The sequence below is a fragment of the Manis pentadactyla genome, chromosome 1 (assembly GCF_030020395.1).
Source record: "Manis pentadactyla isolate mManPen7 chromosome 1, mManPen7.hap1, whole genome shotgun sequence".
NCBI lineage: Eukaryota > Metazoa > Chordata > Mammalia > Pholidota > Manidae > Manis > Manis pentadactyla.
The window spans coordinates 212,231,932-212,291,669 of NC_080019.1; the positions used below are offsets into that span (position 1 = coordinate 212,231,932).

The following is a 59,738-nucleotide window of genomic DNA, read 5'->3' on the forward strand; positions in this document are numbered from 1 at the left end:
ACGGGACCACAGAGTCTCAGCACTGGAAGGGACTTTGCGTCACCCATAGCTGCCAGTGCAGTCGGGTGGCACGGCTCAGGGGGCTGTGCTTAGAGTTCTGAGCCCACTGATGAGGTCTGCAGGCAAGTCTAATGTGACTGATGAGCAGTGTCTGCCACGGGCAGGAGGAAAGGATGGTCAGTGGAAGGGCACACGTTTGCTATCCTTAACGGTTCCAACATCTTCATGTTAAAGGTGAGGAGCCTAAGGCCAGGCCTACTTGGAAGGATTTGCTAGTATCAACCAGTCCGTGGTTCAGCAGGACTAGCCGCTGCTATTTCTGTCCTGGCATGGTAATTCTGGAAATTGAATAACCAATTTCTTGGGTGCCTAAAAACTTTGGCAGGAAAAAAAAAAATAGCAGAAAATGTATTTGGATGGTGATTACATCACTTAGGAAATTGGCAACAGTTCAATGAACAGTTCAAAAGAATTCAAAGTTCATTTTCCAGTTAGGCATCATGTAGTTTAAACTATAATCATGGTTTCAGAATTCATTTTTATGCACCCAATAAATATGTTTGCAAGTATTCTCTATGCAAGGTACTATAGTAGAATTGTGAGAATAATAATGAGACATTCTGAGCAAAAATACCCAAGCATTCATTCAGCAGACATTTATTGAGCACTTGCTGGTGTCAGACAATGTACTCAGTCCTAGAGATTCAAAACCAAGTCAAACTCTGCCTTAAAGGAGTTGTTCTCCTAGTGGGCAGTATCAGGCACCATAAACAATGGTTAAAGCAACTTCATTTTGTGTGTGAGATCTGCAGGGGATTCCAAGAAACCAAAAGTAGAGACGATAAAGAAAGGTTAAAGTATAGTAAGGAAAACGCTGGCAGTTTTTCAAAATAAATTCTCAGTGAAGATGGGAAATGTGACTAAATATTTTAACTCTTCTTAATGAAGCATAGCACATGTACATAAATCAAAATGAATATCTCTGTGAATTAACACATAATGGAGGGAATCAGTACATGCATCCATGACCTCTGGGAGATCACCACCCAGGTGACGAAGTGGAACGCCGCCAACGCGAGGTCCCCTCTGTCCTCCAGCCGGCCCTTACCTCAGCCCGGGGTGCCAGCTGCTCTGACTCCCGGCATCACACTGGTTTGGTCAGCTTTTGAACTTTGTGCAGATGGATCACGCTTTATTTATTGTTTTAGATCTAGCTCCTTTGAACAATATTTTTATGTTAATTACCCATGTTCTGGGTCACTACAGTTCATCCACTCCTGTTACTGTATAGCACCTCACTAAATAAACACACTTCAGTTCCTTTATCCGTTCTATTGTCGGAGGATATTCGTGTTGCTGCCAGATCAGAATTATTGTAGAAAATGCTTCTGTGAACATTCTTACACATGCCTTGGGGAACTGCCCTTCAAGGTTCTTCTCACTGATCTAAAAATTAAACTGACGTGAGACAGATTAACAGGAGAAAATCAAATTTAATTTCGTACGCATGGGAGCCCCACATGCACAAGAGGTTCAAAGTGAGAAAGGTGTGATGAGGCACGGATGCCGTCCTGAGCTACGGAAAGAGTCTGGGCCAGGGCTTCAAAGAGGAGGAGGGTGATTCACAGGGCAAGTAGAGCAGATGTTTGGTAATCAGATGTTTGCCACTCAGATAAAATTATCTTTGGTAATATCCTTGTTTTGGGAAGACCCCTCAATTTAGATTTTTCTACGTAGTTAAGGTAGGAATAATAGTGTCACTCATTCCTCTTGAGCCCACAGGCTCTTGATTGTCTTCAGCTCAAAGTAGTCCACATACCAAAGTGGCATATTTTGGGGAGGTTTATTCTGCACCCCTTTAATATGATGAGGATTATGTAAATGATTCCAAATAGTTTTCCAGAGTGGCTGTCACTAATTCGTACTCATACCTTTAGAGTTGGCGAGGTCCCACTGTTCCATATTCTCATCCACATTGGGTATTTTCAGCATGTTTAATATTAATCAGTTGAGTAGGTATGTCGTTAGAGTTTTAATTTGCATTTCCCTAAATGGCTAAGGAAGTCAAGCACAGTCTCATGTTCTTTGGTCATTTGGATATCCTCTTCTATCAAGTTACATGTTCAAACCTCTTGCTATTTGTTCTTTAGATTGTCTTTTTTTTTTTTAATTTGTACAAGCTCTTTGATATGTTGAATTAAATTCAAAATGAGAACTCTGTTCATCAAAAGACCTCACAGGAGTGTTTCCTTTGGGGTAGAGTCAAGATACATAAACCAGTCCAGTTCTCTGGAAAAGGAGAGTTTAATACAAAGAATTGTTAACTAGATAAAAGCTGTTAACTAAGTGACAGAACAGGCAAAGGGGAGCACTAGGGCCTCATGGGAGTGGGAATACTGAGTGCAGGGAGCAGTCACCTCCACTCCGCACCCGGGTTGGGGAACAAAGGGGCAGGGTGACACCGTTAGGGTGAGAAGGCTGGAGAAGCCTGCTGAGCTGCAGTTTGGGGCTCTGTGGAGGTGGGTGGGGCTGGGCAGCTGGCGTGGGGTCTCTGAGAGCCGGAGGAACTACGGACTAGGGCTCTTGCTGCCCTGGGCACACACTGATGCTGTTGTCCTGAAGTGTGACTGGCATGGTACCCGGGGAACAGGAAGCAGACAGAGGGGGGGAGTCCTCTCCGCACCCCCAGCCCCCACTGGCAGCTGTCAGAGCAGGGCCCTGGTTTGCAGTGTCCAAGCCGCAACATCACAAAGCCTGGATGAGAAAGAGAGAAGCCTGGGGTTGGAGGCGAGAGACAATAGTTTAACACCCAACAAGAGAACAAAAACGCAGGCCAGAGTGGGGGAGGGTGCGCGACCGGCAGCGAGCCGAGATGTCGGCGTGCGTGTCGCAGCAGTTAACCGCCCATGTCCGTGCAGGCGCCTGCCGTGCGCCAGCTCCTCCTGCGGCTGCACCGCCCCATCGCCTCTCATTTCACAGCAGCCCTTCAAGATGCTCTCTAGTCCCACTTGAAAGAGCAGGAAATAAAGGCAGAGAGAGTTCAAGTAAAGTGCCCAAGGCTGTACAGCCAAGTGGTACCAGATAGAGTAGATACGGCAAACCAGATCAATGCTCATTAATTTTTATCTTAATATTCAAATTCAAAACTAAAGAGGGTTTACTGTAAAAAAAAAAAAGGCTACATAAAATGTTACGGTAAATGAGACATGAAAATTAATAGTAGGTCTCCTTACTAAAGGGAACTTTACAGTAATCAATATGTTCCAGTCATATTAGCCCATAAAAGTAAGGCGGACAGCATCAGGGTTGTTTTAGTTGGTTTTCAGGAGTCCTTGTCACTGGCAAAAACCCATAGAGCCTGTTTATATGGGCTGTCGGAAGCGACCTCACTGCCTGTCGGTCTCGTTTCCATACTCTGTTCTTCGGGTGACAGCAGTCATCTTTGTCTTCTCGAGGATTCCGATGTGCACCCAAGCTGCCCCAAAGCCACAAGCACTGGGCAACCTCCGTAGGGGATTGTTGGGACGCAGCCAAACCGCCTGTAGGCAGGGTCGGTTCCCTTTCCAGACTCTCCTGTGGCCGCCGCCCAAACATGCTGACTGTCAGACATGTGGAGGAAATGTGAGAAGTCGTTTAGTCACTTATTCTCAGGCTGAAGTGTGGGATAAGCTGAACGCTGACTTCCTATAAAAGACAAACCAGCAGCAGTCTTGTGGAATCAGAGGCAGAGGCTAAGGCTCTGGGCACCCTCCGCTCTCAGGCCCTGTGGCAGCCCTGCCCTGCCTCCAGCGGGCACCCCTAGTCCCCCCTCCCCAGTGCCCCTCACCTTGCAGCCAAATGCTACCTGCCACATGCAGATCTCACGACCTGAGTCTTGCTTAGGGAAGGTGGGAATCGGTAACACAGTGCACCAGGCACTGCTTTCCTACAGCCTGACCTCAGCCACCATCACCTTTACTCCCTGACTCCAGTCCACTGGGGCCCTCCTGCCTCAGGGCCTTTGCATGTGCTGTTTCATACATTCTCCCCCACATAAACCCCCTTCCTTTCTAATGCTTCAGAGATCATTTTCTGATCATTTGATTTACCTCCCCAGACCGGTCAGGTCCTCCCTCCAGTTAGAAGCCAGTAGCTTCTAGGCTTTTCTCTTGATGGCATTCCTGACCTATGATATAGGCTCACATGTCTGTTCAGTCCATACCTGTTTTGTCCCTAGACTGTAGGCTCTGGGAGAGGTTGGGCATGCCTGTGTTGTTCACCATTGTGTGTGCTAAACACCTAATACTGCCCTGGGACATGGTCACCCTTCAGCAACAAAGATGTCATGAAAGGGGGAATTAACTTACATTACATCCCATGACCACAGCTGCTGGGGCACAGGGGCAACCTCTTTATCCTAGATCTGGTCTACAGTGCCCCTCCACAGAGGCCGGTGCCCACCAGCATTCTCCTCTTGGTTGCTTTCATTAATTCATCCATCTCAATAGGCTATGACTTAGTTGCTACACTTCTGTCACAGCCCGCGTGAGGCTGGGTCACTGCATGGGCAGTCAGATCACGAGGTTCTCAGTGGGCCCAGGGATCTGGCCCAGACACGGCGCTATGGGTATCCCGGGCCCACCTTGACCAGCCCCGCCCAAGCTGCAGACCCTGCTCCGTCCTCAGGGGCCCCGGCCTCAGCGATCTCTTCTCTGCTTCCAGATCTCTGCATCTGCGCGTTCTGCCCGGCGTGCATTTCCTTCTCCACCGCACCAAATGACCACAAACTTGGCAGCTGTAAATATCCCAGATGTGTTACCTTACGGTTCCAGAGGTCGGGAGCACAGATCCGGCTCTGGGCTGAAATCTAGCTGTTGGAAGGGCTGTGTTCCTTCTGGAAGCTCTGGGGAGGATCTGTTTCTTGGCCTTTCCCAGTGTCTAGAGGCCACTGCGGTCATTGGTGTCACCCTCATTGGGCGTCTGCTTCTTTTGCCCATCTTCTGTGACTTGGACCCTGCTGCATCTTTCCTGTAAGGATCCTAGTGAGTATGTTGAGCCCCTCAGATATTCCAGGATAACTTTCCATCTTAAGAATCTTAATTTCACACATCTGCAAGGGCCCCTTTGCCGTGTCACACACTCGCGGGTTCCAGGGAAGAGGGTGCGGCCATGACCGGGGGGTCACTCTCAGCCTGGCGCACGCCCCGCTCCCCGCCTCGGCAGTGCCTTCCTTTCCTGCTGTTTTAGGGCCTGAGTGTCTCTCGTGCTCACCAGCGCTCACACCATAGCGCCTGCCCTTCATTCTTCTCCTCCCACACTGCCTGCCCCTCTGTCTTCAAAGAATGCCTCTCATTGTCTTCAACTGTACCGAGTCCCTTTTTTAGACAGACCTGTCTGTGTTTGAGTTCCCAGCTCTGCCTCTTCCGTGCTGCGGAGCCTCCTTCACAGCTCTGCACCTGCACCCATCTGGTTCCCTTCTAGATGGCTCACAAAAGCCTAGGCAGGGCTGCTAGGAGGATTCACCGACGTAAGGCATAGAAAATGCCTCTCCCAGGGCCTGGCAGATGCAAAGTGTTCAGCTGAGATTGGTCATTGCAACCAGTGTCTTCAGCGTCTCCTCCTTCCTTCTGTCTTAGCTAGGAGTCTGAGGTCTCCACTGCTTATACAGACGGTTGTTTTCTCCGTAAGCCATCACTGGAACAGCACGTGCCATGACTAGATGACATCGGCTGGCCTTTTCTCTGTTACATTTTTTTATGGGTTGAATTCAGTCCAACAATTATTTCTCAACCGGCCTGCTCTTCTAGGGGGCTAGTTGCTGAGCATACAGGTGCCTGAGGCATGGTCCCTGCCCTCCATAGACATTCCACAAAGTTGGGTGATGGAACATACAAAAATAAAATTTCAAAGTAAAGTGGCAAATGCCATCGTTGCCTGGAGAAATCAGGAAAGATTTCTGGATGCAGGGACACTTGAGGGAGGTAGGAGATGCTTGTGCAGGAAGTGTTATTGTTATTTGCATTCATCAGTTATATCACTGCCCAGGGCATTGGGCCAAACTCTGCCATCAGCAAGATTTATGCTTGAGTGTTTCAGAATAATAAGAACTTCACCACTCTGTTCTTTCAAGCTCAAACCTGGCACAGAAAGAGCTTGTGGTGGGTCTTGGCTCATCCCAGGACACCCTGCTCTCCCAGGGAAAGGCCCCATATAAATTTAAAGCAGCATAGTCAGTCTGCTCAATTGGAATGTGGTGGCTGCGCGTCAGCCAGCCACCACTCAGAGAGTCCTCCCAGAAGGAACATGGCCCTGCGATAAAGTACAAAGGACATCAGGCTGGGCTATTAATTAGTGGCTCTCCGACTTTTTAGATCTGGACTCAAGACAGCAGAGCAAAAAGCCCATAGGATGGGAATGCGTGTATTGTATGCATTGTGACTCCCTACAGCGAAAGAACAGTGTGATGGCTAAGCGCTGGGATGCACACGTAACAAAGAAATCTCTGGAATCATCAATCAACCAACACTGTGGTCAACAACGGTAAATCCCAATATAATTTCTCAGCTATATTATTCAGTGCAACAATAAGAGCAATAATCCAAAACCTAGGTGATCTTAAGACAGCCCCAGAGCTGCACACTTAATGCGGCCTTCCAGAAAGCCCTGCAACTGCCTTCGCTTCATGCCTGCACGTTCTCAGTGGAAGCTCTGCCACCTACCAAAGCACTGGGAGACTGCTAGAGCTCCTGCTAGAACATCAGAACGTCTTTAGCAAACTCTAGTAATGCCCGAAATTTATTTTGGGAAGCCAAGTTTTAGTTATCCATATTTTTAAACTTTATTAATAAGCAGTCTTTAGTTGGGCATCTGGAGGTGTGTGCAGGCAGGAGTGGACAGGCCACAGGGTAAGGAATGCACAGTGAGCGCAGGTCCCAGGAGCACTGAATTCAGAGTCATAGAGAATGAAGGCTGGTTGGGACCTCAGATATCACTCAGCCTGAACCTTTCTTTCATTTCAGAGGGAGAAAGTGACTTGTAATCATAAAAAAATAGGGGCGATAGCAGGTACCTTTCAAAACTGCTGCAAATTCAACGGAAGGATACATGCAAAGCCTGTGTATCAGCATTGGATCAGAGTGTTTAACAAATGTTTGCTCATCCGTGAGTGACAGAATCAGAACTACATCTTCTAATTTAGAGGAAGTGCGCTGTGAGGCCTCCCACAATCCCACGCACCCTGGAAATGGCAATCTTGAGAGCGTGATACTGGGCCCAAGCTCAGAAGGATATTCTGTGTTTCTGTTCAAATAGGAGTGAACCCCAGGTTCAGTATATGTCTGTGTAGTCAAGTAATTCTTTATATGCTATACTGCCACAGCAAGGAGTTCCAGATAGCTTTTGCTACATTGTGGCTTATGCTATTATTTATCTATATGTTTCATCTCAGCTACTATTGTGACCTCTTAAAAGAAAAATGAAAACAAAAACAAGTTTTAAGTTTTTTAAATTACCAAAGTAATTAATTATAATTATGTTAACTCATAGATTACTTATAATTATGATCTCAAAAAAAATATATCAAGGTTTTAAAAATCATTAGGGGAAAAATTCTAGTATGCAGAGACAATCACTGTTTCAAAATATTTCATTGTTTTGGTTCTGTATTATGTTGTCCTGGCATTTCTTTCTATATATATGCCAAAGTTGTCAGTAATAAACAGAAACTAACAGGCTCACTTAAGCAGAAAAGTAATCCTTTAGAAAGATATCAGATAACCACACAATATTGAACATTTACTTTGTTTCCATGTTTTAAATAATGCTGATATGAACTTCTTTGTGCATAGATTTTTGTCTGCTCTTTGAGCTATTTCTACAGTTTTTAGGTGCAAAGACTACAGGTGAATCCTTTTAGGTTATGAGATTACTGTTTTGGGGTCCTTAATTTTGATTAAGCTCTTGGATGGCTGGTTTAAGTCTGTAAGTAATTTTTATGAAGGAAAATGAGTGAAAAATCCCTTCCATGGTTGCATATCTAACATGCATATCCTATAAGGACCACCAACGGCTCACTGTTCAAATTGTGGCTGTTGCTGCAGCCAAATGCAGAGGTCTGTTGTCACTGTTGAATCTTGGACATTTGGAAGAGAAGTCTTTGTGAACTGCCTCTGTCACTGCAAGTGACCTAGTGTCAGTGCAGAATCCAGCAGTTTAAAAAGAGTGGCTGAGGCCAACCTTCTACTTATTCTTTTCCTCTGAGAAGGTCCCTGTGTTTCTTATAGATATGTAGCCCCTCCTTCACAAGCAGCCATCATGGTTCACATACCATGGAAAAAATACCTACACTGCGGCCCACTGCAGTGGCGGCTCTGTTAGGTTGCCTGTATGCCTGCCTCACCCACATCCACCCTCAAACCGTAACCCAGCCCAGGGGCGCGATCACACCTGGGTGGTCGTCTTCTCTCCTGGCTCATCACCCTCACTCTCCTAGTGGAACATAAGCCCCGTGAGGACTGGCACTTCTGTTTCTTTCTCTGTCAGCTTCCCCAGTTCCTGTGATGACCGCTGGCACCTGGAACACATGCAAAGAATATGTTTATTAATCTGAGTTGGAAAAACAGCCAGGTCATTCAGAGCCCAGAGTCTTACCATGATGTTTGTCTCAGAACACATCTGGGTTCTCTTCTCAGCTCGGGCCTGGCTTGCACATCACCTTAGGCTTTTTCTACATATGTGACTTTCCCAGTAGCTCCTCTACCAAACATATTATTAGACTATTATCCATCTTTCTATTTTTTATTAATTGAAAGCCACAATACTCATGTATCTTTTAATAATTTCATGTGAAATATCTTTTCCAGTTAACACCTAGGTTCTGAATTTTTCTGCTGCTTCATAACAGATGGCAAGCTAATGTTAGTCACACGTAGAATATACGTACTAGAATTCGGGGACACAAACTCTCTTCATATGTTTGGGATTATATTTATTCAGGCCCTATTTGATCAGTTTTCCCTCTCTTTTAATTTCCCTCATGAGTTGCTAGACTTTCTCAGGTAGTACAGACATGACTACGAGCATTTTTCTGGTTACATATCAGTTTGTTCATTGTGCTGGTCTCTTATTTGTAAGCTAGTGACTTAGGAAGTTAGTCAGTTCCGGGTCTGGATAGAGCTTCACAGCGTTTTAGAGCTGTGCAGGGACTGGCAAACCCAGGCCCCCTTCAAGTGTAGAGGGATCATGAGAGCAAAAAGCATCCACCTCAGCATTTCTACTTTCCTTTATTTTCTTTATCATGTAAAATATCTTTTGAGAAAAGTATGCTGAAACATACGTATATGTATGTATGAATATATAGGTGCCTATACGTCTACATTGACATGTGCATGCACACACACACACAGACGCACACACAAGAAAACTTCTGATTTATTTCCACCCCATGACAGACTTTCCTAATGCGACCAAAATACAGACTATTCTCCTCTGACCTCCTGAATCAGGGTCTGGCCCTAGGATTCACTCTGGCCAGTGAAATGAGTGGAGATGATGTGCCTTGCTTGCAGGCAAGACATTTAAGAGGCTGTTTTCCTTGACTGTGGCCAGCAGCAATTGTAGAAGTACATACCAACACTGGGGTGCCACAAGATTGAAGCCGCCTAGCCTGGGGATCCATCTCCCAGAGTCACCACACTCACAGCAGAACATGCACTTGTGTTAAGCCACTGAGATCTTCTTACTTCAGCAAGACCTCAGGCATCCTGGCCACTGCAAACCCTACGCACAATGACAAGGGGGGAGACATTGAAACGACCCAGCTGTGACCCAAGATCACAGCAGGAAGCAAGGGAATGACTGCAGTCTAGGACTCATCTCCCCTTGCTTTGTGCTGGTCCCTCTGCATTCCCTGTACCCCTTTGCTTCCTTAACTACAGTGGGAGTAGCACAGGGCATCAGGAAGAGGCAGCAGGCTAGTCATGGAACAGTGCCGTATGCAAATTTAAAACCGTAAATTGCCCAACATTTTACTGTCTTGCAAAATCTTCTCTACTTTACCTGTCAAGTCATAGATGGATGTTATTGCAAGAAGTGTAAATTACAACATTCAGTATCATCACAAATAATCATTTCTGCAAATAATCCAACAAGCTTGGGACTTGAATAGGCTCCCATGTACCTGAAAACATGACCATGGCAGTAGAAGGTGTATATAAAGGTATTTTTTTCAAATCCCCAGTTATTCACCGTATTACTGATATATGAAAGTGAATAGTTAATAAAATTGTCAACATTTTGAAGAGCTATGAAATATTCTTACTACCTCTGGTTTTATTGCTCACAGAGCAGGTTCTCCGGTTCTCTCTCCTGCAGGTCCGCATAAAGCAGACAAGATCTATGTTCCATCCCTCATAACTCTGGGACTTACAGGATAATAGATGCTGAAATACACATTCCATCACACTGGCTGCCAGACCCAGCACCTGAAGGTGAGCAGTAGATGGAAGAAAAGATGCATTGCCATATATATTATTACTTTTCTTGATGTACCGGTTGCCAAAAAATTAAAAATATTTCTCAACTTGGAAATGTTTAGGAAGCTATTCAAGGTTTCTGGAGACTGGAAACATGAGAATCACCATGATTTTATTCTAAAGACCTTTTGAAGTTAGTGACAACATGACTAGAATAGCTCAAAGAAACTTCATGAAAATGATCCCCTTTATGAAGGAATCAGAGCTACAGAGGATTGAAGGATCCCAAACTCAGACCCTTTCTGGTCATAGGAGGCTAAACGTGAACATGACTTGCTGGGCAGATGGTTGTCTAGATCCAGGCAGGCAGCAAACTGGCTGGTGGGAGTCTGGCTGCCTCTCTGTAAGGGGTAGGACAGCTACTGCTTACTTAGTTCAAGACCGTTGCTTCTGTGCATGAATCTAGGGCCCTCTAATCAAAGATCTTTAGTCAAAAAGGGAAAACAAATCCAGAAGCTGCCCTCCTCTTCTCACTATTCCCATGGCTGCCAAGCAAACCTTCTCTGTGTCATGAAACTGCCAGCCAGAACTGTTTACACGGCCACCACAGCTGCGAGGGATCATGGGGAAAGGAGTGGGCCCTGATGGGCTTAGTGCAAGCGTGACCCCATGGGATATGCTGTTACCCCAAACAAAATGAGGATTCCTAGCACGGAAGAAGAGAGGAGTTGATGTTGGGTGGGGCAATAGTATCCTCTGCCATTACTGTGCAATTCATTCATTCATTCATGCATGCATGCATTTGATAAATGTTTTTTGAGCCCTTATTAAGAGCCAGATTCTTTGCCGACCCCCTGGGACACAAAAGTAAACAAAAGAGGCAGACATCTCTGACTTCCCCACTGAGCTTACATTCTTGGAGGAGGAGGCCAGTTTTGAAAAGGAAGCCTCATAGGATTTTAGAAAATGATAAATGCTTTGAAGGAAACTACAATAGGGGAGGAGAAGAGAGAATGATGGGAATGGGGTGGGCTTGCACTGAGATACTAGGTAGTCTGGGAAGGACTCCGTAAGGAGAGGCCCTTAATCTAAGATCCAGAATATATAAGGGAGCAAGCTATGCATTACTGAGGGAAGAGCATTCCAGGTTGTCAGTGCAAAGGCCCTGAGGTGGGAGTGGCCCCCACTTGGTTGTGGAGCACGAAGGTCAGGATTGATGTAGAGGAGTGAGACCCTGGACAGCCTAGTAGTAAAGGGGAGTCAGGGAGGGCTGTGGAAGCCCCCCATGCATGAAAAGAACCCTGAGGGCCACGGGGAAGAATTGGCCTACAGGGAGAGGGGAGTGAAGGTAGGGGTCTGAGCGGGGCAGTCATGTGATCTGACTTGCTTTAACAGGACCACTCTGGCTACTTTGTTGAGAATGAGCTGTAGGCACCAAAGACGGAAAGCAGGAAACCAGTGTTGAGGCTATTGCAGTAATCCAGGCAAGAGAGTCTTGACTGCTTAGAGCAAGGTAGTAGCATTCTTTAACACATCAGAAAAGATACAGATAATACAAAAAACAGAAGGGAGTCAGAATTTCTCTTCTCAGTATGTATATCCCTTGCTGCGAATAGAGTATAGAAGACAGAAACCAAAAGAGCAGTGGGCTTTTTCTTCACACATTCTCATTTTCTCTCATCTTAATTCCTACCTGAATTATGTACTATTGAAGTTAATTATTGAGCTATAAGGTGACAATCTATGAACCCATATAGTTCCTTTCCCTCTGGTTTGCAGAGTTCCTTGCAAGCAAGAAGAAATGTGAGGAACTCAGTATGACACTGTTTCAGGATAAAGTTGCTGAATTAAAAATAAATGGTGAATGATCATGCTTTCCTGTTTGGTTGTATCAACTAGGGCTTAATCCAAGAAACCTCCTTGCTGTGATGTTTTTGTTCAAGGATATCATGGTGTTATGCCTATTGAACGATGTGTCTCTGGATGACTGGGTAGACTCTGGAAGGATGCAATGAAGGAGGGAGCAGATGGCGAATGTGAATGGAGGGGGAAAAAAAGATAAGCAGATGGTAGCCTCAGTGACCCTGGAGCGGCGCACAGAGGAACAAATGAGCTAATGTTTTTCTAGCCACATCTTCTGACCCCGCCAGGCTCACAGCTGTCCTGTCTTGTCCACAGGGTTCTTGGTTGATCCAGGGTACAGGCCCAGTTCTGCGGTGCCACCTCTGGGAGCACTATGGGAGGTCAGAGCTTCCTTATTTAGAGGCCAGATGTTTGCTGTGTAAAGAAACTCCTGCTGCAGGTAAGCAGTTTATTGAAGTTGTGCAGACCATGGTGAGATGGAAAGGCGATGGCATGAAACATGTATATATGCATGATACCCGCGTTCACCCTCGCCCCCTGGCCCCTCTGCCAGTTACTCCCTCATCATTCTGTTCTGTCGGGCATTTGCTTTCCTGGCATTCTGGCAGGGAGTCATCCTTCAGCTAACTGGAGTGACCCTCCCACTGCCACCGGTCATAACAACATATTCCACGAGGTTGTCATAAACCTGGCCATAAAAGGCGATGCTGGCATTGATCCCGCAGCCTCGATTAACCGGAACACACCTGGGACAATACTGCGTCCATTCTCCTTTTGCAAATGGGTAAACTGAGCCCTGAGGTCATAAATAATTTGCCCAAGGCTGCGGAGTGATTTCTGGGCAAGGTCAGATGACAGAGAATGGATTCACGAGCCTGCCTCACTGGGAGGTTTTTGGCCTTTAACTACTGGTGAGGCCAATTTTCTGAACAGTTTTTTAAAATCTCAGATTCCTTACTGTTTTCTCCAGAACAGTGCTGCCTCCTCCTCTCACCCCTCTCCTCCCCACCATTTTTAGATTATTTTATTTCAGTTAAACATTTTTCAGTTTTCCCCTTTTACTGAAAAAAATGATGTTGAAAAGACACAAAAGACAACTTTTGTCCATCGTTCAAACAAAAATCTTGCCATTCACAGCACCGCTGCTATACCGGGATTCTATTCACTTTTGCACACCTTGGCCCCTTCTTTGCCGTGTGATGACGTATTTTTACTTGGTTGAAGTCTTAGTGAGTAGGCTGTTTTATATTCTGACAGTCTTACGGACCAGTCAGAGGCCGTGTTCTATTCTGTGTAATCATCATCTCAAGTATTTGTTTCTGATTAATACATGCTAATTTTAGAATATATGTGGACACTGAAAATTGTTAAAATCAGCTAGCATCCAACCACGCTCAGAATAACTGATGCATTTTCCTAGTCTCTAAACAGACATTTTTTATGTTAAGAATTGGAACTAAGGCTGCATAAACGAATTTCCGTTTGCTCCCCGCCCCTGAGCGAGGTGGAGCCAAGCATCTGGGCCTCAGTTTCCCCGCCTGTGGTCGCCATACCGGGGGCTGGAACAGGCGAGGGCTCGGCAGCTGTGCGTGTGCGCCGGGGCCGCCAGGGGGCGCTGTGGCCCGGGTGCGGGCGGCGGCTGCGCAGCTCGGCTCCTCCCGGGCACCGCCCCATCCCGGGCTCCTCTGCGGGTAAACAGACATGGCCGACGAGCGAGACCCGCAGGACGCTGCGCGCAACATGGGCAACCACCTGCCACTCCTGCCCGGTAACCTCCCAGGGCCGGTCCTTAGCGGCGGGAAGGGCGAGGCCGGAGCTGCGAGTGGCGCGGAGGAGACGGGCGGGCGGCGGGGCCGCACCGGGAAGCGGTCGCACGGCAGCCCCCGGCCTGCAACCGAGTCGCGGCGCTCCCGTCCCTGCTGGGTCGCCGCGGGCCGGGGGCGAGGCTTCACAGGGACGGGGACCCTGACCTTTTTGTCCGCCGGGGCTCCGAGGCAGCGGTCTGGAAATGGACCGACGTGGGGGGCCGGGTCAGGTTAGCAGCCATTACTTTTCCGGGACTTCGTCCCTTTGAGAAATGAGTGACAGCTGCCATTCGTGGATGGACCGTCGTAGGCCCTGCAGTATGCGCTTTGCATGCACTTCAATGTTTAATCCTCCCTACATCCCGATTTGGTGAGAAATGGATTGGCAGTTTAGTTTAATGACTTGCCCAAGGTCACACATTTGCAGTGAGCAGTCCAGCTGAGTCTGTCGGCATAGCCGGCATTTCTCAACCACTTCACTGCCAAGGCAGTCTTTGGTCTGTTTTTCTCAGGTGCGGAGTTCAAGCACGTGGTAGGATATGCTGAATTAGACTAAGGAGTGTGATGTTAAAGTCAATTTTCTCTTTTCTTTATGTTTTGCAAAAAATTAGACCTTGGTCTTATGTTCACATACTGTTAGAAAAAATACATGTGATAATTGTGCTGACTTGTCGTGGAGTGCTATAGATCAGATGTTTTACAAAAGGTGTTATCAGCCAAACTGAAGCCATTAGCTAAGTACCTTCACTGTAAGGCAGGAAGTGTGTTTGAGTGTCTTGGAAGTGACCAAGAGGTATGATACCCATTGTGATACTTGAGTTTTATATATAATCTCTACATGAGGCTCCTCAAAATATAGCTGGTAAGCTGGTAGGTGATTTAGGGCCTGATACGTGAATGCTATTATGGTTTTTCAGAGGAACTGGGAAAAGCACTGTGAGGTGTGTCTGCAGATACTCAAAGCATGTACTTCGGGTGGGGTTGTAGAGAAGGTGGCCTCGGACTTAGGTTGAGGGTAGTTGGGGAGTTTGCATCTCTTGCCAGTGGTGTTGGTTTTGTTTTGTTTTTTCCTGTGGGTTGCCAAGGAACTGTTGTGTGTTTCAGGCATTTGGCTAAGAAAAGGTGCTGAGAGGATTGATTTGTCCATGGGAGTTGCATGGATAGGAGGAGGAGATTAAATGCATACAGAAGGGGCCTTTTGTATAAAACCAAATCAGAGTCAAAGTCAGTGGTTGTTCCTGACGCCATCCTAGCTGAACTGGCGTAAAGATGGGTCAGCCTTCAACGGAAGAGCTGAGCTGTTGTTCCTTTCACAGACATCAGCCCCTCTCTGTCGGTGCCAGGTCCAGCGTTTCAGGGAGGATGGTGGAGAGAAGAGAGGGCTACTGATGCTATGTCCGCCCTCACATGGGTTCCCGCATAAGCTGAGTCATCAGACTTCACCCTGGTGGTTCTCAACAGTGTGTGTTTTGTCCAAAAATACGAGCAGTGAAGGACCCAGAGAGGTTATAATACAATAATGATGCTTTTCTAAATCATACATGAATTTAATTTGTACAGAAACATTGGATTACCTGTAAATCCATGTAGTATGAGTTGTTTTGAAGAGCAGTCCTCTTTAGGTGCTATGGAAATGGCTTAATATTTAAGATACAAAGAATCTCTCTTGGCCAAAGGAAACATTAATAAACAGCCAAATAGGAGAAAATGGGTGTCAGCCATATTTATGAGAAGACTACTGCATATAAGGAAATCATTTAGAGACTAGAAGTAAGAACAGTTAAAATGTAAAATTTTACGTTACAAATTTTAGCCTTTCAGCTAATAGTTGATCTTCTAAGCTTTATGTAAGGGATCAATCAAGTGGGTCTCTCCATAATGTTTTATCTGCTGAGAAGTTTATTGGGGGCATTTAAAAGTACAAGAAAAATGAGGTCAGAAAGGAGATTGAGCAGATCTCTGTGGTTTGTCTAGGCCAGGGTTTCTCAACCTTGAGACATTTGGCCTTTGGGACTGGAGAATTCTGTGTTGTGAGGGTTTGTTCTGTGGCTTGTATGGTGTTTAGCAGTATTCCTGGCCTCTGCCAACGAGATAGCAGTAGGACTCTTCTAGTTGTGACAAACCAAAAATATTTCCAGACATTTCCAAAAATCTACTGAGGGGCAAAATCACTCCTGCTTGAGAACCCCTGGTCCACGACGAGTGTTTTAACCTGAAGCTGGCTTGAAAAGGACAGACTCCCATTTAACACAACAGCACCCAGAGAGTGTAGCTTTTTCTAATTTCCATCCCTGTAATTGGTAACATAAGGTTTTTAAACTAGATCAGTTTAGTTTTCAGAACCTAAAACATCTGTTGTGGAGAAAGCTTTCTAAGACACTTCCTTTAAAATATGTCTTATTTTTCATACAAACTTTATTTTTCAATTTAAAACTTCAAGAAAAAATCCATAGTAAAATGATTACAAATATTTCATGTTTAAATATTATAGTGATAGCAGGGGAGTGATGTGACTGCTTGTGAAAATTTTTCTTCGGGTAGAAGTGATATCTTTTTTCAGTTTTAATTAACAGCTCTTCTTCCCTTTTGTCCTTCCTCCCCTGCCTCCTCCTTCCTGTCTTCTGTAGGAATTCTTGAAGGGTTTAAAACCTTAGAGATTGTCTAATTCATCCCTATCATTTTTTAGAGGTGGAGTCTGTTTTAATCAGGTAGAATGAGTAGTCTCAGGAGTCAGAATTAGTTACTGGCAAGGGAGAAGAGACAGATCTCTTTTACAGAGGAATTGCCAATAATTTATGCAGATACTCCCTCTTCAAGGAGCTGGAGTATAACCCCTCACCCAGTAAATGTGGGTTTTGCCTAGTGAGGAGTTTCCAAAGTGTACAGTGTGGAAGGGAGGAAATCGTAACTTTGCAGTGGAGAAACCTGACATACTTCCTTGGCCAGGTGGCCAGGTGATGAAGGTCAACATCAGCAGTGACATGTTGTAGTGATAGTATGGACCCTGGATTTAATGCAGTGGAAACAGCCCTTCACCTCTGAGGTCTTCCTCCCCAAAATGCATAACCAAAGTGTAATCCTGATAGTAACATCCAACAAATCCTAATCAGGCACACACTCCAAAAGGGTCTGACCAGTACTCCTCGACTGTGGAGGCCATCGAAACAAGCAGGTCCGGGAGAGCAGCCCTGAGGAGCCTAAGGAGACGAGATCGCCAATGTAAAGCAGTGTCCTGGAGTGGATTCTTGAACAGAAAAAAGGCATTAGCTCGAAACTAAGGAAACCCGAATAAAATAAGGACTTTAGTTAGTAGTAATATCCCAGTGCTGATTCCTTAGTTGAGACAAATGTAGTATTCTTATATAAGCTGTCAACTGTAGGGGAAATTGGATGTTAGAGATTACAGGAATGCTCTGTACTATCTTTGCAACCTTTCTGTGAATCTTAAAAACTATTTAAAAATTAAAAATTAGTTAAAAAAAAGTAGAGGCAGAGCTGAGCATAGGCCCCGGCCCGCCTCTTGACCATACTGTGGAGATGACCAAATGTAAGTGGTGTTGAGAAGGCCCTCTTCAAGGGCTCGGGATCTTCATAAAGGAATTACGCTTTTGAAGGGGAACACAGCTTGGACATTTTCATCTGTCTGGTTCTTTTCTTATAATAACTCTGCTTTTACAGCAGAGAGCGAGGAAGAAGATGAAATTGAAATGGAGGTTGAAGACCAGGATAGCAAAGACGCCCAGAAACCGAACGTCATAAACTTTGACACCAGTCTGCCGACATCACACACAGTATGTCACTTACCGACGGATCTAATATGACAAATACATACATTTAACTATAGATAAAAGTTCCTAAAAGCAGGACTGATTTTAGCATTATTGGATATTGCCTCACAATGTGGATGAGGATGCAGGCCATTTGCTGATAGATAAACACCCTCAGCTGTGATTTCCAAGCAGTTTTACACTCTGTCCTGGTGTAGTTCTTTGTGGAATTGTCTCCTCAGGTTTTTGCTAGTAGTGGAGCTAACTAAAGTACTTCTTACCCTCTGTACTACTTGCTTACAGGGGTGTTATTTAACATACTAACATTTTATACTAGTCATTTTTGATATTTGGACAGAGATATCTTAGAATAAAGTGTTTTTAAGTAAAAAATTGCTTTTAATTTTGTATGTGAGAGTTTGATCACAAAATACTGGAAATTCTGAGTCAAAAGTAGATTTCCATGTGGAATGTCAGTACACCAACTTTATTATAAAATGTGTATCTGTACCTTCTGTTTATATTTGTTTTCATCCGATTTGCTCCTCAGTTGTAGAGCGTGTGTCTGTGTTACGCATCTGTGCTGACGTGCGCCTGTGTGTGTCCTTCGACAGTATCTGGGCGCCGACATGGAAGAGTTCCACGGCAGGACCCTGCACGATGACGACAGCTGCCAGGTGATCCCAGTGCTGCCCCAGGTCATGATGATTCTCATTCCCGGGCAGACGTTACCTCTTCAGCTTTTTCACCCTCAAGAAGTCAGCATGGTGCGGAATTTAATCCAGAAAGACAGGACCTTTGCAGTTCTCGCGTACAGGTAACCTCTTAGGGTGAATTTGCCGACCACATTCTCCCTCGCGTAAGGTTAGTGGTAAAGCAAAAGCCGAGCATTGTTCTGTGGCCATGGGAGATTGGGTGTCTGTGAAGTGAAAGATTTTGAGGAAAAGATTGAAAATGCAAGTTGGAGTGTTTGTGTTGTTACCATTATTGTCTAGATCAGACATATGCAGAGTTGGACTTCCTAGTATTCAAAATTTTTTAAATCATTAATATTTAATTTAAAAAACAGTTCTAGAACCTTATTTTCAAGAACTGTTGCTCTTTAAAGATAAAGGGTTTTCACATTTTATTGTAAAGTATTACTTTTACAAAAGAATGGCTTGCACTTTTCTCTCTCTCAAAAATTCATAAGCAGTGCCCCAAAGACGGTGGGCACTCGGACTGGATTTCAGGTATCCTCGGGCAACTGGCAGCAAATGCTGGTAGAGGCAGGAGGTGCCTATAGGAAGCCCCGCCTCAGTACAGTGCTGCTAAGCAGCAGCACACATGGTCTGTAGGACTGAAGGAATCGTGGTTGGTTTGGGGAATGAGAGTTTAAACCCCTCTCCGTCCTAGATCATGGTCAGTGACGAGCAATTGATTCTTTTCCTCAGTGCTCTGATTGTCCTTCCTGAAGCCTCCTTATATGTGATTTTAAAATAAATAAAATTAGAGTACCTTTGCCTTAAGGGCTGATTGCTGTGAATCATTCTCCTGTATGTGTTGCTTTTGCCATCTTTGCATATTCAAAAATTTAATGTTCTAACCTGTTTCCTTTTAAAATTTACCTTGGAAGTAATATACAGGAAAGGGAAGCCCAGTTTGGAACCACAGCAGAGATATATGCCTACCGGGAAGAACAGGACTTTGGAATCGAGATAGTGAAAGTGAAAGCAGTTGGGAGACAGAGGTTCAAAGTCCTTGAGCTAAGAACACAGTCCGATGGGTAAGAAATACTATGTATCTTAAAACCAAGTGCACGTCCTAAGATTAATTGGTTTTCTGATATGTTTCTGTTACACTCACCCTTCACATTTTGTAACGTTTAGTTCTCTTTCCTTTGGTAACTAGCTAGGGCTTAGTTGTTGGCATCTTGGCTTTGGAGCCAAATCACCTGGAAGTTTTTAAAACGATAGAAGCTTCAGTTCCAGCCTCATTTCCCAACCCTGGACAGTGGTTTAGTCTGGGTTGAGGCTGCACCATCTTTTGCCATGATTTCCAGGTGACTTTAACATCCTCCCAGGGTTGAGAACAGTAACATAAACCCAAGGAGTGTCAGTGAGGGCCTGGCTTCTTAGAGATTGAAGACCTCTCTTCTGAGCGAAAAGGCATGGAGAGGCCAGAGCTCGGCTCCCCCGCAGAGCTCGCTGGGTGGCTGTATCCGCAGCGTTCCCCTGCTCTCCGGAAGCCACCGTGCTCACCTGCCAGCTGCTCCATGTGAGCTGTAGACACCACCTAGTTAGTGTCCACCCCAGGGTGAATTTTTATCACACGTAAATGTGTTACATAGATAATAGGTGATCAGATAATGCTTGTTGTTTCTGTACCTTGTGAATTGTGGAACCCTCTGCGTGTAAGTTCTGGCTGTTACCACGTTGGCATGGCTGTTGTGTTTAGGGCGTTTTGACAAGTTTAAGGAATACTAACCTCATTTTTTAAAAATCCAGTTCACCTCACTTTACCCTTCCAAAAATCAAAAACAAGTAAAGTATTTTTCCTGATCATCATATGTTTCTCTTAGGGGTGTGGTTCTTCAACTCTGGTACATAGGAATCACCTGGGAAATCTTGGCCAGATTCAGATTCTGGGGTCTGCCTGGTCCTAGTGAATTGCTCTTAGCTATAAACAGAGCTCAAAATTTCGTCAGACCTGTGTGGCACGGGTACTACCTTCCGAACACATGGCAATTCAGAGGTGGTCTGTTTTGCTTACATAGTGGGCATGCTTGGATATTGCTGAGTCACACGTGTAGAGATGTGTGAGGAAACCCTTTTGGGCTAGAGAGCACAGAAGGTGTAGGGGCGGGGCGCCAGAGCGTGAGGGGGGCTGTAGTTGTCCCGCCGTGGTTCCCCGGGGTCCTCCCCCAGAACCCTTACTGTGTCGGCTCGCACAGCAGCGAGGGTGCTGTCCTGTCCTTACTGGTTTGCATCTCTGTCTGTCTCGGTACACGAGCTGCTCGAGGACAGTGACTGAGACTTCCTTACATGCTTCGTTTAGGACCATGAATGTTAAATGAGTGAATGAAAGAATGCCCTCATGAGGGTGCCACGTAGTCGTAATTAGCAAGCTGTTTTGTTAGTACAGATTTTAGTATCAGTTTCATTTTTAAAGTACTTCCTATCCTCCTTCTTATAAAAATTTAATGATCTGTGAATACTGTATTAAGAAAGTGTATTTCTGAGACTGTGTTGATATCAATGACTTTTGATTGTGGGAAAATTATTTTGAACACAAGATGGCAGTAAACCATTAAGTCTGAAAACAGGTCCAAGAACATGTTTGACTCTAGTAAAGATTAACGTCGAACTGATGGGGCTGAACAGGACTTGGAAAGAGTGCATTGCCTCTGTGTTTCATAGACACACTAAGGCCTCTCACGACATGACTGTCTTCATGTAAGAGGCATCCATGGAATGAGATTTCTCTGGCTGCACTGTCTCACTTGTCCTAGAGCTACCTTCACTAGAAAAGGTGGGATGGAAGAAAGAATCTGTGGAGATCATCAAGTATTTATTTACTTCTCTTTTTCCAAATAAGAAAACCTAGAAAGATTAATATACTGGTGAAATTAAGTGATTTGCCCTAAGTTATGCAACTAGTAAGCAACAGGGCATTGCTTATAGGTCCCCGACTTCCCAAACCAGTGCTCTTTCCACGAGACCAGCATTCCTCCATAGCATGTTTGAAAGTTACGCCAATTTCCTTTTCAGCAAAGTAGGAACGGGTATCAGTCATTTTTCTTTGATATAAGTGACCCTTCAGATGTAAAAATTAGATGTTGTCTTATAACCTTTCCTAGGTTAAGACTCTTTGTCTTTGACATGTTCTGAACACACAAATTTGTTTTGAAAAATAAATTTTTGTAAAAAGTATATTATTGCATCACTATAAAACCCCTCAGAAATTCTACAGCATCTCTTAGTATGTGGAGAGAAAGGAGATTAATATCCCATTTGGAATTATAAGAGAAGTTCTTACCTGTCAAGTTAAATAAAGCTGCAAAGCCTAGGTAGTTAAAGGTATATATCTTAGACATTTTATTCTAACTTAAAATGTATAACTGTACCTTCATTCATTTTTCATTTGATGCAGAGACAAGATAACTTCTGTTGAATTGGGTCTGCAGATTGGAGATGGCATTAGTCTTTTCTTACATAAACCACTCTCATTATGCTTCATGTTTCTACAGTTTATATTTGTAGTTTTTCTTTACAGAGAGATTCCCAAAGTAATCACAAGGCAGTCTGAGTGCAGAATCCTTCCAGATTTGTGCATTTTTTTCTCTCTACTGTCAGAACTGTCTGAAGCAAATTTTAAAGTTTTTTTTATGGCTCAACTTAGTATTTCTTAAAGCAAGTTTATTTTTGTATTCATATTTCATTGGTTTTTATGTTGCATAAGTTATGTAACCATAATCACAAAACTGCCATAAACAGGTGAGAAGAAACAAAAGTAGCTCATGTTAAAAACAAATTAGCTGCTGGGAGAGAACCGAGCTGTGTGTGTGAGCAGAGACCCTGGGCACGCTTAACACAAGTAACATCATTGCTTAACCTTGCAGGGCAAGACGGACCACTTTCACTGTAGACTAATTATTAAAATGATCAGTAAGCCGATTCCAGTAACATAAATGTTTTGATCATAACAAAATGTTATATAATAGTTGGATAAAACATAATTCTTAATTTAGTTACAATGACCGTAATGAAGAAGCAGGTTTTTAAAAATTTCTATAGAATGGTATACACTTTTGCTTTAAAAATTTGATTACCAAGAATTTATGTTCATATGTCATACATTAAAGTTCACTTTTTAATGAACTCTAGTGTGAGAACATTTTAATACAGTTTGGACACAGCCTTTTCTTCTTCTTTTTTTTTACATTTTCCAAAGTCATATAAACATAAATTTGAGCTTGCAGGAAAGAATGGAATTAGTGGAGTGAATCTAATAGTACCATTAAGGTAAACATGTATTTTCAGACACACTTAGTTGTTTCCATTTAATAAAAAGATTGACCCCTAAATTTTTGTGGGTCAAGACAGTGGTTAATATGAAAGACCACCATAGAATTCCTAAACATGATTAATGATGAAAGACACTTTTAATATATTTAACTTTGTCAATCTGACAGTGATGTGCTCAGCATTTGAATGTACTGAAGCATTCTATATTTCAAAAGCTATACTCTAGGAGATAACAGTGCCTCCTTAGGGAAAAGCTCATAGAATACAGCCTTCCTGATAGCATTAGTTCATGATGTTTGCAATTATGATACTCACAAGTAGCATTTTGGAGATGAGGACTTTACTCTTATGAGAATTGTAAGTAATTTTTAAGTATAGGTAATGCATATTTTGATTCTTTGTGTATTCAAGTTAAATGTTTGAGAACAAGAAAAGGACTGCACATAGAAATAAAGACATGTAGTTCTCCAGTCTTATTTTAACTCATCCATGTGAATGGGTTCTTGATTTTCTCTTCCTTGGATTAGATTGCACTTAATGAGAAGGGACAAGTGTAAGTCAGGTGGTATGAGGAGACAGGGAGCTGGGAGGGGTGGGGTGTCAGAGAGTGGCTAAGAAATTCATTGATAAGTATCGAGGTATGCAGAAGCAGTTGGTTGTATTTGCCTTTTTTTAACTTCATTTATAAACTGTATTTACCTGAAATGTAGAGATCTCCCACAGTGAGATTAAAAACCCATAACCTTAGGCTTTCTTTAACTTTGGTGTAACTTGTGAAATACAGCATTTTCTGAAAATTCCCTGTATGTTGATATCTGCATTTGATCAATATGTTTAAAGGAGTTTGAAAGTCTTAGTATTTAAAATTACTCGTGATGTTTAGAAACTTAATAGTTTGAGTTAGTTTATATTAAAAGTGAACACCATGCTTGGTTCTTTTCATTCTAGAATCCAGCAAGCTAAAGTGCAAATTCTTCCTGAATGTGTATTGCCTTCAACCATGTCTGCAGTTCAGTTAGAATCCCTCAATAAGTGCCAGATATTTCCTTCAAAACCTGTCTCATGGGAAGACGAGTGTTCATATAAATGGTGGCAGAAATACCAGAAGGTGAGAAACTAATTTTTTATGCATCCTCCAAAATGAAGACAAGGTTGTTTTTTAAGAAAAAAAAAACTCTCATGATTCATTTCCCAGACACCTCTGGCAGTACTGTAGCTGCATTTGATCAAAGCTAGAGGTTCTAAAGCTTCTGTAGGCAGCCATTTATGTAAAGTAGTTTGCAGAAGGCGTCATAGGTCACAGCGCTCCCGGGTGTTCTTGCTAGCATGTCTGTCGTATATTAGTTAATAGCTTTTTGTTTTTTAATTGTATAGTAATCACCTGCTAAACTATCATCAGATCAGATGTTTGGCTCTTGAGTCATAAACAGATTTTCTTACGGAAAGGAAAGTTTCTGGTAGCACAGCAGTAGTAGAGTATGTTTTACTTCTGCACTTCTGAAAGAAAAGCTGTGTTTTAGCCATCTTTTTGTACAATGCCAGTCACATCACCAAAATTGGCTTGAGATGGCATGCTCTTTAAAAGTATTGCTTGTTTGGGCCTTAATTCATAGGTATATAATCGTTTTAACCGGATCATCCTTTCTCTTAGAAAAAAATGGATGAAGCTTGTTTCTACTCATCTGTGAGATGTACCAGTTTTGAGGATAAAACATTAAGTTTTTACCATTTCTGCCTAAAGGAAAAGAGTACTCATTTCTTAATTTAAAACAAATTTAGAACAAATTGTTTTATTGAGGTGTATCTTTTAAAAGTATGGAAAACAATTACCATTGTAACCTGAAAACTCCTACATTAATCATCCCTTACCCTCTGTCAGGTAGACGAGTGCAGGTTTTAATTTTATGTAAATTAGAATAGGATCCTAATTTTATGTACATCATATAGATTATTCCTAAAGGGGTTTCATACAGTAGTCTGCGTCCTGCCAGTTTTAACATTCTTGCGGTAGAATTAATCCAGTTTTCAGGGAGATCTTCATAGGCGGGAAGGCTGCCTGCTGGGCATCAGGCTCATAACCGGGTGTGTGTAGACTTCTTGGTCTTGTTACTCTGTATCTCACTTGACCAGTCTGAAGCATGGTTTTATGTGTTTCAGTGTTTCTAAGACAAGCTACTAAGAAAGTTATAACTAGACTGCTTAAGAGTCCAAGCAACCTTGAGACTAACAGTGTGTGGTCACAGCAACGCAGCTTGGTCCCAGGGCATTCGGACTTGGCCTTTGCTGTGGGTTGTCACTGGCTCACAAGGGCCAGAAGCCACAAGTGTGCAAAGACCAGATCTTCTGGCCTTTCTGTGTTGTCTTTTTTGTCTGATAATATAACAATTCTGGACTCTCAAACATCAGCTTTCAGTTATTCTCATACTCACCCAGGACTAACCAGAAAGCACTAAGTAATGAGAGAGGCCTAAAAGGTTTTAAGATACATGGCTTTATCCCATGTCTACTTCAGAGTTGGGTTTAACGGGTTCCCTTGCGTTTGAGTAGAGTTTTTTAGGTTCTGGAATTTGGATCTAGATCACTCTGCCAAGAGGAATTGCTAGCTTATCCATTTTGGACTCCAGATGACCTCTCAGCCCTGTTCCATTTTGGAGAGACCAGTTAGAGCCATTCTGTGCGCATCAAAACTGGAGCCCGATGCAGGGAGAAGACAGTGGATATGTCGGCAGGAAGCCCACGTGTGGTGGTGCTGCCCCAGTGGTGCGACGTGTTGCCCCATTTCCTGAACACTCACTTATCATGGAGCTGGGGGATGTGAGGCTGCTTCTCGTTAGACAGTCTAGGGCCACAATTCCTTTCTTTGTGGAACCTATTTGTATCTGGTTTGTACGTCCCACCGCAGTTTGAAGCAGTGCATCCATGTGTGTCCATGTCTGAGGTGGTTAATGTGGTCAAAATTGGGAAATGCTTATGTGATGTTAAGCTGACTCAAGCGGATCGGGTGGCCACACACTTTCCCTGCTAAAGGGTAGTGAGGGTAGGCTCCAGCAGTGTGCTCTTCCTGAGCTGTATTCAGTGAACCAAGAAACCGTGTAACCTCTGAACATTTTCAATTGAGAACCAACCATCCCAAATGACTTAGTTATGTAGCTTCCAGAATGTTCCCTGTATGTACTCTCCTCTGACAAGGGAGCGTTAGAGATGTCCCTAATGACTGGCAGTCAGGAAACTCCCCAAACCCACTTTCGGCCGGAGGCCTTGCGTGCTCTGTGATTCGGTGTTTCAGAGTACTGTTCACGTGTCTCCTTTCCTAGCCCAGTGTCTTTCCTCACTGGCTTTATGGCAGTGGGCTTCTCCAGGAGTGGGGAGACTGCTCTCTGACCTCTACTTACAGGCACTCCCTGCTACCCAGACTGTCTGCTTGTTTATAAAGCCCACGAAGTGTTGAATATGAAATGTGAAAAAGAAATCAAATTTGGGAACATATTAAGAAGGGTCGATGACCATTGTTCTAGTCCCTGCTGCTGTGAAAGCCACGGCCCCTCCGGCTTATCCTACAGAGCAGGGCGGACGTGAGCGCCCATTCAGAAGGGCAGGGCCCTCAACAGGTCAATTTCTTAGTCTTCTTCCAACAGTTTCTTTATGAATGCCCAAGTAAATACTCTTGCACCTGTCCTCCTCCTCCTCACTGTGAAAGGATATATGCTGTCCTGGACCTTATTCTCTGTTAACTGTGTATGAAATTCTGTGTGTCAGTTTTGGACACTGCTTCCTTCTTTTCAAAGCTGTACTTTCATGGATACACTATCCTTTGCATAACCAGTCCCTTATGGATGACAGCTGTGTGCTCAGTGTGTGTACAAATGACCTTCCATACAGGTCATCAGATGTAATTTTGAGAAGTGGAATCACTGACCGACAGGGCAATTGCTTCTGTGATTTATGGTGGGTATTCTCAGAGTACCTTCCTAAGCAGGCTGTTGCTAGGTGTGGTCTAACGATCGGTGTTTCCCCAGGGCCTGACGGGCTGTGTAGTGTACAGTGTGGAATGGAACGCCCTTCACTAGCCCCCAGCATTGACAGCTCTGTCTATATTGACAATAAGACTGTTTTTGCTTCCTTTTAAGTCATGTGTTCACCAGAGTACCCCTTATAATTGAGTGAGCGGCCCAGCTTTAGTTTTTGTTTTTTGACATGCTTTCCTCACTTAGCTTCATTGTTTCTAGATTTTGACGTAAAAGGAGATGTGTGGCCCTTCCTTTCAACTTGCTCACTTGGACACCATTTTGGTTTGCGAGTGGCCTGATTTCAGTGTTGTGTCGCAGGGACTGGGCAGGCCCAGGAGAGGGAAACAGCTGGTGGGTAGAGCAGTTAACACACTGCATTTATCTGTCAGGTTATGAAGGGTGTTGCCCCCGAACCATTATAATAGTGACATCATTCATCACAGATCAAAATAGCAAATACAAAAATGATGAAACAGTTTGAAATACTGCAAGAATTACCAAAAGGTAAGAGAGGCACAAAGGGGGCAAATGCTGGGAGGATGGTGCCAGCAGACATGTGCAGAGCAGGGTCGCCACACATCTTGCGTGGTGAGGTGTGAAGATGCAGTGTCTGCCAAGTATAGTGTGGTCAAGTGCAGTCAAACAAGGCACCTCTGTACTTGGAGTTCATCCCGGACTGTCTTTGGGTTGCTTCAAATGCAAGAACTATATTGGGCCAAAAAATCTCAGTAAAAAAACCTGTTGGTGTAAGTAGTCTGTGGGCCTCCCAGACCAAGCCCGTGCCTGTTCACGTAGCAGCTCCAAACTAAATGCTCCTCAGGTTGACTCGGGCCTCCTCCCCGGCATCCTGGCTCCTGACGGAGCTCCCATTGCTCACCATCACAGAAGAGTACTGTCTCAGCTCCCAGAGCTGGGGAAGACTAGGGAGGGCAGAAGGGATGAGCTCTGCAGCCTGCTGGTCATGTCCTGCTGGCGGGCCCCAGGTCCGTGTACCTGTGCTAGGGCCCACATTTCCTCACTCCATGCCTGATCATTGGTCTTGTAGCTGCAAGCCTAGGGTTTCCCTTTTATTTTGGTGAACGTTCACTTGCTTTTCTTGTTCCACTCTGGTAAAGTCCTTTTTCAGGTGCGTTATTACTTTTGTACCTTGTCTCGTGTGTCCTGCCGTGCCTGTTGGTCACTGATGACAACCAGAGATCTGTCTGTCAGGCTCTGCTTACTGAGAAAAATGTGATCACTCTTCATTCTGTCGGTTTGACGTACCTTCTTTGATGGGGTGGAGAGTATTCCATAATGTAACATGTTCTAATGCCCTGAAGTATTGTTAGTTGATGTTTAGGTTTCCAATGTGTGTTGTTGTTAGCACTGCGGGCGGGAATGCATCCTTTCAATCATTTTTCTCTTATACCACTTCTCTTCCCAAATATTCTTGGTTGTATTTACATGTTTATTCTTCAAGATAAATTTTAAATTATGCTTCTAAAATCCAGTTATCATTAGTATTGCATTGAATACTTTGAGCACTGGCATCTTAATTATTTGGTCTTCCCACTGAATATTAATTCACATTTTTATATGGATTCAGATCCCAAAATACAACAACTGGAGATACATAATGGTTTTCTCATTTCTCCCAGTTTTATAAAACAGGGGACTTGACCATGAAGTCTCAAGCGTATACCATCATTTAGTTCTTGCCGCTGCCGGTCTCTGGAGGACTCAGGGAGAGCCATCTAAAGTTCTGACACAGTTCAGATTACACTATGGGGCTTTCACTGCAGATAATGCACAAGTAATTACTAGTGTCAAGGCAGATGACGTAGTCCATAGAGGTGTGATGTTTAGTCCTCTTCCGGCTCATCTTATTTTTACTAAGTTGTCTTTAGCATTGAAATTTTAATATTTGAATTCTTACATTAAGAATCAGGATTCTAGTTGCAGTATATACTTGAAGGATATAAAATCATGATGGTCATATTTAATTATTATCTACTAGAGGATTGTCCACAGAATTTTCCATCTTTCTGAAATTAGGAAATCCTTTCTTGAGTCAAAATGCTTTTTTCAGATGTTGCTTTCCACCAGAGGAATCTTATTCTATAGGTTTTTTTAAGTGACTTTTTTTTGGTTGTTTTCAGAGAAAGTTTCATTGTGCAAATTTAACTTCATGGCCTCGCTGGTTGTATTCCTTATATGATGCCGTAAGTACCTTGAATATTCTTTTGGGGTAAGCCACGTCAGAAGGGCCGTTGTTTACACTCCTCGGGTTTTAAGAGTATGCATTGCCACATCTTGCAAAACTCACTGGGAGACAGTTGGAATACTTCAGAGGATCTGGGTTTTACACACACACACAGTTTTCTCTGTGGCTTGGAGCAGATTACATCTCTAAAGGGGTTTTTTTAAATGGGGAAAATGGCAGCTCTTATACTTGCCACGTAGTACACATTCAACAAATGTTAAGTCACTTCCCTTGGTGAATCACCTTTCCCACAAACTCAAGTCCTGGGAAAACTACACAAGCAGATTTTGAGCCCTTATCATGTACACAACATTAAAGGAAACTATATCGCCCTCTGCCCTCCAGCAGCTTCAGAGCCATTACAAGTAAACAGCGCACAAGAGGCTGTCTCGCATACACTTGTAGGAAGATAGTGCGGGCCCTGCAGTCCCTATGGACTGAGTCAGAAATGGGGACCAGAGAGGCCAGTTCCAAGCAGTGCGTACACCGTACCTGCAGGGCAGCGAGCTGGGAGCAGGGCCCCCAGACAGGCTGTGAGAGAGGCTGGAGGAGCCAGCCTGGCTGCGGACTGAGGGGCTGGACTCGGACTTGGCTTGTTTGTGGAAGGCAGATATGTCGAAACTGGGGCTCAGATTTAACTACATAGTGATCTTTCTTCAGTTGCTATCAAGGTATTAGTTCTGTTAAGAGTTGGACAGGTGACAATGTAAAGTTCCGTGCACCTTATTACGGCTGCTTTTATTTCTAACAAGGAAACCTTAATGGATAGAATCAAGAAACAGCTACGTGAGTGGGATGAAAATCTCAAAGAGGATTCTCTTCCTTCAAATCCAATAGGTATGAAACATCGTTTCCTTCCTGTGGCCTGATGTCTTCTTACCAAAAGAAGTTATTTAGACTTTAATGAGAACAAAAGTTTAGTATTTTTTTATTCTCAAGTGTGTACGCAAAGCTCTTGCTTAGAGCAGCTTAAAAAATTACTGTTTTGTAGCTAATGTAACAGTTGTTAAGTTCTGTGCCCCGATTTCAGGCAGGGTTTTCGTAAGAACTTCAAATCACAGTACATAGCTCACGCATAGAAACACTTTCTAAGTGTAAAGAATCTCCTTTCCCTGTTGTTTAAAGTAGTTTTACAAAGTGACCCCAGTTTTAGGACTGACCTTATTAACCTGTATCTGTGTATTAGGTACAGGTTAGTTATTTTTCTAGTCTCTAAGCAAGTAAGTGACATCTTTTACTTAACGTGGATTTCATGTTTATAAGAGTATATAGTTAGTAGTTGGTATATTTTAGTATTGTCTGTCACTGTGTGGAACCTGGTCTTTGGGGACCTTGTAGAGAAAGGTTTATCTGAGTCATGATATACTTGGTATCTACCTGCTTCCTAAGTTTAAAGTTGAAAAACCCACTGTGTCTCCAAGATTTTTCTTACAGAGTAGCTGCCTGTCTTCCTATTGATGATGTATTAAGAATTCAGCTCCTTAAAATCGGCAGTGCGATCCAGCGACTGCGCTGTGAACTAGACATCATGAACAAGGTGAGTAAAGCGCGCGCATTTCCCCCCCCCCCGTCGGCGTGCAGCTGTGCTGTGCTGTTGGGACGAGCGGAGTAGCTGCCTAGACGGTCTAGGCACATGGTCGTGCAGTTAGAAAACTCACATTCAAAATGTTTTAAAGGATAAAAATTACATTGGGCATCATAGAAACTCAAATAACATTACGTTCAAATACTTAAGAGTTTGTGAAAACACTTGATTTCTTCATGGTACAGCTACAGTTATATCAGTCACTATATGTGAACAGCCCATCTCAGATTCTTGCTCCATCTTTAAAAGTGTTTTTGAATGTTGGGAGGAAACATGCAGGGGCATATAAACTGCTTAGAGAAGTTTTTCAATGAGCTGTGTGCAATTACTTAATGACATGAATGTAAATTTTTTTAGTGTACATCCCTTTGCTGTAAACAATGTCAAGAAACAGAAATCACAACCAAAAATGAAATATTCAGGTGAGTTCTTTATTACATTTTTAGTAATTACATTTCCCCCTAATCTTTGTTGAAAATCTGTGCATTATGTAACAACATCATAAGGACTTAAATGAAGGCTGTGGGCACAAACAGCCCAAGGTAAAGTGGGACATGCTGCTGAGCATACACTGTGTCTTAGCTTACGATGCCTGCCCAGGGATGACCACGCAGTGCCTTGTGCCTGCATTTCCGCTCTGAGATTCCTTTAGGTGAAGGTGAGCTCAGTGTATTGTACTATATACACACACATACACACCTGTATCTTGAGACTACAAGTGGCTGCCAACCTCCTGTTTTTGTACTAAGATTCTGCTACTACTGAAGTGGTTAAAATCTGTAACTGTTTTTAAAATCTGTTCTTTTTAAAAATCTAACCACTAGAATTCATGTGGCCTTGACTCTGTGCTCATTCTGTTTTAGTTTATCCTTATGTGGGCCGATGGCAGCTTACGTGAATCCCCACGGATACGTGCACGAGACGCTTACCGTGTATAAGGCTTGCAACCTGAATCTAATAGGCCGGCCTTCCACAGAGCACAGCTGGTTTCCCGGGTAACATGGTGGTGACTTTTTTGGTTTTGTCTTAACTGGGCAGAAAACAGAAAAACTCAAGAATCTTAAGCAGAGTTGTTGTAATATAGCAGATAATTTTCAAGCCTTTCATTTCATGAATGGCTACAAACAGCTACTTGAGTAAAAAAGTTACACAGTTCATCCAAACTTCCTAGTCCTGTCAGCTCATTCTGAATCAACTGCTTTATAACTTGGGAAACTGTACCTGAAGCACATCTAATAGATGAAGGTACAGAAAGCACTCAACTGTGCTTGGCCTAGTAGGCCTTGGTTTTTCAAAGTATTAACTCCAGGCCAGCAGCACCACCCAGGAACTCTCTTTGTCTTCTGTCCAGTAAATCCTAGGTCAGCCTTTTCTTTTGAAAAAGGCAGGCTGAGTGGGGAACAGTGATACACTCATCTTGCCAGTTGGACTGAGTATCTTCTTACATGACACGGCTTGTATTTCTGAGATTAAATATCTGTTAAAAATCTTATCTTCTCCCCCAATTCCCTAAGTGTGATGCTCACAGAAGTGTGTGTTTCTAGGCTGACAGTGATACCAAACAACAAAGGAAAAGCAGCTGTAGTAGAATGTGATCTTGGTAACCAGCAGTTTCTGTAAAGGAACTCCTATTAATATTACTTTCTCTTGGCACTGAGGAAAAAAATAACTCATATGTAAAAATGGATGCCTTACCATAATGAAACATACAAATTAGAAAGTTTGTTCTGGTATTTGTTCTTCTCAATCTTTAGAATTTGCCTCAGGTCTGTCTTGGTGATGTGTTTCTGTGTAGGCTTAGGGGACAGCGATGCATTTCTGTAGCTGATGCCTCTCTCTCTCTCTGCAGGTATGCCTGGACCATTGCCCAGTGCAGGATCTGTGCGAGCCATATTGGATGGAAATTTACTGCCACTAAAAAAGATATGTCACCCCAAAAATTTTGGGGTTTGACTAGATCAGCTCTGTTACCCACAATCCCAGACACTGAAGATGATATAAGCCCAGACAAAGTAATACTCTGCTTGTAAAGCAACACGGTAGGATAACATTATTTATCAAGTTGGTATTCTAAAACCAGATTTGCTTTGGAAATAACTGCTCTTTATGCATACCTAAGTAAAAAGTAACATTACATGGAAAGTTGCAGTTTCTTAGTTGAAGGGTATGTGAGGAGGCTAAAAAGCAGACCAGAATGCTTTGTTTTTAGGAATACCAACTTCAGGTGCCATTACCTTGTGGACTCTGAGCTGCCTAGTGGCATGTCATCAGTAGGACATGAAGACATCTCTGAAAGGGATGAGACTGTTTCTGGCACAAAGCGTATTTGCATTTCCTGCAATGTGAGGTTAATCATCTGCTTCTGAACGGAATAGCATGTCTGTTATCAGTGCTCCAAATAGCTCAAGTTCCAAAAGCTAGAGTAGCCAGCACATGTCCCTTTTGGAAGGAGGCCAGGCAATGTTATTATTTTAATTTTTTTGTTTGAATACTTCTGATACTCATTTGTAAATTTTGAAAATATATTAAAGAGAGTTAAAAGCTATACATTCTGGGCTGCTCCCCCATCCCCCCTCTGTTTTCATGTGCGTGTTTGAACTATGATTGTGATTAGGTTCACCTTAAACTTTGGTACAGTGAACTCTGAAGCACAGACACTAGAAGGGATAAGTTAAAGGTTGTTTTGTTCAGAGTTGAGACTCTTTAAGAGAAAAATGAAATTAAACATTCATTTTAAATAATATACAACAACCTTAGATCTAATTTTCAAGTTCTAGTCAAGTTCTAGAATTAGACCAATTTGCTACCTACCTCTTTGCCTAAACCTTCAAGGTTTTATTGGATCCTTTCACATGTGTACTATAAACTTTGTTTTAGGTCAAAAACTTGTCTTTTACCACAAACTGTGTGTTCTATTGCGTAGCACGTAAAGCAAGTAAAGGAAGAGCAGCTCAAAAATGCTGTCGGTTTTTTAGCCTAGGCCTTGTTTCACAAGCCCAGGATGGTGGTAATGTTTTTTGCAAACTACTTTGTCTTCTTAGCAGCACCTTTACATCACCATCTAAAGCAGTGGCAGAGGGAACATTTGCCCCCTGCAGGGTTTACTCAGACTGCTAAATTGACACTTGCAAATAAAAACTACTCTGATACATAAAAACATGCATATACTACTATTTTAAGTGTTTTTGTACATGACAAACCTGGGATTCTACAATGTTGGGTCCAAATGAGTGCAGTGTAGCCTCGGTTAGTACTCTGTGTGTCACACTTCCTGTTAGCTGGGCTTCAACAGAAATATGCTTTCCTAAGATCTGAAATTGGTATTTGCCCACACAGTAAGGAAAACCAGAATGTCACAGTTGAAATAACGTGCTATGTACCTATTTACCCAATGAAAATTTACCCAATGAAAAATATTTAGGGCTCAAATCTTGAAAGAACAAATTATATAGGCTTACCCTTTTCATTAGTGAAAGAAATGGACTCCAAAGGGCAGGGGTATTGTCACTTGCATATACAGGCCACCTGATTGATACTCAGGTACCACACACATGATCTTCCAAACCCAAGGAAAATGCTTATGAAAATAACAGGCCCAAGAGGAGAACCCTCAAGCTAACCTTTCCCAGGCTTGGAGTGCACAGTGAAGGAAATCACTAACAGGATGTGTCAACAACCTCAACAAACCAGTCCAACACACCTTGTACAAATTCCAGCCCCCTGGGACATCTAAATAGGACATTTCATACAGATCTGTCACCTATTTTCAGGCACAAGATTATTCTGTAATTCAGATAAGACCTTAAATAACTCAGTTCTTTCAGTTGCAAACACTTTTCTTTAAGACAGTTACCCCTTTTTAAGATCCATCTTAGTAATGCCCTATGCAAAAAAAGAAAAAACTTAAAGCCTAGAACAAAAGGGGTAGGAACTGTTCCAAGAAAATTACCAGATTCATAGATAGAAATCAGATTAGGAGTAGGTTAAGTGCCTGAAATAAAACTACGTGTCACAAAATAAGACAGACCTTCTTCTCGAGAGGTCCCGTAAAATGGCTTTTATTCAGCCCAGTCTCTTAAAAATCTCACTCAGGAGGAGGAGGGGAAAAAATCTAAGTCTTACCAAATTTTCTGTTCAGTAGCAGCTACAGTCCACTTTAGGTCTTCCTTATGTAACTCAGAAGTTCATCCTTCTCCATTTGGTAGCCACTTTTCTTCCACTGTTCTCGTAACTGCTGGAGTAGAGCCCCAATTTCTTTTCCTGAAGAAATGCCCACTTTTCTGATGTCATGGCCACTGACAGGAAAAGGAGGGATGGACCACTGCTGCATGTGCTTCAGGAGGGCGGGCTCCCCTTGGTATTTCAGTAGCTCACACACACGGGCGGTTGCATCAGCCTCTCTAGACTAAATGCCAAAAGCAAACATTTAGTTGCATCACACATTAGACACTTGCTAATTGATCTTATCCTAAATTTAAGTAAATACTGATGTGACTGCTTTCACTGACCATAAATGGAATTCACAGAATCCCAGTGGGTCTTAGTATTAACTAGTGAAGAAGATTTACATTCTGGCCAAGCCTAGTATATACTTACATCTATAATGAAGTCTTGATAGGGTTTCAATGGCTCTGAATTATCTGTTGCTTTAATTAAATCTCTCCTGTTTTTAACTATAAATAAACCAAGGTTTTTCTCTTCTTTTGAAATCTTCAACCTCAAATCCAACTTTGTGACATCATCCTGTACTTTGAATAATGAGGCCAGAAGAGTCATTGGCTTTGGTGAAAAACCTTCAACATTTTTACTGACTTTATTAAATTCTTCTAAACTTGCATTAGCAGGTAGGCCTGTAGGGGGGGAAAAAAAGCACTTTTTCATCTGTATAGGGTATAATAAATTCAGTACAAACGCTCAGAACCTGAAGCAACTGTTCAGTACACAGAAACGCCCTGGCGCTACCCCTCACTACTGGTCCGATCTGATGCGCCAGCTCACAGGGAAACCACCCTCGCTGTCGTCGCCCATACTGTGTGTCCCTTACTAAGCGATACCAGGAGGTCCAGAGGCCACGCTGACGGCAGGGTCAGATTCCCAAGGGACACATACTCCAGATTCCTGACTACCCACTGACAGAACCCCCACCCCCTGCTTAAAAATAATTTTGTCTTTATTGCAAGTAGACCCAAGTTTTCCAAAGTATGCCAGTCTTCCAAATGTTTGACATGTACTCTCAGCCCTTCCATTAGATCTTTTAGATTTAGAGGCTGATGGTTAAGGAACTGCAGTCAAAGCTGGTGCACCAAAGCCACATTCAAACCCAGGTCTGCCCGACCCCATGACAGCCTGCTGCCTGTGAGCTGCTTCCTATCCCCGACAAAGCTGACCTCCGCTGGACCTCCACGTATGTTGGGTTTGAAAACATTCCATTTCTCTTTTTAGAATTAGTCAAACATTTCTTTCTTACAGTATTATATACCAGATGTTTCACTACCAAAACATCAAACACTTCTTAACTTGTGCTCACCTATGTAAGGAGCCACATCAAGGTCGTAGATGAGGTGAACCAAATGATTTACATGGTTACCAACAAGAATTTTTTTCAGTTCCACCCAAATTCTCTCTCCTGATATTCCAGCCAAGCCTTTTGCATTTGCTGCAATTGCTTCCAGAGTCTCAGGATCGTGGTCACCAGGTTTGTCTACGATTCTCCCATAAAACCTACAACACAAAATTCTCAGGGTGTATCTCCTCTGTGTTGGCAAATATCAGAAAAATTAGTTTTTCATTTTGCCAGTACTGTGCCACATGTCAATTTAATCAGAAACAACAGAGATTTAGTTAATAAGTCAAGGAGGGATCTCGGGACCTCAGACATCCCCTGGCCACCTTTCCCCCTTCTCTTTTCTTCCCTGGTAAGAAAACCTGAGATCCTATAAAGTCTAAGTGGGCCCCTGAAAGTTACAACTAGAATCCCCTCTCTCCTCCCTTGGACTCCAAACCCCTGACTGAGACTCTCAAAATGGCCACCAAATGCAGCTCCTGCACTGGCACTTAACAGTGGATGCACAGGGCAGGGCAGCCTGTAAGGGCACCCGAGCGGGACGGGGCAGCCTGAATCCTTCAAAGCTTGCCTGTCTGTACACATCAGTACTTAGAAAGCAAAGTTTTGAATCTGTTCAATCTACTTGCAGACACTGAAATGTATTTCCTGGAATATCAGAATTTGAAGCCTTGAAGTCCACCCATTCCGCTACTACTGTCACTAAAATACAATTCATTAGTGATCTAATGGCTAACTCTGGCTAAGTCTGTCTTTGTTCTGTTATTTACAAACACTGCAAATACTCAAGTTTAAAGAAACAACATGTATTGACAAAAACCTGTCAGCTGTTAGAGAATATTCTGAGTAATCCCAACCACTGAAAAATTAGTATTAGCAGACATAAACTGGCCAGTTAGAATAGTATAGTTTTTTTAAAAAGGTTCAAGCTTAGAATTTAAAAATCATTGCTACCCGCAAATCCATTCAACCCCACTTCATACTCCCCGCGTCCACCTCAGAGATTCCCCATGACAGCCGTGACTGAGCCACATGAAGGCAAACCCCTCCACCCGCGTTGTGTTCAAAGTGTGAGCACAGAGGTCACCTGTGGTAAACACTCAAATATTTGTGTAATGCATGAGCAGTGTAGGGATTCAATCAAAAGGAATAATGGATGTTTTAAAAAAATGATTCAAAGCTGAACTATATAAAAGATGATCACAAAATGGAGTAGAGATAATGTATGTGTTGGTGAATGAAAATACAAAGTAACAGCTTACTTTTTAACCCCAGCTTGCTAACTCCCCAGCAAGCAGACACCTGGGAAAGTCACCATTCTGTGCACCGACCTGCTGTGCAATTCATATCACCAGGTGTGTGGGCTGGTCAAATATTACCAACTGTATCACACAAGTAATTTTTAAAAGTTCTTACCTGAAGTATCTTAAAATTCTAAGAAAATCTTCTTGAATCCTCTGTTTAGCATGTCCAACAAATCTCACTCTCTTATTTTTTAAATCTTCATAACCATTAAAGTAGTCATATAAGGTACCATCAAAGCCTATTTATTAGAAAAGGGAGAAAAATTACTATTAGCAAATAAGAATTGCAAAACACAAGAATACCAGCTAAAACCGTCACGAACAGTAAAAATTAAGCCAAATGCATTCATCTGTACCTACTACCGAGTGAAGACAACAGTGGGGTGTGAGGGAGCATTTACAGAAGCAACTACAAAGAGAACAATCTAGTAATAAATTAAGAAATGTGAGAGTATGAAGTGGGCCAGGGGCAGGACAGCAAAACCAATTTAAAAAATTAACAATAAAACAGCAAAAAAATAATCCTAGAATGGAATTTCTAAGCCTAACTACTGAGAAAACAAAATATAAATGCACACACAACTGGAGTCTTCAAAAAATTAATATATTTAACTGCAAAAAATCAGATATGCCCGCATGGCAGAGCATAAGATGACATACTGAGAAAAACATGTATGTCAGTCAGTATTGGAACCAAATGGCTTATTTACTTAATATACAAAAACTTATAAATAAAAAGACCACATAGGAAATATTAAAAACTTTGAAGATATATAACCTTAGTAATACAAAATGCAAATTTATGTGACAGCATTTTTCAGATCTCTGTCTGAATGGCAAAGATCCAAGTCTGATCGCACTGTTTGCAGGGGCAGGCGCAGGCGAATCTGAGAGGGAGACTTCATTATGCAGCTTCTTAAACTCTGAATTTTGAACCATTTGAACCTAATATCCATTCAAAAAGTTTTAGAAATTTCCACCACAATATGTCTCCTCATATTGAATGAAAAGAAAAATAGTGACAAAGCGATTTCAACATAAGGCACATAAAGTCTCAGATATTAGTAGTAGAGTGACTGATTCAGCCCAATTATCCCAGGACTTTCCGGGTTTTAAAAATGCAAATTGCACGTCTCTGGCCAACTGAAAAGGCCCGTCACCCCAGGGACTGAGGAGAAAGAAAAACAGGGGCAAAGACCCAGGCACCACCCAGCCAGGGGTCAGTGCCCCCAAGACGCTTTGCCCTGCAGCACCCGCAGAAGGGAGGCCCCCCTCCCTGGCCCACTTAGTTCTGCCCTGGTCCTAGATCACCCCAAAGGCTGCAGAACGGGTAAGCTCAGGCTCAACACTTCCCAAGCTGGTTTGGTTTCTACGGCATTTTGATTCCTAAAACCATTTTAAAAGATTCCAGATTCAGACGAAATGAAAAGGAAAAAAAGTGTATACAGACAAAAATATGACAACTTATAAATGTGATGTAGCTGTCTCTTGCCTTTTATAAATAACATCTTGAAAAAGAATACTGGTTTAAGTATGCTTCTGAAAAGCTAGTTACAGGATTTTATATTGCACTGGAGTTTGATAGATATCAATATGATGTCTGATCAGAATGATAGAAGAAAAAATAAACAGCTGGAGTTTGAGCACATAATGGAGAGAAAACAAAACATGCCACCGACAGGGGTCTGGTCAGCAATCATCAAAGCTCTGGAAACCCCGGGCTCAAATCACGGCTTTCTGTGACTTGAGCTGAATTACTTAACGTCTCTGTTCTGTCAAATGGGTTTAATGCCTACTTCATGAAGTTTTTCTGAGAGCTAAATAGGAGAAAGTTTACCTCATTTCTGACCACAGATGTGCCTAGAAACTCCACAGGTGTCATTAACATGATCAGCAAGGAACCCCCTCCACCATCCCCTGAAAACAATCCTATTACAGGGTTTCTTCTGCTACATGAATGTTCACTTCACACCACTTTGCAAAAAAACCTCCATTAGTACAGCTGGGTTTTTGCTAACCCAGAGGAATCTGAAGAGGATTCTCACTTTTACGAAATGGTAATTGTTTGTTCCCTTTGCACCATTTCGGCTTATAAAAGGTTTCATAGGAATGCTCTGCTTTTGAGTAGTGGGGGAAACCTGTACTTTATCCTTTCACTACTTCTATGAATAACAAATAAATGGATGGCTTAATTTCTCTCTTTTCTGAAAAGTTTTAAAAGGGCGTGTCTAAAATTCAAAGTACAAAAAATAATGCTTCAGTTATGTACGAAGACAGTGGCATAATTCACATCTACTCCCAACATGATTCTCACTGCAGAGGATTCCTAAAACGTAATGTTGTGAAAGAACTTGAGGTTGTGTCTGGCTCAGCAATAGAGAAGATGCAGCGGTCAGTCCCCATGTGCACCCTGGGTACCAGGTGGGGAGTATTGGGGCTGGAGGAGAGTTGCACGCCTGTGGGGCAGTGTTGAGAAAAACGAGCAACATGCGGTGTGTATGTGTCCATTTTTCTGACCTGAAATGTTAACATTTGTAGATGCAATTAGTAAGTTAACACTGTGACCAAGTGCCAGGCAGTATTCTAAGGACTTAAAATTATGAACTGTAATTCTCACAAACCCTACAAAGGAAGCTGATACTAACACCCCCATCGTGGCTGATACAGTCCAAACTTGGACCCAGGGATTTTGGCTCTAGAGTCATCTTTTAACAGACACACCACACTGTCTCTGGGAAGAAACTAATGCAAACTCATGTTGGAGAACCTTTCCAGGATGCAGACTTCATAGGAAAAGAAAGTATTCAGATAGACTAAAAAACATTATTTTGTTGCCACATATTACCTAAAAACATAGAATTTATAGTGAGATCTCTGCGTTCAGCATCCTTCTGCCAGTCAGTTGTGAACTCCACCTCAGCATGTCTCCCATCAGTGACGACATCGATCCGTAGTGTAGTAATTTCAAAATTCTCTTCATGAAGCTGCGATTAAATATATGTTTTTAAAAAATTAGTATTTAGTATCACTGGATGGACTGAAAAAAATATGTGAATCCTGACAGGTATAATCTTCTTTTTTAAAAGTCACCTAGTGCATACATAACCTGAATCAGAAAGACATCCACGACATTCAAAGACAGATTCAAAGATCTTTCTTTGAAAATAAAATAACAAATCCATCATAACTTAAAGGCATGACCATGAAATATAAAAGCAAGCTCTGACATTCATGAGGCAAAGGGTGGGACCCTAACAACAGAGTATTCTGGTTCTTCCATTTCAAATCGGGCTTCTCTGAAATTGTTAAAAAGCTCCAGCTCTCAAAGAGCTGAATATTAATTTATAGACTATCTACCAATGAGCAAAGGATTAACAGAAGATGAATACAAACAACATATCTTGCAGCTCCCTCACCAGCGATCCTCACTGAAGTCACAATGAAGCGCTAGCTGAATGCGGGACAGATTCCCTCCAGCGGGGGAAAGCTGAGGCGCTCCATGGCAGGGCGACCTGTGAGCTGAGCCCTGAAAAGGTAGGATCTGTACATGCAGACGTGGGAAGAACGTTTAAAATGTAAAGACCACAAGGCACAGCAGAGAGAAAGGGGGGGTCCATTAAGAGAAGTGCGCGCCAGCACGAGGGACAGGCGCCCAGAACGTGACGCGCCAGGCAGGAGCTGGGAATGTCGTCTTTCGGAATTGAGAGCCGGCACTCATCATCGTCAGTCTGCGCCAGAATTCCTCTCAATCTCATGTTCTCCTCTAGAAACATGCTGGTTCTCATTATCCAGTTCCAGAACTCAGGAATTGGGGCACAAGTTAACCTCTGAAGACAAGCAGTAAGAAAAGGGTTTGAAATATGAAGACAGTTTGACAAGCATTTTAAGAAACAATGAGAGGCCAGTTGGGTGGACAGCCACTGTGGTGGGGGGCAGGCGGGGCAATGCCCGGGGGGCATGTCTGCTGCCCCGACCTTGCGCTCCAGGGAGGAAAACCCCCTTTGCAGGGTCTGAAGGAAGGAAACAGCAAAGCTTTGAAATACTCATTTTTTTTTAAATGTAAACGATCAATATTGGATACCAGGTCAAGATTCAGAGGAAGAAAAGCTTATTGATACTATTTTATGTGGGAACAAAGATGAAAACAACAAAGGATTTCCTATGGTCACTAAGAGAAGCCAAAATAGGAAACACACATTTCGCTACATTTGTTGAGTTGGACCGTTTTTTTTCACTCCTTGGAACACTAGAAAACATGGATGAGTTCTGCTTTTGAATATATTATAAAGTGAATGATTCTCTTACTCTGAAGTTATTTTTTTAAAAAATTTAACCGAATTATGAGCTAAGCATAATAAAAGTTTTGAGATTTGTTTCAAAGAAAAAAGAATTGAAAGATTGTCATTTTCAAACTTCACTCCTCAACCAAATGACATAATTTGTATATACCCTTTATGACTGTTACGAAGGCCGTTGATGGAACTTAAAATTGGTAACATGGAGCTTGGGGAGAAAAGTCTCTCAGGGAAGTTCAAGATAAAACTTTCTTTTATTCAGTCTGTCCTGTTCAGTTCTAAAATAAACTGCATTGGACTCTTTGGAAAAGAATAAACAAAAAACGATTAGTTCCCCAGACTGCCCCCCCTCACCCAGAGAACCAGACTGACCGACTAGAAAGGCTGACTCACAAGTACTCAGAACTCGGGGCACCAACACAGTCAAGGGAGTGAAGCACCACAGTGAAAATTAAGAGTAAGTGACAAAGTGAACACTACCCCCATCCCTTTCCGCACGCGCTTTTCAAAATGCTAATAACCAGGCTTATTCAAACCTGCATGACCTGAGAGGGTTCCTCTGGTTTCTCCTAATGGAAAGGCCTACTGATGTTGACACTGGTGGTCCCACAGCTAACTGGCTGGCACTCACCTACGGTAAAGCTCTCAGGTCATTATACAAACATTAGGAGATCACCCAGGCTTAAGGAGCGAGCAAATCTCAGAGGAAAAAAAAAGAGACTGTGGGAATAGTCATAACTGATATTCTAAGGGAGGTAAATATTGCACCTGAAACAAAAACAGGAAGATTTCCAAAGAAATATTCTATAACAGACCTGAAAATTTATTTAGATTTAGCCACAAGCAGGCCTGGCACCCACAACTAGGCCCCAGGTTCTCCGGCCAAACGTAAGCAGAAGTTGCAAATAGAATAGAAAAATGTGACTGCCACATGAAGACAATCTCATGGAAAGTATAGCAGGAGATGTGTGAAGAGAAAAAAGACAAGAACTAAAACTAGAAGATCAGGTCCAGCACCACAGGAGTTGCTGGACAGGACATTTCCCAGAGGGGTGGAACCACGAGAGCAGGGTGGGAGGGCCAGTAAGGGCCCTAACACAGGGAGTAAAAGTGGATGCAAACCTAGGCACAGCATCTTGACATTAAAAATACCAGAGATAAAAAGACCAGAAGAGTTTCCAGAATGAAAAAAATAAGGTCTCAAGGGAGAAATCTGAACCAGCTCAGATGCCTCAGAGGCAGCACTGGAAGGTGGAAAACAAAGCCTTTAGATTCTGGAGTGAAAATGATCCCCAGCTTCATGTTCCACAAACAACAAAACCATCAGACCAGTGTGACGGCAAAATAAAAGTATTTTCAGACATGTAAGACTTTCTCAGGTTCCAGAGTATTAAAATGAGGGCATAAACCAATAAAGAATTCCACATGGGCTCCAGGAAACAGGCCTGAGACAAGGCGGCCAAGGGAAGTACCAGGGTGGGTGTGGGCAGTGGCCCGGGCGGCGCGGCGGGGGGACTACAGGGCGCCGGCCGAGGTGGCCCCAGCCCAGAGGTGGCGGCTCGCTGTGTCCTGGGCCCCCCGCAAGGGCCTGCGTGGCTGCAGTGCTCAGCACGGGGGTGGCCATGGCTAGGAGGGCTCGAACCTGCCCGGAAACCCAAACCACGCCACCCAGGGGAGGCCATCCCGATTCTCACATCCCACTCCAACCATCCTGCCATAAACGTTAGCCCGAGCACTGACTTACCCGATGGTCTGAGCACTGAGAAGAGGAGGGGAGGCAGGCTGTGTGCTACCACCGACAGGGGTCAGGGTGCCCAGAGGCTAAGCCAGCCTCCCTCACAGGGTGTCAACAGACAGCCTCTTAAAACTGGGAAATTAACCACAAAAACACTGCAGCACAGATTTTTTTTTAGCAATGAGGAGGTAACAGGTAAGTACCATACAAATGAGTTGAAAATGGCTACCGCAGAGGAGGCAGGGCTTAAGGGGGTAGAGGAGACATTTGTTACTGGGCTTTTTCTTTTTTTTTTTTAACTAGAAAGAAAAAAATAAACGGTTTTTAAATTACAAAGACGACAAAGTAGTCACCACCCAACGGCTAGCTCACCCTGGCGGTGACCGTCCCATGCTTCTCTCCTTTGTTGTTTATCATCCGGACGCCGAGGGACTGGAACAGCTCCTTCATCTGCGTCGGTGTCGCAGTGGTAGCAAAATCCACATCTTGAGGCTTTACTCCATTTAATAAATCCCTCACTGCACCTCCTGCTATTCTTAATTCATAATTTTCTTTCCCAAATAATTCTGCAGTAAGAAAATATTTATTTCAGTGTTTCTTTTAACAATCACAACAGCACAATGACAGAAGTTTGATTAGGGGCTGCAGTTATTTCACTGAGCTGCTCTTATGAAACTGGGGTTAGGGCCCGTGGAGGTGCAGTGACTTGCCCACAGTGCAGTGCCTGGCAGAAGGGAGAAGGGGAACCTGCAGACTTCTTTGCTGACTGGGAAGACGATTCAGAATTCCACAACGCCTCAGGGTGGGCAACACAAATCCGATCGCCAGGGTAAGGCGAACAGCTCTTCTGTTCCCAGGTTCATGCACATGCTTCAGGATGTGATGTGACAGTGTGTTCTCCTGCGTGAAACTATGAAACCGCCAAACAGCATGAGTCTCTCCCATTGCACACAACAAATAAATACTATAGCTAAGAATCCTTCAAGAAGTAACCTGTGAATGCTGTTTAACACCAACTCCTAGCTCTGCTCTAAAGGCCACATGGACGCTCGAAGTACTGACATGGTCTCCATACAGGAGACCCAGAGCTGATCCCCGGGGATTAGGACCAGGCAAAGAGTCCAGTCTCAAGACCCTTAAGACCCCAGGGACACCACCTGGAACCTAGAATGAATGACATCCAGGAACGGGCCTGATACAAACAGCTAAGCCTTGTGTTGCCATGAGCAGACCCTGGGTTCTCCTGCTGAACAACACTCACATCAGCAAGGCCGCTATGTAACCATGATGGATCAGGACAAGACAGACAACGTTTAATCATGGCTGAACAGAGGAGACATGAACACCTTCCCAGACTCCACCCTATTAAGTTCAAGTGTGTGAATGCTCGTTATTTACCACAGTGCATTTTAGACTCCCACTGTGTTCCTACCTTCTTTGTAAAAATTATTAAAACACACAATCACAGATTTATCCCCGGTTTCTGACTCCACCTAATTCACAGCAAAGGCCCATATCCTAAACCCACCGTAAAACTGTGTGATACAAGCCCACATCCTATAAGAAATCTTTTCTAAAACCCTTCCACTGAGAGGTCCCCTCACTGCCCAACCAGGGGTGTTCCTGCAGGCCCATGGCTGTAGGGCCCTGACCTAAGCACCCTTCCGTCCTCCCCCCGTACCTCCACTTCTGTTCTTGGCCATCCTCCTCACCTAGTCTACCCACACCTTCCAGCCCCACTCTGCAGGCTCCCCAGAATGATCTGAGTCAACGCTCCCTCCCTCCACCTTAACTAAGCTCTCCCACGGGAGGCCATGTCCCTGAGCCTCTCCAAGGCCAAGGATTCATGCTCCTTTACCTCTGAATTTCCAACCTAGCCCCACTGACTACGCATCCCTATTAAAGCACCCTTTATATGGGATCCGTGTACCCTTCAAAGAAAATGTAAAAATCCTGTGTGTCGGTCCCCAATTTTCATGAGGTTTTATAGAGATCCAGGACTAGGCAGACGTATAAGAATTGCCAAGGTGTTCCTGGGCTCTACCTCCCCTTCCTCCCTAGTCCACGCCTCTCGGTCTCCCTCCTGGACTAAGAGCCCCACAAGAGCACCCTCATTTTTCTCCTGCCTCCAGTGCTGCCCTCACATCGAGTCTCCAGGGTCTGGGCCTCCGCATCTCCACACCCAGCTTGGTCATGCCATCTCTCCTCCCACCCTTGCGCAGCACGGCCTCCTGGTATCTCTACACAATGACCGAGGGCCTTCATGATCCGCCTCAACCCTCCCCACCCTGCACCTCACTTTACAAACACAAAACCCTCCCTGCGGTTTCCCTCTGTAACTCGGCTCACGTAGGTCACTTCTGCTAAACACCTTCCCAGCACACTCATCTAGCTGAGCACTTGGCCATCAACAGGCCACACTAAGGATGACATTCTGCAGAGCAGTCACTCATAGCATATGTGGTAAACTGAAGTTGCCCCAAATAACCCTTACTCTTACTTCGTACCTTGCAATCCAGCTCATTCTATTCTATCTTCTTTTTTCTTTTCCTCTGTTTCTTCAATGCTAGTCTTGGCCACTAACTTGACTTCAATGGTGGGAGCCACTGATCTAGCTCATGCACACTCATATTTTGTGATTTGTGAGGAAGCCTCTCTGGATGGTGGAGGTAAGTTTCTCCTAAACTGCTAGAGTAGCCTATTGTCACGCATACTAATAAACTAAAATTGCTTGCTACTATCTTTGTCTCCCCACTTCTCAGGGCACAAAACCTTTCTTACTCATCTTTACACCACCCTGGCTCACAAGGAAACAAACTGTGACATATTTATCATTTTGATTCGCCCTATGGAAATGGGTAACTATTTCCAAAAAAACCTCACAATTCTAACATTTTGATAAAATTGAGGAAGGTATATAAAAGCCCTTGTGTGGGCCTGGGTGCAGTAACAGTCATTTAATACTCTAAGAAAGGCATGCTTTCATACCGACCTAAAGCAGTACGGGTTATCAAGCTTAAATACTCTTTTTCCTCAATCACTGACATCTTCCATTTACAGAAACAGTCCCCCATTCCGACAAATTTGGTAAAGAACACACTCAGTGAAATAACACCCAATGCAACTAAATTTCATTGTAAATTTAAGCCTAAGACTCAAAAAATGCAGAATCTCACCATTTCAAAAATGTGTTACTTTGCTTCAACTGCCACCTCTAAGCCACTGTTAACACGGTCATTAGCACTTCCAGACGCCACAGCCTTAGTGTGTCAGAGAGCTTTTTACAACTGTCTCTTCTCTAAAATTTTCTGTCAAATTTTCAGTAACATTTCCCCTGTACAGTTTTGATTCCTGCGTGTTAAAGGTGTGAAGACAGAGGTGAATGGGAGGCGTCAACAGGAAGACCACCGCATGGCTATTACCACCAGAAAACACACAGTCTGCTCTTCAGTGTTTCCAGGATCCCCCAACTTCAAGTGATCAGCTGTCCCTGTTGTTCCAAATGTAACCGTGACGGCTTTACAACACCCCGCGTCTCAGCAGCTGAAAGCCAACACCCCACGCCTTGGCAGCTGACAGCCAACACTTCAACTGCTGCTCAGCAGTGAGTGTGCACCACAGCGAAGTGCAAGAAGCCCCACCTCAACCTGCTGTGGGGCTTAGGCCCACATCACCACCCTGCAACTTCAGCATCACATATACAGTGGAGAGATCACCTCAGATGCCCCGCTAGCATTACATGGTTGTCCTCAAGCAAAAGGAAAGTAAATTACATGAAATAAACTGACCAGTGATAAAGCTCTATAGGAGCAGAATACAGAATACACGACCCTAACCTCCCAATTCTGACATACTGGAAACTAGTTTTACACGTGGTGAAACAGCTATTAAGATTCGAGAACTGGGATAGTATATAGTATTAGCCCGTAAGGCATTACCATACAACAGCCATGGTGTTTTTTGTTTGTATGATTTTGTGTGTTATTTTCATGCAAGACAATACACTCGATCCTTGAACAAAGTGGGGGGTTAAAGGCACCAAACGCACCCACCCTGCCACACACACACACACACACACAGTTGAAACTCTGTGTATTCTTTGTATAACTTGTGCCTTCCCCCCCGACACACAGTTGAAACTGTGTATAACTACACACACACACACACACACACATATACACATACACGAAACTCTGTGTGTAACTTCTGCCTTCCCAAAAATGTAACTAACAGACCAAAGCATAGAAAAGCAGAAAAAAAATGGGAGGGTGGTAAGGTCCACCAGGGAAGAGCAAGCATGAGCAGCTCGACAGGTCCCTGCAGGGTGACACCTGCCTGTGGGTTAGCTGGGCTGGGGCTGCCAGAGGGGAACTTCCAAGGGGCAAAGGGTCCCCACCTGCTTCCTCTGAGTTGCCAGACCAGAACCCTGGATCCTCTCAGATCCTGCATTTCTCTAGTCCAAATAAGGCCCCAACTCCTAAGTTGCCCTGGTCTTGACTTCTCTTGTCACATATTTGGGGGGTCTGTACGGGTGAGGAGGGATCAGAGGCTCTCACAGGACCAGTCCCAACTGTCCTTCCATCCCCTGCAGCCTCACCAAGTGTCCCATAAGTGGCACTGCAGCTCCAGATCCGTGACTCCCGGGCAGACAGCCAGACGCCTGGACCCTGCAGCCAGAGTCAGGGTCACAGTGACGGCGGAAGCACCCAGTGCAGCGAGAAGGTGCAAGTTTCAGGATCTCAAGATCTCCAGGAGGAGCTGGCCTGCCCACAGAGGCCTCCTGAGGGGAGAATCTGTAGCCCATGCAGAAGCCTCTGGGTCCCCCAACCTCTGCACTGAGGTGGCTCCTTGGTCAGTACAGGGATCTGCCCGCAGCCATCTCAGGTTGGCAGCAGCTTCACGCTCACCCTGGGCCTTCTCGGCATACCTGGAAGGAAACCCTGCACAGGGACGTTCATCTGAGACTTCTCTAGTCGGTCTGAGTCTTCCCAGAAATTCACCCATGCCAGCACCTGGGATTTCTTTTCCCTTTCTTTTTTTATAGAAAAACAGACATTTCTTAACCTTGGCTAAGAAAAATACCAGCTGACTTTTTAGTTGAATATGACTTTAAAATGTGCAAGTAAGGTTAGCTCAGTCGACTGGGGCACAGTGCTAGGAACACCAAGGTCATGGGGCAGGTCGCTCCATACATTTTTCCATTTCCATCTCTATCAACCATTTACCCATGGAATCTGCTGCATTACATCCAATTACAGATACTGTATACTGAAAATAATCTGCTTGCAAGTGGACCTATGAAGTTCAAACTCATGTTGTTGAAGAGTCCGTTGAACTTCACCAGGACACCCATGAGTTTAGCAAGTAGCAAAGGTCAAATAAAAGCAATTATCTGATTTTTCTAATTTTTGAGAATTGTACTAAAGAATCCAATTTTACTACAGCCTAGAAAATATCAAATCTTTCAAACAAACCCTCCCTCTGTCTCCCACACTATCTAGTTCCTAACTTCCCGAGGATTTCCCCTCATATCCAACTACAGTCAGCTGGTGCTCCACCTCTCCAGGTGGAGAAAATTCAGCTTTGGAATCAGGGCAAAGACGCCAAATGCAGTTGTTAAAATGAAAAATGTTCAAGAACTTGAGAATAATCAATAGGCAGACCTTTGTTTCCAAAATAAAAATGCAGAAACATCACACATGACACAGAAATGTCACACATCACACAGGCCACCAGCAGTTAACAGCCTACATACAATCCTTTGGTGCTTTTTTTCCAGGAGGCCTCTTGCCACTGAAGATGGTGTGACAGGAGCCAAGAAAGGTATATAAAGAAAGCAGCAGCTCGTATTCAACTTCTGTCCTTCAGCATTAACGGAGTAGAGTTTTTATAAAAATTTATAGACACCCATCCTTGCCAGCAATGCCAGTTCAGTAGGTCAGGGGTGGGAACCCAGCGTCTGCATATTTTAAAATGTGCACTGACCTTCCCAGGCCAGTTCAATGGACAGCCAGAGTTACAAACTACTATGCAAGTCATGTTTCTACATACACTCATCTCAATATATTTTTTAAGGTGCCACTAAAATACCACAACTTTGAAATCCAGCTGTGTGGCTGCTTCAGCAAGAGCAGTAGCTGATACTGGACCGACAGAGGGAATGACAAAGCTGTTTTAAGATCAAACTACTGCCATCAGGCACTGAGCTAAAGCCACTTCCTGTGTTCCTGTGAGTTTTGCATGTGCATAAATGGAGGGTAACTCCTGCTTCCTTTTGCCTTCATTCCCTCGGAAAGCACTTACATCTAGGGAGAAAATACAGCTTAGTGGTTACAAGCTGGATTCTAAAAACACACCGCTCTAAACCCAGATCTCCAGTTATTAGTTAAAAAACGAAAGCCAGGCATTTCACATTTCTAAACCTTTCTTTCTTCATCCAAAAAATGAGACAATGTACCTGCTCATTAAATTAGCAGGCCTGGTCCTGCAGTGTCTGTGAAGTACAGAGAAGCCACACTGTCTAGTGTGGTCACTTCTTGCCCCTTCCTGTGATCCAGCTAGAGCTGGCATTACCTACAGACCTCTCTCCCATTAGTTCAACATCAACAAATGAGGAAAGGGGGCTAAAAATCATTAACCCTCTGCCCCCCACTTACACAGACTTCCAAGGCAAGAAACACTAATCTCTCACCTGTCAGACTCTTTAATCCTTCTGTGAAAAGTGACTGGAATTCTGGAGACTGCAACTTCATTGTGAACAGATTTTGCTTCAGCAAGCACAGTCTACTCCAGCTGCAGCTCAGGAACGGCCCGTGCCAGGGATACAGACGCCTCAGCATCGGGGATAAAGTCACCAACCACACATCTATAAGACAGACACGAAGCACAGCAATGAAACTTAAAAACTCAAGGACAATAAAAGAACACGGTGTTTTTATCTATCAACTGAGACATTCACCTGTTAAGATGAAAAACTGAAAAGCGACAATTTGAGGGGCAGTTACAACTAGATCTTTAACTACCAGTTTTGTATTCCTAAAGCACTTCCTGCTACACTCACACATTGCTTCTTGCTGTTACAACTCTGAGGATGGAGCTTCAGTTCAAGCCTGAGGGATACGGTCTTGCCAAGAACAGCAGTTACAGAAAATGTCACTTGAACACCTGCAGGAACACTTGGTTTCCAGAACACGTCGTAGTCGGTGTACAGCACCGCACTTCCTACACGCATCTGAGATTTATGACCAGCAGTATTTCCCAGGCATTGTATTTCCCCACGACTTGTCTGCTGCCCACTTTTCCCCACACAACACCGCCTCCTGTTCTCCATCACCACACCCCGTTTTCCACACAAGGTGGGAATCCAAGTAGCAGCTCTCAAACAAGCCCAACTGAAACCACTAGAGAACCACGCCTTTCCTTGGAAAGCAGGTTTCAAAGAGCGGCGTTTCCCACCAGGTGGCGAGTTCCCCTGACCCAGACCACGTGGGTAAGAAACATATTTTGTTTCCTTCCACTGCCGCAACTCAGAAAAACCCGCAGGGGACCCCGGCCCTGAAATGCCGTGACCTGCCCCCACACCAGATGCTGGAGCGAAAAGGCTCGATGAGATCCCCGGGGGCCTGGCTGCGAGAAGGGGAAGCACACGGTCAGGCGAGACATGGCACGGCCGCGCCCGGAGACCTCCACGCTGGGCTCTGCTCGCTGCAGCGGAGGCGACCCTCCGCATCCCCGGCTCCCGCCGCCCCCAGACCTCCCTGCGGGGCGGACTCGCTCACCGCCTCTCTGCCGCCGCCGCCACGCGCACTTCCGGACGGCGCGCTCGTGACATCACCGGCACTTCGGCCGGCGACAAATGGGAAGGCACGGCAGTGCGCGGGAGGGGCCCGGGGAACGCGCTATTGGGTCCCCACCCCCACCCCGCCCACGAAGCTCCGCTGCGGACAGAGCGCCGATGCAGGCTCTGGCTGGGCTGGGCCGTGCGCCCGCGGGGCACGAGGAACCCCGGTCTGCTCACGTACTTTACATTTCACCGTATCTCTCTGCTGGCTCCGCGGTAGTCCGACGTCCACCTTCACTGCATACGAAGTGACACTGTCTTTGTAAAATGAAAATTATCAATAAAACCTATCCTAGAGTATTGTCGGGCTTAAATATCAAGTCTAGCAAAGAGCAAATTCTCAGTAGATGTTAGCAAGTTATTTTTGTCTGCTTCTCCATTTGCACTTGACTCAAGTAGTATTCTATACCCTAACATCTGCACAGGAGTGAAGAGCACAAGTTTTAAAATACTCGGATTCGTAAACACATTGTCAAGACTGAAGCAGAGTGTTCAAGACATTCTAAACCCAAACCTTCTAGTTCATTTGAAATGGGGAAATTTTATTTTCCTGTCTGTTCTTTGTAACCACTGGCTTCTATGGTTTGAAGACTTTTGCAGCTGGAAAGTGAAGAACTTGGATTTGAATCAGTTACTCAGTTTTTACCAGAGCAGAGTGAAGAAAGTGACAAAGGAGTGGGAGTACAGAGACTTAAGTCATTAAAATGGAAAACTTCCAAAGAAATTGCCGATCATCTTAAAAACACAAAACAGAAAACTACGTCTTACGTCGTGTTTTAAAATTTTTTACTAATCTTTTTAATATAACCTGTAATTACTTAATTCCCTAAAATTCTGCTGCAGAAATTCATGTGTCGTATTTCTGTGGCTTCCAATGGTCAGACCTCTTCAAGGGTGTTAAGTATCCCATTTGGTGAAGCACAGAACTACCTCTCCCCAAACTGCTATCAGGGACAAAGCATTGATTCAATACAACTGCTTAACATAGTAATGATATATATATATACACACACATATAGTGACCAAATGGAACAAATTCAGTGTAAAAGAACATGTCACTACAGACATTACAGGCATTAACAGGATAACAGGAAACATCATGGACAATTTTACATCAACCAATTAGACCGTGCAGATGAAATGAACCGATTCTTTGAAAAATACAACTTACCAAAACTGCAACAAAATGAAATATACAAATCTGAATAGCCCTTTACTATGAAAGAAACTGCATTTTGTTCAACAAACTTCCCAAAAAGATAATTCTGGGTGAAGATGGTTTCAGTAGTTCAACATATCAACCACTTAAAGAAGAAATAACATCAATCTTGAACAAATTTTGTTCAGAAAATAGAGAAGGGAACACTTTTCCTCTCATTTGAGGCCAGTATAATACTGATAACAAACCTGAAGTAGATAATGCCAAATAAATAATTTGCAGATCAATATCTACATGAACATGTAAACAAATACCTTTAATAAAATATTAGCAAATTGAATCCAGCAAGTTGGAATGATCAAGTTGGGTTTATCCTAGGAACACAAGGTAGAGTTAACATTTGAAAACCAATGTTATTTATTATATTATCAGACTAAAGAAGAAAAACTATATGATCATGCCGATAGATGCAGAAAAAGCACTTAAAATTCAACACCGATTCAGGATAAAAACTCAGAAACCTTGAATTAGAGGACTTCCTCGACCTGGTAAAAGGAACCTATGAAAACTGTACAGCTACTCTCATACTTAATGGTAAAATACTGACCACCTTTCCCTTAATATCAGCAATGAGGATGCCCACTCCACTTCTCCTCAATATTTTACCAGAGTTCATAATCATTAACACAGGACGAGAAACAGAAATAAACAATGTAATAAGTGGGAAGGAAGCAAAACTGCCTTTGTTTTCAGATGACATAAAAAGTTCACACTGAAGTCACAGGAATTGACAAAACAACTATTAGAACTAGTAAGTGAATTTATCAAGGTCTTGGCATTCATGGTTAATAAATAAAGATCAATTGTATTTTTATTAATAGCAAGTACTTATACATAAATTATGATTTCAATAGCTAAAATTATATCGAGATACAGATTCATAAAACAGGAATAAATGTAACAAAAGCTATATGGTTGGTTGGTATGTAAAGATATTCAGTATCATCAGTGATTAGGGATACGTAAATTAAAACCACAACGAGATACCATTACACACCTACTGCAGTGTTTTAAGCAAAAAACTTCACTATCAAGTGCTGGTAAATTCCCACGGTGAGAATATTAACTGCTACTGCCACTTTAGAAAACATTGGCGGTTTGTGATAAGTTATATACACATAACCATACAACCCAGCAATCCTACTCATAGGTATTTGCCTGAGAGAAGTGAAAACTTATGGTCACATTAAAAAAATGTATGTGAATGGTTAAGAGTAGCTTTATCAATAATCATCCAAACCTGGGAATAAGCCAAATTCCCTTCAACAGGTGACTGGGTAAGCAAATTGTGGGATATCCATATAAAGGAACATTGCTCAGTAATGTAAAAAAAAAGAGTTCAATACTGATACACATGGCATGTCTGAATCTCAAGTCCAGAAAGCAAACTCAGGAGGCTACATGCAGAATGTTTGTATTTATGTGGCATTCTGGAAATGGCGAAACTATAAAGATAGAAAACAAACTGGGCCAGGGACTGGACCCTGGGGTAGTTGTTCACTATAAAGGGACATGAGAGAATTTGGAGACATAATGGGTTGGTCTTCTATCTTGATAATGGTGGTGATTATATGACCAGGTGTCTTTGTCAAAACGCATCAAATACACTAAGGGTAAACTCCCCTGTACATAAATTATGCCTTAATAAACCTGACCACAATTGTGTCTTTCTATTATCAAAAAACAACCAGAACATGTAATTTAAAATACATATTTTAAAAGGCTTTCAAGGATTAGTTATTCATGTGAATTCAATTATTAAAGCATTTACATAGGGAAGGGGGATGAATAAGTTTGAGGTCATTAAATTAAGGGGGAAAGGAAATGTCAGCAACCCTCCCCAATATGCCGCTCATGACAACTGTTAACAAAGAAAAACGTGGAACCAACACGGTGTCACCTCTGCGAGGCCAAGTCACCAAATGGGGGCTTAATACCCAAACTTAATTACAATGCCAACCTCCCACAGATATGAGTCAGTCAGGAATTTTCTGGTCAGTATCATCCATAAAATAATCTGTAAAGAGTCTTCTCCATCTTCCCTAAAAGATGAGGTAATCTGCATTATAAAAACCCTGTTCTTTCCCCTAAAAGAAAGTGACCTTGCCTGAAATAATTCCTTTTTTCTTTTTGCTAACAACTTTTTCCCCATCTTCCTATCTATAAAACCCTCCATGTTCTACAATTTTTCAGAGCATCTCTCTGTTTGCTAAAGGGGATGCTGCCTGGTTCATCAATCACTAATAAAGTCAGTTAGATCAAATTTACTTGGATAAATTCTGTTTTTTAACACAATCTAAGAGATCCAAAAGTGGCCTTTAGGCAAGATGTTCACTATTATCTCTTAATATACTCATTCCGAGGGAAATAAAACTTTATCTGCAGAGGAACTAACATTTGCTAAGGTTTACAGAGATCCTACAGGAAGTATTTCTCCCTATAAAGAACATACCCAAAGGTAAATATCATGAACAGAGAGAGAGCACTGCTAGGATCAGGCTGCTTTTCATCAGACCATGGAAACCCCACAAAATGAGTATTCTTCTGTGGTTGAAACACAATGCATTATTAAAAAGGAAGGTCAAGAAAATGAGATAAAAACCATTTAGAAACACATAGCAATATTTATTATATATTGAAACTTTTGGTCCTAACAGTTATCAATGCTGGTTTGAAAACCACTTAATGCTGGTTGGAATATACTTCAGGGCCAGTTAAAGATTCCCTCAAGAGTGGACAACTTCCGTGTTTCTTCATAGTAAATCAGATGTTTGATTCCGCTCTATAGATCTAGTAGCCAAAATGTGACTCCCAACTGCTCAGCTCTTTATCTGTTTCGGAAAATACTGGTAAACCTGGACTGGGTCACTGACGGAGGAACCAAGCGGCGCTCGGAGGTCGTGGAGTGCTGAGGGGAGTCATCTCCCAAGGTCTGAGCCCTGAGCACAAACAAGGGGAGCAATTTATATTATTTTGATATGTGGCATTTCAGCATGTGCAGGGCAAAAGAGGAGCCCGGAGGATGGGAGGAGGGGAGGAGGGAGCTGGGAGGGCTTTGCCAACTGGAGGAAAAAAGCTGTTTGCTGACCTTGACGGCTGTGTTGAATATTTTTTTCCTTATCACATCCACCTACATTTTGGTTGTGTTTCTTTAAAATGAATTCATTTTTGCAAACCAGAGAGAAGAGTACTGGTGTATATATAGTTTCCATTCATTATTTCATCAAATGTTTATTTAGTGTCTACTATGTGCCAATGGCCTGTGTGAATACTCACAATAATGACAGCTGCCTAACAATTTACATTGAGCTTGGAACAGTGCAAATACTGTATTATTATCTCATTAATCCTCAGGGACACCCATTGAGGTATTTTCCCAATGAGGAAACTGAGGCACGGAGAGGATAATTTGTCTATGGTCACCCAGGTAGCAAGCAGCACAGCAGAATTCAAACCCAAGGTTCTGACTCAAAGACACTACTGTACTTTGATCAAGCTGGAGAAGCAGGCATGGTCCAGGTCATGCAGGCTGGGGACTTCACAGGAGGACATCTGCATTTCATTGAAAGGAAATACGAAGACATTAAAGGCTGTTTAAACAGGGGTTTTCACAGCCCCATTCATGTTTTCTTGCAGTTAGTCTGAGGCAGCAGGGAGAATGCACTGGAAGGCTTGGTGCACAAATGCATTATCTCACAGTTCTGGAGGTCAAAGCCTAAAATGGATCCACAGAGTTGCGTTCTTGCTGGAGGCATGAGGGGAAAATATGTTTTTTTGTCTTTTCTAACTTCTGGAGGTTCCCTACCTCCATCTTCAAAGCCAGAAGCAGAACATCTTTCCTCTCTGCCCCTCCTGCCACTTTCTGAGAAGGACCTCTGATCACACTGGGCCCCCTGAGTAATCCAGGTAATCTTCCCATAGAAAGGACCCCACTTTACTCACATCTGCAGTGGAAGGTCACAGACCTTCCCAGGGTCACAGACTCTGGGAATTAGGACATGGACACTCTTGGGGGCTTTACTCAGCCTACTGCAGCCTCCAAGTGTGAGCTGTGGTGCTTACAGGGATGGGAAGTCATGGCAATACCAAGGATTAATACATTACAAAACGACAGTTCAGCCTGGGACAGTTTCATCAACCTTACTGCTAAAGACTCTCTCCATTTTTCCCCTTCATGGTGTTAGGCAGATGATTCAATTTCAAGTGAAAACACGTGGCTGAACGAGGAAACCACTACAGGGCAGTGATTCCCAAGGCCCAGCTCTGCACCCGCCGCCCAGCAGGTTCCCCCACGACCCTTTGCCGTCCCCCGTCCCACTCCCTCACTGCTCCTGGGAGCATCTGCATTTTAAAACAGGACAGGGAAGGGAGAATAATGCCTCTCATGAAGAAATTAATTTATAATAATAGTATATTATGCCCTTTGGGGAAGACAGGTGAGCCCAGGCTTAAACAAGTCCAGTAAAAAAGTGACTGTGACCTAACTCTCAGAGTCTGCAGTTTCGAGTGGGGGTGGGGGTGGTCCGGGTGGTCCCCTCAGACCCACCCCCACCCTCTTCTTTTTTCCTTTGTAAGCAACACAGTAATTTGCTTAAAAGAACATGTTCTGTTTCAAGAATATTCTTTCTCTGAAAAAATTAAAAAGTACCTAGTTCGAAGAAGAAGTCATTCACTCGTTTTGTTCTCATAAAAGTTTAATAGAAGCCAACTAAAGTTTAAGATCTCCCAGAGGACAAATAAAGATATTTCTCAGCAAATGTAGAATCGCAATTTTCACTGGTGCTGGGGGATTTGACACACAAATGCAATTTTATTTTACACTGAAAAGAGGTAAGTAAATAGACAAATCAATTTTGGCTGTTCTGAAATTTCATACTGGGGTCATTAATTTTAAAAGATGGGACTTCAATAATAGTTAAAAAGAACAGAGGCCCAAGAGTAAAGACTTGGAATAATCACCTTCAAAATTCTGCCTTAGCAGCAGCCTCAGGTCAGAACCAAAAGGTGGCTAAGCCAGCTTCCATGGAGTGTTCTCCGTAGCATTTCTCACTTTAAAACCAGGTTCATACGGACCTCCCCAGTGTAACAACATAGATCCCCTCCTCTTTCCCTAAAACTGGATCACTCTGATGGAGTCTAACAAAACCAGGCCAGATAAAATTAAGACCTGTTCTCACATCTAGTGGCAGACACACAGATGTAAATTAACATTCAGTACAACATAAAAATAAAAGAGGCATATACACACAACAGTTGAATGCACATGCAGGAGACAGAGTCAGAGAGGACGTCCTGTAAGAGGTGATGTTCAGACCTAATTGAAATAATTAGAAGTTTCTCAAAAGGAGTCTCCTCCCCCATCACTACCAAGATATTTAATCTTAGTTAATTACTTGTTATAGTTTGTCTTTGAAAACAATGATGATAATTCCAGAGTTAAAGTTCTGCCATGACTTCATGGAGCCTCACAAAGAAGCTTGTGTTAAGTTCGTTCTGTGCACTTCAGTTTATCCATCTGTAAAACAGGTTTATAGGTCTATGACATGATAATGTGTATGAAGCATTTGACAGTCCCAAGCACACAGTAGATTATCTCTTGACTGAAATGGACACTTATTTAAACTAATAAAGCCAGCTTAATTGCATTGTTTGTTTTCTCCCCCTGACACTGCAAGTGATTTCCTGTATCTGGCTTTGTGGCTTTGAGAGCAAAGAACTGGTCCGTAGTTCTTTGACTAGGGAACCTCCAGAAGCTAGAAAAGACAAAAAAAACAGATTTTCCCCTCATGCCTCCAAACATAATACATACAGGTTGTACACCTTAAACTTGTACAATGTTGTATGTCAATTACATCTAAATGAAACAGGAGAAAATAAAAATAAAAGCAAGAGTTAAAAAAAAAAACAAGAACTGGTTACTGAGTGAAGAACTGAAAAAGCGTAAACTCCTGAGTTTCTTCACTGAATAAAGACATTCTTTTAATTTTAGCTGTAGGTGGTAAATCCACAATTCATTTTATACTGGACTTGTTCTAATAACTACCTAGAATTCTATTTAAATCCATTTAGGGCATATTTCTACTTTATTCTAACAGTTTCACTGAGATGTAATTGATATGTCACAAAATTCACCCATTTAAGCATACGACACAGTAGTTTTTAGTGGGTGCCCAGATTTGGCGATCATCACCACAGTCCAAGGCCACCTTCCCTCTCTACAGAGTTGCCTCCTCTAGACATTTCACAGCAGTGGAATCATACAATATGTGGTCTTTTGGGAACCGGCTTCTTTCACTCAGCCTCACAGCTGCAAGATTCATTCATGGAGTGGCATGTATCAGTACTTTGTTCCTTTTTGCTATTTAATAACACTCCGCGGCATATTCCTTATCTGTTTATCAGCTGCTGGACATTTGTGCTGTTCCCACTTTAAGGCTATTATGGATAATGCTGCTATGAATATTCACATACAAATGTGGGTGTGAAAGTGTATTTCCAACTCTCCTGGGTATTTGCCTTGTTCATATAGTAACTGTATGTTTAACTTTTTAAGGAATTGCCAGACTCTTTTCCAAAGTGTTTGCACCATTTTACATTCTCACCAACAGTCTGTGAGGGTTCCATTTACTCGACATCTTCACCAACACTATTATGTGTCTGTCTTTTTAATCATAGCCATCCTAGTAGATACAAAGAGCTAGCTCACTGTGGCTCTGATTTCCACAGAAATCAAATATTCTTAAGGAATATGGTAAGTTTTTATTTCATTTTTTAAAAAACTTTTTGGGAATTTTTTCAGTATGTTTCATTATACTGTCTTTGGACATTTACAGTTTATTGTAAAGAAAAAAATTACTGTCACAAAAAATAAAATGTATAGAGCCTGGCTCTCGTTTTCCTTTGCACTTATGCAAAGAAAATAGGGCAGAGACTAAATGTGAGCACATTTAATATTATTATTATTATTATTATTGGCATAGCTGATAAGGAATCATATACCCAAAGAGTAGTATCCAGAGCACAGCCAGTTCTAATGTTCATTAAATCCTTACCAGT

The 59,738-nt window shown here is 43.2% G+C and overlaps 2 protein-coding genes across 7 annotated transcripts; one reads left to right on the forward strand and one right to left on the reverse strand.

Moving 5' to 3' along the window:
- Window positions 1-13,931: 13,931 nt before the first annotated feature.
- CRBN (cereblon) lies at window positions 13,932-33,273 on the forward strand. Of its 4 annotated transcripts, none has more exons than XM_036878561.2 (11): window positions 13,933-14,082; window positions 17,798-17,910; window positions 18,501-18,703; window positions 19,502-19,651; window positions 23,841-24,000; window positions 29,038-29,100; window positions 29,894-29,978; window positions 30,563-30,678; window positions 31,084-31,148; window positions 31,590-31,721; window positions 32,576-33,273. In XM_036878561.2, exons 1-11 carry the CDS (start codon window positions 14,016-14,018, stop codon window positions 32,754-32,756), a joined length of 1,335 nt encoding a protein of 444 aa, XP_036734456.1. In that variant the 5' UTR covers window positions 13,933-14,015; the 3' UTR covers window positions 32,757-33,273. The 4 variants fall into 4 exon arrangements, with proteins under 4 accessions (XP_057363181.1, XP_036734458.1, XP_036734456.1 ...); XM_036878562.2 differs by having other exon boundaries at window positions 13,985-14,082; window positions 17,801-17,910; XM_057507198.1 differs by lacking the exon at window positions 31,590-31,721 and having other exon boundaries at window positions 13,932-14,082.
- Window positions 18,672-50,488, reverse strand: TRNT1 (tRNA nucleotidyl transferase 1). Of its 3 annotated transcripts, none has more exons than XM_036878557.2 (8): window positions 50,315-50,488; window positions 43,996-44,189; window positions 40,439-40,577; window positions 37,706-37,832; window positions 36,254-36,447; window positions 35,323-35,576; window positions 34,849-35,131; window positions 18,672-18,805 (listed from the first exon to the last, which is right to left on the reverse strand). In XM_036878557.2, exons 1-7 carry the CDS (start codon window positions 50,460-50,462, stop codon window positions 34,883-34,885), a joined length of 1,305 nt encoding a protein of 434 aa, XP_036734452.2. In that variant the 5' UTR covers window positions 50,463-50,488; the 3' UTR covers window positions 18,672-18,805; window positions 34,849-34,882. The 3 variants fall into 3 exon arrangements, with proteins under 3 accessions (XP_036734452.2, XP_036734451.2, XP_036734454.1); XM_036878556.2 differs by lacking the exon at window positions 18,672-18,805 and adding an exon at window positions 31,139-32,605; XM_036878559.2 differs by lacking the exon at window positions 18,672-18,805 and adding an exon at window positions 31,139-34,608.
- Window positions 50,489-59,738: the final 9,250 nt, after the last annotated feature.

Excerpts from the sequence above, each read along its gene's own strand:
- TRNT1 (XM_036878557.2), bottom strand. The coding sequence starts at position 50,462 with ATGCTGAGGCGTCTGTATCCCTGGCACGGGCCGTTCCTGAGCTGCAGC. Across the intron at positions 44,190-50,314 it reads AGGATTAAAGAGTCTGACAG|AATTATTTGGGAAAGAAAAT; the intron begins GTGAGAGATTAG and ends TTCTTACTGCAG. Across the intron at positions 37,833-40,438 it reads TATAAATTCTATGTTTTTAG|GCTTTGATGGTACCTTATAT; the intron begins GTAATATGTGGC and ends TCTAATAAATAG.
- CRBN (XM_036878561.2), top strand. The coding sequence starts at position 14,016 with ATGGCCGACGAGCGAGACCCGCAGGACGCTGCGCGCAACATGGGCAAC. Across the intron at positions 29,101-29,893 it reads TGTATTCCTTATATGATGCC|GAAACCTTAATGGATAGAAT; the intron begins GTAAGTACCTTG and ends ATTTCTAACAAG. Across the intron at positions 30,679-31,083 it reads AACTAGACATCATGAACAAG|TGTACATCCCTTTGCTGTAA; the intron begins GTGAGTAAAGCG and ends AAATTTTTTTAG.